The 70,678-nt window shown below is 47.6% G+C and overlaps 3 protein-coding genes and 1 long non-coding RNA gene across 6 annotated transcripts in view; 3 read left to right on the top strand and 1 right to left on the bottom strand.

Moving 5' to 3' along the window:
- The window catches only part of LOC103188342 (heterogeneous nuclear ribonucleoprotein M), a 26,670-nt gene extending 14,671 nt beyond the window's left edge, over positions 1-11,999 (top strand). For all 3 annotated transcript variants that reach the window (XM_007908305.2, XM_042342614.1, XM_042342616.1), the window contains 10 exons: positions 630-684; positions 2,153-2,275; positions 3,253-3,303; positions 4,424-4,552; positions 5,093-5,143; positions 7,351-7,497; positions 8,744-8,791; positions 10,337-10,710; positions 11,018-11,069; positions 11,629-11,999. In XM_007908305.2, the coding sequence (XP_007906496.2) occupies positions 630-684; positions 2,153-2,275; positions 3,253-3,303; positions 4,424-4,552; positions 5,093-5,143; positions 7,351-7,497; positions 8,744-8,791; positions 10,337-10,710; positions 11,018-11,069; positions 11,629-11,792 (1,194 nt within the window). In that variant the 3' untranslated portion in view covers positions 11,793-11,999. The remainder of the gene's footprint in view (positions 1-629; positions 685-2,152; positions 2,276-3,252; positions 3,304-4,423; positions 4,553-5,092; positions 5,144-7,350; positions 7,498-8,743; positions 8,792-10,336; positions 10,711-11,017; positions 11,070-11,628) is intronic.
- A 5,862-nt stretch (positions 12,000-17,861) lies between these two features.
- On the top strand, positions 17,862-39,971 carry timm44 (translocase of inner mitochondrial membrane 44 homolog (yeast)). The gene is made up of 13 exons (XM_042342752.1): positions 17,862-17,966; positions 23,681-23,788; positions 24,113-24,283; positions 24,379-24,459; positions 24,982-25,131; positions 25,971-26,107; positions 27,728-27,813; positions 28,705-28,797; positions 29,325-29,449; positions 29,899-29,949; positions 32,296-32,385; positions 38,483-38,593; positions 39,582-39,971. Exons 1-13 carry the CDS (start codon positions 17,937-17,939, stop codon positions 39,699-39,701), a joined length of 1,353 nt encoding a protein of 450 aa, XP_042198686.1. The 5' UTR covers positions 17,862-17,936; the 3' UTR covers positions 39,702-39,971.
- On the bottom strand, positions 27,660-47,410 carry LOC121850541. Its single transcript, XR_006085646.1, has 2 exons — positions 47,208-47,410; positions 27,660-27,915 (listed from the first exon to the last, which is right to left on the bottom strand). It is a non-coding gene; the product is annotated as an uncharacterized LOC121850541 (long non-coding RNA).
- Positions 47,411-66,439: 19,029 nt separating this feature from the next.
- LOC103188344 (cortexin-1) lies at positions 66,440-69,411 on the top strand. Its single transcript, XM_007908307.2, has 2 exons — positions 66,440-66,486; positions 67,645-69,411. Exon 2 carries the CDS (start codon positions 67,685-67,687, stop codon positions 67,904-67,906), a length of 222 nt encoding a protein of 73 aa, XP_007906498.1. The 5' UTR covers positions 66,440-66,486; positions 67,645-67,684; the 3' UTR covers positions 67,907-69,411.
- Positions 69,412-70,678: the final 1,267 nt, after the last annotated feature.

Genomic DNA, 70,678 nt, shown 5'->3' with positions numbered 1-70,678 from the left:
AAATATGCCTGACGCAAACAGCAAAAGTGAACCTATGACTTGGTTTTAAACACATCTTGCAAAAAAGTCTGTAGCTGATGTGTTTTACATTTGCAATATGAATACACTGGGGGGTGTCAGTGACTGGAGCTTAGGAGAATTGTTTCACACAGCTTTGGGACAAGGAATGCCCTGCCAAGTAAGGTGATAGAGGCAAAGTTCAATGAGCTCTTTTCGAAGAGCTGGCACAGGCATGTAAGGACCAATGACCTCTTTCTATGCTGTATAATTCTATGATTCTGTGATTCAATGTGGGTATCAAGAGGGAAATACAATGCAATACAGTTAATATTTACACAGAGCCTTTCATGACTGGAGCCTTTCATTATGTCTCATGTAGACAGCTACATGAAAGGAAAAAGCTTGAAGGGTTAGGTGGATAGGACGGAACAGTGGAATTGAATGAACAAATGTGAGAGAGGATCAACACGTGAGAGTCTTCTGAATTCTGTAATGTTACTATTAAGGGTCCAGCGCCTTTGGATGTCCTCTCAAATTGAAAGGCATTACACAAATGCAATTTTGTTGTTTTTGTTGCTGGGCTATCCTTCCAGTTTTTATTGTTAACCATTTGACTTTTTTCCCTTTAGGATGACAAATCCTTGCCCAAGAACTTTTATCAAGAACGAGCTCCACAGCTTCCCAGTAAGTATTGGAGGCCAGCAAACCACTGTTTGAAAGGATTTCCCTCACTGCAGCGTTACCCTGGATACTCTACTTAGGTGCTAACTTCAAAATTAATGCCTTAATAGCAATCCTGGATGTAAAATAGACCTGGGACAGCCTGGTAAAAGATCAGATGATAGAGTGATGTTTGTGAAAATGTGGATCAAACCACTGTTAGTATGTTTATATTACCAGTTTGTCTCTGTAGGCAGCTTGTATTCTAGATTTGAATGTTTTCTTCCCAAAGAAATAGCAAAACCCCATTTAACTGGTTGCCTGAGTAACATTGAGATCTGATTCACTGTTGTAAAGACCTAGACTGTGGAGTGAGGAGACATACCTGTGTGACTACCACATCAAGATGTCCCTGCATGCACAAAACATCACTTGAAATGTAAGCTCTCTGGGGCACTGGTAGCCACTAAAACCACTAGACCCCCAAGTGCCGCATTATAAAGATGGTATGAAGCTAGTGACGTAGCCAGTCCCTGCCAGTCAGCTGATTTACATTGATAAAAATCAGTGCGATGTCACAGTTGCCTCATTGGGCATGGTTCATCAAATTTTAAGATTTTAATTTTGATTGTTTTAAAATCAATATGAGCAAAGGCAAAAGACAATTAGTGAGAAGAATATATGTAAATGTGCTTAATCTGACTAATTCAATTGTCGCATTTTTTGCTTTCTGCCACTACATGTCACTGTCGTGCTTAGTATATGACAGCATTGAATGATTGTGAATTTAAAAGCAGGACAAATAATTATTCAAATGACAAATATGAGCAATTTAAGATGATAATCTTACAAAATACTGTTAGTTTTTCAAAATTACGTGCAGATAAAATGAGCTTAATGTTTGTCCTAATGTCATTGTGCAATTTATTCAAAAACATGATTTTTAATAAGCAATGTAGACTATATTTACATATGAGTAAATCAAATCGCATAATGAAATGAAGTAATGACACAAAAAATAATAGTGAAAGTCTAATTTTCTATAATGATTTAAGTCCCTTGTCAATTGTAGGTGTTGTGACCTAATAAATGTGATTTTTTGTCTGGTTAATGACCCATTTGTTCAATCCTCTGAGCATTCTGTGCTAAAATCTAGAGATAGTATGAGTTTGAAAGTTGCATACACAGTAAAACCTATAATAGTGTGCAGCTAATGCTTGTATCATATTCTCATAAATTTACCATTAGCCTTTAGTGTGATTTATTATTTAAATTGTCTTATTTATTCCTTAGAAATAGTTTTCAATGATAAGTACCAGGCATCTGAAATCTCACCTTTGTATAAATGCTAACGTTGTCCATTTTTTGAACAGATTTCCACCTTAGTACTTGCACTTTTCATGGCATGGGCCTGCTGCTCTAGACAACTGTTAAAATATGCAGGTTATCTTCAAAATGAAATATACAAATGTTTCTTCTTTGCCAACACTAGAGGGCCTTAGTGGGATTGGTTTGGGCTTGGGACCTGGTGGCCAGCCAATTGATGCCAGAGAAATGAACCCAGGCATGGGAATGGGAAATATTGGTCCCAGAGACATGGGTCCAGGAGTTGGAGGTAAGACCGGTCGGTGCTTGTCCAGCTAAGACCACCATCTCTGTTGGGGGCTTTGGCTTGAAGGGTAAACAGGAACTGAGTAGGAAGAATTGCTGACCTGGTGTCAGGTCTTTCACAGAAGGTCCTACCAATAAACCAGGTTGTCTGGTCTGTCATCAGCAGTGCCTTGAAGTATTATGGACCCACCTGGCTCAGGAACAGGACTACACAGACTGAAGCAGAGGGTTGATTTGATTCTGATGTTCTGTTGCTAAGGACATCAGCTGGAAGTCAGTGCAGTTCCAAGGAACCCCCACTCTTTTTCTACCCCCCCCCATATAATCTACTAATGTAGGTTTGTTTGTGGGCATTGGATGATTGCTTAAACTGGAAGAATTCCAAGGATTATTGTTTGTTCACATCAGCCCCAAACTGTCCAGTGTGATGCGTCACAAACGCTGATCAGTAACTGTTTTGTATCTGACAAGTGAGTTGAGGATATTGCAGATCTGTGCCCTTTACACGTAGAATTACTGCAAATGGGTGAATAACCTATTATGATTACTGGCTAGCAAACTACGACGCTGCCTTCTGGTTTTGAAGAGTGTCATGAGATCTTTATTGTCCATCTGATCAAGCAAACATCTGTTTAATATTTCATCTATTTAATAGGATTATTATTATTTAATATCTCATCTGAAAAATGGCACTTCTGACAATGCAACAACAACAACAAGATTCCATTTATAGAGCGCCTTTCACGTCGGGAGGACGTGAGCTTACCCAGTACTAGACTTGACTGCAGGTCACCAATGTGGAACAGGAAGATATTCTTTGACCCAGTGGCGATAGTCCTACCTTTTGAGCCAAATTGACGCGTAAATTCTACCAAGTAGTTTTCAAAGCTATACAACCATTGTTATGACTAAATGATAGCAAAGAATAGCATTTTGGCTACAAGACGAGGTTTTGCTGAATGGAGTTCTGTGTTTGGACAGGTATGGGAATGGACGGAATGGGATTTGGTGGCATGAACCGAATGGGTGGTGGTAAGTTCGACATGAAATATTTATTACTCTATATTCACTTTTCTTGCTGTGGAAGTTGGAAAACAAACTTTCTGTGTCATTTAACAATAATAGAAATAATAATCCTTACATTTGATATAGCGCCTGCCTGTGGGACACTGCTATGCATAATTGGCTGCTGCGTTTTGTCTACAACATTTGCATTCGATTCTCTTTATAGTATATTCTGTGAAGCGTTTTGAGATGTCTCGAAGACGTAATAAGGCACAATATCAAAAGCAAGGATTATTATTATATGCCAGAGAAATGAACCCAGGCATACCCTCACTGATGTTTGAGGTGCAATGAAAATGCCCACGAGTTACTGTGTCCAATACATTTAGATTTGCTTTGTGGCACTCTGGGTGGGAGCTTCTCTATATTGGCTGAGGAGTTCATTAATTGCAAATATTGCTTAAATAGCAGCCTGTGAATGGTAAAATGATCTGAAACCACATCCAAACATTATAATAGAATGTTTTATGGTCAGTATTTTCATGAACATTCATATAAATGCACCATTTCTGTCATCTGGAATACTTCATATCTGTTGCTTGGATGTTTTGAGTAATATTGAGGGGAAGTTTTTTTTCTCCTATTGTCTATTTTCATGAATGTGCTTAATGATTTATATTTTGGCCAGCCGGGTATCTGAACCACCTGTAAACTCATTACCATGCTTGAGCATATACAACTTGTAAGATGGATATGACTAATAACTGCCTCCTGATAGCTCACAAGCTTTTGAGTTCAGATCAATGTCACTGAATGAAATCCCAATGGGTCTTCAAATATATGACATGGAATAAAGTGAATAAACGACTGCAGTTCACTGTAGTTGGTTCATTCTATTCCTTTGAGGATCAGTTAATACAGCTGGAAATAGTCATGGTGCTAATTGGGGGATTGGACTACTTTAGGTTAAGATCAGTCTGTCTATTACTGTCATTTCCTGGTAATACAATTAGTAAATATAACAATGGGTTCAAGCATGTTCTGTGACTGTTTTAAGCAGTTTGAAATTCCTGCAGTGAATCAACAATTTGTGCTCCACAAATGGGATTTTCAAAACGTGGACCTAATGACTGGTGTTCAATTGCAGGAATGGATGGTCCATATGGTGGCGGAGGAGGTGGAGGAGGAGGTGGTTGTGGTGGAGGAATGGAGCGGATGGAAAACCCGGGTAGATTTGGTTCAGGAATGAACATGGGAAATATGGGCCGAATGGGAGGTAATTTATTTTTGCCAAGTAACGACTTGAATACATATTTTTAATTAAAACCCCACTGCTGTGTCTCAGTCAACTGGGCAGCAATGGAGAATGCACTGAACTGCCGCAGAGCACAAGTTACATTTGAGGTGCTCTTGGGTCAAACTGGTCGCTTGATTCAGGTTGGCATTCGCCAGTGCTCTGGTCTGCCCCCTTGTTTTCTCCTAGTAATTGAAAATATTTACATTGAATGCTTGTTACTTATGGGTATTGATCAGCTTGGGAGAGGGAGGTGGTTAACTCTTGCAGTACATTTTTATACGCAAGCCTGGGCTGTGGCAAGGTTAATTCATACCTCAACGCATATTCCAATTGCTTTCTCTTGCAAAATTTGCTCATGATTTACTTGTCACCCGAGAGGCTGGGTGGAGCCCTTAGTAGCAGAAAATCCCATCATGGGGGAAGTTTAGTTGGCAGGATCAGGACTAGCCTGTCTCTAAAAGTAATAAGGTACCTGAAATGTGTTCTCTTATTTAATAAACTATATAAAATGTTTTGAAGGATCTGGAGGCATGGATGATTACAGAGGAGGAATGGGTGGTGGCATGGGAGGTAAGACACTCTTCTGCTTGCTAATGATACTTTGAGTTTGTATTTTTAGATTAGTTTTATTCTTCAGATCAGATTTTCTTTCATCCTGGTAAATCCAGAATTGTCCTGTGCCAAATGGACATTTCCACAAGATTTCATAGTTATCATTGATTCCTAATTTAAGGAATGTTTTCTCCCTCCCACATAGAATTATAAAATCATGGAATCATAAATTATACAGCACAGAAGGAGGCCTTTCAGCCCATTGTGTCTGTGCTGGCTCTTTGAAAAGAGCTTCCAAATCAATCCCACTCCCCCGCTCTCTCCCCATAGCCCTGCAAACTTGTCCTCCCCAAATAATTATCTACTTCTCTTTTAAAAGTTGTTATCGAAATGGCTTCCACCAGCCTTTCAGGCAATGCATTCCAGATCCCGACACTCGCTGTGTGAAAACATTTCTCCTCACCTCCCCTATGTTTCTTTTAATAACTATTGTAAATCAGTGTCCTCGAGTTACTGACTTACCCGCCAGTGGAAATAGTTTCTCCTTGTTCATCTTATCAAATCCCCTCATAATTTTGAAAACTTCTATTAATTTTCTTATTAAGTTTTTTTTACTATCCACATGCTGCTTGTGAGTTATCAGGAGGCAGTTATCAGTCATATCCATCTTACAACTTGGATATACTCAAGCATGGTGATGAGTTTCTGGATGGTTCAGATAACCGGCTGGCCAAAAATATAAATCATTAAGCACATTCATGAAAATAGACAAGAATAGCAGCACAAAAACTTCCCCTCAATATTATTACCATTTAACCTTCTCTGCTCCGAAGTGAATAACCCTCGCTTCTCTCGCCTCTCCTGATAACTGAAGTCCCTCATTCCTGGTTCCAACCTGGTAAATCTCCTTTGCACCCTCTCCAATGCCTTGACATCCTTCCTAAAGTGTGGTGCCCAGAACTGAAAACAGTACTTTAGCTGAGGTCTGATCATCATCGCACTTTGATGCCTCTATTCAGTTGGAAGAATGAAATGTGGCTTTGCTGCAGCCCAAGTTATACATTTATTGCTTTAACCTTTTTCAGTCTTTGTGACTCTTGAGAAATCTAACTAGCATCCATTTATGCTGCATTTCCCATCCTCACTGGGCAATCATAAGGCCTGCTGACTTTATAACTGTGGTATCTGTTTATGAGCATTTTATGTTCTGTGCCACAAAGATAACTCCGACCTTTGGGCAGGAGGGGGAACAGAGGCAATCCTGGCATCTAAGCACAGTCTTACACTTCACTGTAAACCTAGGTCTTCAGCTTTCCTTCCCTGTATGCTTTCAGCAAACGCAAATGTCCCAACATTGCAAACTTGTCATAATTCTTCCTCCATCTTTCTTTTCATCTCTCATAAAGACTGACCAGATACGTGTCTTGCTGATGTAGAGATCATTGGGAAAATGCCTTGTTGTTAATGCTCATCCTTCGGAAGCTTTTTACGGGACTGTCCAGTAAGGTCCCAGGCTCTTTGTGTGTAATTGCTTTTAGGCCATAGCTTTTGTAGGTTCAGTCTCTTAATGGGATGGGCACACTAGTCAACCAGCACCACAATTCTTTAGAACCCTGGAGGCTACTGCAAAGGATATTCAGAGCACCTCCGTGTGGAAATATTTGGCCCATGCCATCTAAGTATTCTGTGTTTCCTATTCTCTGGAGAGTTTTGTAAAAATGATTCCTCATTTTGGTGACTTGAACACCAGGATTGCCATTTGTATGTGGGAGGTTCTCTGCATTCCCCCCCCCCCCCCTCTAGAAAACCCTAGCATATGTGTGGAGAACACAAGTTATTACAATGAACAACCTTGGTTATACTGCAAGCTTTGCTCTGGGGAGTTTGACATGTACTAATCTTGCATTTGATATAACGTTAATGTCTCAGCACCTCACAGTGATTTACTGTTGGGTGCAAATACAGCTTCAGACCTAGAGGCGAGTGCTTCCAACTAATAAGCACAGATTTAAACCTTTTGTGTTAACCTTTCTAAAATGTTTTAATGTAAAGGGGGAGATTGTGAGGAAGATGGATTAATATGTGGCAATGAATGTTAACTATCTCAGTAATGATCTCTGGATATTAAATGCGGGACACGTTTAACCCACCAGCACATCCACCAATTATACTGACATTCTCTGCTGAGTGTATAATTAACATGACTCTTCTTGTGTGGGTGTTAGATATGTACCAGGGCGGAATGGGTGGCGGTGCACCAGGAATGGGCAGTGGCGCGCCAGGAATGGGTGGTGGTGGCTTTGACCGAGATTTTGGGAGAAACGACTTGGGAATGTCTCGTGGGTATGGAGATTCCTTTGGTCCTGCAATGGGTAAGTGTAACATGTAATTCAACATGGAGTATTATTTATTGATCCAGTTCCCGCTTCCTTCAAAACCACTGTCATCACCCCTCCCGCCCATTTTTTTGTAAAACCTTCTCTTAACCCTTCCATACTCTCAAATTACTGATCCATCTCTAACCTGCCTTTCCTTTCCAAGGTGCCGAAACAGTTGCTTACCAGCTTCGCTCTTTCCTTTTCCAGCATAAATCCTCCCCAACCTGGCTTTCTGACATTCTCTCCATCTGCCTCTCCACTATGCTCTGCTTGATCTACCTAAATCTAAGAACAAAATATATTTTTTTAAAAACTTGCATTCTTATAGTGCTTTATCATTGCATCATCTGTTTGCAAATGCTGCCAATTCAATAACATTGCCTATAAGAACATAAGAATTCGGCCCCTCGAGCCCTGCCCCGCCATTCGATAAGATCATGGCTGATCTTCAGACCTAACTCTAATTACCTGCCCTCTCCCCATATACCCTAATCCCTCTTAAAAAATCTATCAGTCTCAGCCTTGAAGATGTTCAAGGACTGACATTTACAGCCTTCTGGGGGCGTGAATTCCATAAATTCACTTTATCAGCCCTTTAAGAATCTTATGTATTTCAATAAGATCCCCCCCCCTAATTCTTCTGTACTCAAGAGAATACAGCCCTAGTTTATTCAGCCTATCCTCATAGGTCAGTCCCCTCATCCCAGGAACTAACCGAGTGAATCTACGCTGCACCCCCTCGAGGGCAAGTATGTCCTTTTTTAAATAAGGAGACCAAAACTGTAGCCTAAAAGAAAACAGTTCTGTAGAGTCTTTGTTAGTGCACTCGCCTCGCAAGCGAGAGGACTAAACCTGAGGCAAGTTTCCTTATTACACACGCCTGTTTATCTAGTAGTAAATAGGAACCCGTTTGTTAGTCAATTTTCCAAAGTAATCGTCCCTTAAAAAAATTGGTCACTCAATCCATGACTGTTTGTGGGATACTGCTGTGCACAATTGGCTGGTGCATTTCTCCCTCAGAATAAACAGTCAATTACAGCGCTTTGAGACTTCCCAAGGGCATAAGATACTATATCAAATGCAAGGATTATATTATACATCTGTCAGCAAAGTTTTTCAAGTCGCCATAAAATTGTCTTCTATGAATGAAAATATCTTAAATGAACAAACCAGATTTAAAAGTTCTTCATTCAGGTTATCTACAGGTTCATTCTTTACTAATTTAACTTTCTGTTTTCAGGAATTGGGATGGCTGGTGGCAATGTAGCTCCTGGCACACCAGGCATGGGTAAGACTAGATTCAAGAACTTGTTCACTTATAAGGTGTCCCTATTCATTGTCACTTATCCAAATTGTTTGTTGGACCTCAGTTAGAATATTGTGTCCAGTATTGTTCACCCCAATTTTGAAAGATGTCAAGGTGATAGAGGGGGCACAGAGGAGCTTTACTCGGATGACTCCTGGGATGAGTGGTTTGGCTTACAAGCAGAGACTGGAGGAAAGGGGACTTTTTCCATTGGAGCCAAGAAGTTTGAGGGTCACCTGATTGAGGTCTTTAAAATTATGAGAGATTATGGTAATCATTCGGGACAAATTATATACTATTGTTCGGTGAGTCAGTGACTAGATGGTTTCAATTTAAGATGGTTAGTAAATGAGTGAAAGGGGAGTTTAGGAGAAATATTTTTCATGCACAGAATAGTTAGGATATGGAATGCCCTGCGGGAGAGGTGGGTGTGGCAGAATCCATATTGGAGTCAACCACAGGAGTATGGGGAAAGGGCAGGTGAATGGATTGCTCTTAAAGGAAAGGATGGCTTTTAAATGAGCCGGTGCAGACACGATGGGCCGAATGGTCTATCATCATTGGCCATAATAACCCGTTTCACTATTAAAAACTCAGGAGCTGTAAAAATATACTGTTGCAAATAGACAAAGTAGTTCTTATGGGTCCACATTGAGCCAGGAAAGTCAAGGTATAATTTAGTTGTGGAACAGACTTCAGGATATCAGGCTTCATAAAGATAGTGGATATGATGCTTATAGTGTGCACCTGAGTGTCCAAAAACTGCCATGGACTGTGAGATCATTTATAGACTCAAGTTTCTTTAACAAATCATGTGTCCTGTAAATGTCTTACAGACTAAGACATTTGTTAGGTACATATCCAATCCTTATCCACTCAGGTGCCGAGGTTCAATCTGAGATATGTAAATACTACAAATACAATGCAATTTTCTTATTTTTTTCATATATTCATAGAATGTTACGGCACAGGAGGCCATTCGGCTCATCGAGTCTGTGCGGCTCTTTGACAGAGCAAATCACTTTCACTAACCCAATCACCAGCTTTCTCCCCATAACCCTGCAAACCCATCTTCCCCCGATACCTATCCAGTTCCCTCTTAAAAGCTGTTATCGAATCGGACTTCACTGCCCTTTCGGGCAGATCATTCCAAATTCCAACAACTCACTGAGTGAAAACATTTCTTCTAACCTCCCCTCTGCTTCTTTTGGTAGATATCTTAAGACTGTGGCCACGGGTCACAGACACACCTACCAGCGGAAACAGCTTGTCCTTATTTAGCCTGTCGAAACCTTATGTGTTAAAGTGCAGTAGTCATAAGAACCATTACCCTCTCAGTAAACACTGCTGCCTGAATCTGAGCAAATATACAAAAATATACTTTTTTCCCATGCAAGTTCATTTTGATCTGATTGTGTTGTTTGTGTAGAGTACAATGAGTAAACTCAAATATTGTATGATGGCAGGGGTAGAATGTGATCATGTAGCACACACAAATTGTAATTTGTTGACATGTTCTTTTCACAGGTCTTGGAATGGGAGCAATGAACAAGATGGGTGGTGGCATGGGCATGGATAATATGGACAGGATGGTACCTGGGATGGATCGCATGAGCGGAGCGATGGATCGCATGGGAACCAGCATGGATCGCATGGGATCTGGCATGCCCTCCACTGCTGACCGGATGGGGAGTAGCATGGGCACTGGAATGGATTGGATGGGTGGGAGTATGGATCGCATGGGGCCTGGCATGGGCTCGGGGGTTGCAGGGATGGGAGGAGGTTTTGACAAGACCACAGAAATGGATCGTAGTCGTTTCAGTGGTAACTATGGAGGATCGATGGGAGTTGGATCTGCAAATCTTCCAGCCAGAAGAATCACCCAAATATTTGTTCGAAATGTAAGTAAACCTGATCACCTCTTCTTTCATCTTAACCTGGGCAATAAGCGAGCAATGGGTAGCAACATCGTCCTCTGATTTAAAAATGGCCAATTGCTGAATATACTTTCATTTGTTTAGGAAGTGTTAATTATTTAATAGCCATATGGTTAATGTGTGTTCTGTTTGTGTGAAAAAAAGCCTCTTATAACGGCAAAGCTTGATGTGAGGTGGCTGCTGGCACTTTCCTCTGGGTCGTTGGTGTAAATTGTACGGGCGAGGGTGTGGGATTGTTTGCCTGTATTTCATGGCATCTTGTTCTCCTCAGCTCCCCTATGACATCAGCTGGAAAATGCTGAAAGACAAATTCAGTGAATATGGTAAGTTGATTTTACAGCTGCTATAACACTATCTTGTTTGAGCTGGTGATTTAACAGTGATCATCTGTAAAAGGTTCTGAGCTGGGTAAAGTCACAAGAATGATATCGGAATGAGAGGGGGGGTTCCTAAAATTGGATCTGTTTTCAGTGAAGCAAAGTTTAAGGCAATCTAAATTCTGAGGCTTCAGGTTGATAGAGAAAGATTATTTGTGCGAGATGATAAATTCAGAATTGTTACTTGAGTTAAGTGGGGGGGGGGGTTAAAAAAAATCACACCCGAGGGCTGTCAGAATTATGGATGGTCTTAACCAGTGAGAGACCCACATGCTTAACTCCACTTCTTGGTTCAGTCTATTGTTTCCCTGACACATAATAGGACCAACCTCTTACTCTCCCTTCTCCCCTCCCACACCCCTTTAACTCAAATAACAATGCTGACCTCTTCCCCCCTCCTTTGTTAATTCCCTCCCCACCCCCCCAGCATGGCCTTTATTAAATATACTACTCTGAATCACGATTAAGAATCTATTGAATTTTGGTATGACTGATTGCCTTGCAGGATATGTACATTATGCAGATATAAAAATGGAAAATGGCAAGTCCAAGGGCTGTGGTGTGGTTCGATTCGAAACCCCAGAGGCTGCAGAGCGTGCCTGCAGGATGATGAATGGAATTCGACTTTATGGCAGAGAAATTGATGTACGACTTGACAGAAATGTTTAAGAACAATTTTTATTAGAATTTTTAAAACGACCAAACCATAAAGCTGTCCTTTTTAAGACAATGTTTTCGTTCCATTTGTTTTAAAGTATTGGAATGGACAATTTGACAGTGTGTACATTGCTTCTTTTTTTTAAAAAAAATTTGGTCCAAAAATACACAGTTGCTTCTGTATTAATGTGATTTGATAATAAATGTGATTTGGGGGAACTTATTTGTTTTTGTATTATTTTCGTAATTACAAACCAAGTTAAGGAAGGAGGATTCCTTTAGCTCAGTGGTTAGAGCGCTCACCTCACAAGCGTGAGGACCTGGGTTCAGTTCCCAGGCAGGGTGGCGAAATGTTAGGCAACAGTACAGAAACAGTGATCATCAAAGTAACAAATGTTGTCCTCTGTGACCAAGGCCCCCTCTGCCTCCTCGTTCCCCTGGACCTGCATTCGACATAGTGGATCATTTCATTCTCCTCTACTCCCTCGTCCATCCTAGTGGGAAAGCACTTGCATGGTTCAAATCCTGCTTAACTAATGGCCAATAATACATCTCGGCAAATGTTTCACCACCCGCCCCCGCCCGATTATCTGCAGGGTATCTCAAGGCTCCATCCTTGGCCCCCTTCTTTTCCTTATCGACACTCTCAGCAATGTCATCCGCAGACGTGGGCTCAACTTCTACATGTATGCAGATGACACCCAAATCTACTTCTCCAGCTGCAACTCCCAGTCCTCTGATGTCCTATCACATTGTTTAATGGACATCAAGGCCTGGATGAGTGCAAATTTCCTGCAGCTGAATGTCGGTAAGACAACAACAACAAAATTAAATTTGTAAGGCAGCTTTCACGTTGGGAGGACATCCCAAGGTGCTGAACAGTCGGGGATCAGGACCTAAGCATGCGATGAGGGAGGGCAGAGAGGGTAGGAGGGCGGCTGAAGGCACAGTCGAAAAGAAGGGTCTTGAGTCATGCCTTGAAGGAGGCAAAAGAGGGAGCAAGATGAAGGGATTGTGGGATGGAGTTGCAGAGGGTGGGGGCAGAGAGACTGAAAGCTCGGCCGCCGATAGTTGGGTGGGTTGGGCAGGAGACCTAGACTAGACCGGAGCCTGCTGAGCGGAGGGAGCAGACCGTTTGATACGGAGTCAGCAGGTCAAAAAGATAGGAGGGGTCAAGGCCATGGAGGGCCTTGAAAGTGAGGACGAGGAGTTTGAATTCTATCCTCTTGAGAGATGGGGAGCCAGTGGAGCCGGGCAAAGGTGGTAGTGATGAGATCACTGAGCCTGGAGCGGGAGAGGACATGAGCTGCAGCATTGTGGATGATCTGCAGCTTTTGGAGGGAAGAGTTGGGTAGGCCAACAGGAGCCTTAAGGTGATGAATGCGTAAAAGGGTTTTGGTGGCCTGGAGGGTTGAGGCAATGGTGGAGTTGGGCAATATTGTAGAGGTGGGAGAAGGCAGAGAAGGTCATGGCATTGATATGGGGGAGAAAAGATAGTTGAGGGCTGAACGCCTAGGTTCCTGATTGACTTGGTGAGTTGGAGTGTGCATCCATGGATGCTGATGCTGCCTGAGGTGCGGAGGCACTGACGTATTCATTGGCTCCCATCAACGACTTCTCTCCTGTGGGTTTGAACTCCTCAACTACCCCAGGTTCTCCCTCAGACTCACCAACTTGTGCACAACTTAGGCATCAGGTTCAATCCCCAGCTTTCCTTTCCACCCCACATCCTTTCCCTGACCAGCGCCGCTTTTGTTCCATCTCCATCACATTGCGTATCTCTGTCCGTACCTCACACAAAGTAGCAGAAACCCTCGTCCATGCCTTTGGCCATACCCGGATGGATTATTCCAATACCCTCCTTGCTGGTCTCCCGAGATCCACCATACACAAAATTCAACTATTTAAAAACTTCACTGTCCGGATATTCACCCGCATGAAACTCCGTCCCCCAATCACACCAGTCCCTGCCAGACTCCAGTGGCTCCGAATCACCAAACGGATTGACTTCAAGATCCTCTCACTCGTTTTCAAATCCTTTCATGCTCTCGCACCTCCCTACCTCTCTGACACCACTTCCCCACCCACTTCCTCCGCTCAGCTGGCTTCAACCTCCTGTTCATCCCTTCACTACTGTCAAGCGCTTCGGGACCCCACCCCATGTGAAGGGCACTATATAAATGCAAGTTGTTGTTAGATACTCAAAGGCACTATATGAATGTCATTTTGTTGTTGTTAAAAGCATGTTGATGGGTTTCCAAAAGTGTCAGATATCTAGTTGACCAAAGTTTGCAATATCAAGCAAACAAGGGAGATAATTGAATAACAGCAACTTACATTTATATTGCCCTTCATGCCTGTTAGCGTTCTGGAGCATTTAATAATGACGGAGTCTGACCCCGAGCCAGGGGGAGAGGGAGGTGGGAGCACAATCAAAAAGGAAGGTCTTTAGATGGGATGTGAAAGTGGGGAGGAAGGGAGGGAGGGAGGGAGGGGATAAGGCGGAGGGATTGGGGAAGAGAGTTGCAGAGCTTTGGGGCATAGTGACTGAAAGCACGGCTGCCGATGGTAGAACGGAGAGAGCAAGGGACGAACAGAAGACCGGAGCCAACTGAGCGGAAGCAGCGGGTGGTGGAGAATCCAGCTGGGAAGTGATGAAGGTGTAGACGAGGGTTTCAGCTGCTGTGGGTGTGAGGTACAGACAGAGGCGGGCAATGTGGCGGAGGTGAAAAAAAGGCTCCTTGGCATTGGACTGGCTCCTGTTTGACATTCTTAGCTGAGTGGGTCTACAGTTATCCAGGGCACTGGACATACCAGCCTGGCTCATTGACAGGACTTAAGAGGGGTGCAGATTCTTGTCTCTCAAATCTGTTATCTCTGTAAGATTACGTAACGGGTAGGGTGGTCCACAGTGGACAGCAGCAAGAAGCTTACCAGACAATGCTCTCGATGGCAAGCTATGTGGTTTTAGCTGGTTCAGCATCACCTCCGTGCATATTCTGGGATCCCGAAGTCTTGCTCTAGGACAATCAAGTTTCATTTTGATATTCTGCTGCCTTATGATTTTAACATTGTATTGAAACCTCTGACCTCTCTTTAGATTCCAGGATTTTTTACAGGCAAGAATACTGTATAATAATAATAATCCTGGCATATGCATTTTCATGTCTTCGAGACAACAACAACAAAATTACCTTTGTTAATTGCTTTTCACATTGGGAGAACGTTCCAAGGCACTGGACAATCAGTGTTTCGGGCTCGAGCTGGGGGTCGGAAATGGAGAGTGTGGAAGGCGGGGAGGGGGAAGGAGGGTGATCAAAAGCACAATCGAAGAGGAGGGTTTTAAGATGGGTCTTGAAGGAGGCAAGGGAGGGGATGAGGCAGGATGGGGTTCCAGAGGGTGGGAGCAGAGTGGCTGAAGGTGGGGCATGCGAGGTTGGGGACATGAAGCAGGCCAGAGCCCGCTGAGCAGAGGGAGCGTTGGTAGGAGGTTAGGAGATTGCATAGGTAGAGGGAGCAAAGCCATGATGGGCTTTGAAGGTGAGGACCAGGATCTTGAACTGTATCCTCTGTGTGATGGGAGTTGGGTGAGAATGGGGGTGATGGCGGAACCTGGTGCGGGAGAGAACATGGGCTGTAGAGTTCTGCATAATCTGCAACCTATGGAGGGCGGAGTTGAAGAGGCCGACTAACAGTGAGTTTGCATAGTCAAGCCTCAGTGGTATGAATGGGTGTATGAGGATTTCGGCGGCCTGCAGTATGAGACAGTGGTGGAGCCGGGCGATGGCACGGGTGTGGAGTAGAAAGTATAGTTGAGGGTCAAACAAGACGCTAGGGTTGTGGTACTGCTTAGCAAGTTGGAGTGTGTATCCTTGGATGGTGGTGCTGTCAGCACCTGAGGTGTGGAGATGGAAGCCAATCAGGAGGGCCTTGGTCTTGTTGATGTTTGACTGAAGAAAGTACAGACATTCCGTCAGAACAGCAATGGATCCTGGAGTCAAGGGTGGAGGCAGAGAGATACAATTGCGTGTCATCTGCATACATGTGGAAGTTGACCTCATGTCTGCGGATGATGTCACCAAGAGGGAACAAATAGATATTGAAGAGGAGGGGACCAAAGATAGAGCCCTGAGGAATGCCACATGTGACGAGGAGCTAGAGGAGAAACTATTTGTGGAGGCGATGTGAGAGGTACGATCTGAACCATTCAAGGCTAGAACACTGAAGGTTGAGGTGAGAGGAGAGGCAGTGGAGAAGGATAGAATGGTCAACGGTATTGATGGCAGCAGAGAGGTCAAGGAGGACGAAGAGGCAGAGCGAGCCCTTGTCACAGATGGACAGAATGTCATTTGTTACTTTGACCAGGGCTTTTTCTGTGCTATGGGTGGCACGGAAACCCGATTGGAGGGGTTCATGAAGGGAATGGTGGAAGAGGAAGGAGTGAAGCTGGGTAGGAACAACTCATTCCAGAACCCTGGAGAGGAAAGGGAGGTTGGAGATGGGGCAGTAGTTTGAGAGCAGGAATGGGTCCAGGGAAGTTTTTTAAGGATAGGAGTGATTGAGGCCATTTCTAAAGGGGTGGGAACAGTACCAGTGGACAGAGAGAGGTTTATAATGTCTGTGAGTGGAGGGGCAAACAGATGGAGCTGGGAGGTAAGGAGAGGGGTAGGGATGGATCGAGGGAGCAGTTGGTCGGTTTCATGTGGATTCTAGTGGTGGTGAGAGAGGAGGGGGACACAGGTTCAAAGATGTGGAGGGAGGGATGGGTAGGGGCTGGGGTGAGAGGAGGAGATGGAGAGTGGGTAGTAGACAGAAGGGCAGAGGCAGCTGAGTGGATCCTCTCGACTTTGGATTTGAGGAAGTCCAGCGTCGCCTCGCAGGTGGCATTGGAGGTGAGGATGGGCGAGGCGTGAGAGGGTGGGCAGAGGGGCTGGTTGGTGATGGAGAAGAGGAGCCTGGTGTTGTCCTTGGCCTCTAAGATTGTCTTGGAGTAGAACGACGATTCAGCAGAGACGAGGGCAGAGCGGTAAGATTTGATAAGATCCAGCCAGATTTACTGATGGACCGTTAAGTTTGATTTAAGCCAGGTGTATTCAGCAGCACACAACTGTGCTTTAAGGGAGCGGAGATGGCTGGTGTACCATGGTGACTCTCATGAGTAGGAGATGGTTCCCGTTGTGAGGGGAGCAAGGGCATCGAGAGTGGTGGAGAGGGATTTGTGGAGGAGAGTGACTGAGGAGGTCATTGCAGGAGGAAGCCTAGAGGAGTTCACATGACTCCAGGGCAGCGGAGAGGCAGGGGATAGATATTTTTCCAGGGGCAGTATGTAGATGGAGGTGGGTTGAGTGGTGATGGGGAGACGGATTGAAGAATTAAGGGTGATGAATTGATGGACCGAGATAGCTTTGTTGATGATGGTGAGGTCTAAGATGGTGAGGCCCCGAGTGATCACCAGGTTGAGGGAATGAAAAGAGTCGGCCAATTAACTAACAACCGGGTTCCTACTCACTGCTCGGTAAACAGAGGCGTGTGTAGTAAGTAAGGAAACTTGCCCAAGGTTCACCCTGCTGAGAATCGAACCCAGATCTCTCGCTTGCAAGGCGACACTCGCTTAGCAAGCGAGAGACCTGGGTTTGATTCCCGGCAGTGAACCTTGGGCAAGTCTCCTTACTCCACACACACGCCTGATAATAATCGCTTAAGAAAAAAACAATAATAAATTTGGTCGCTCAATCCCCGGCTGTGTGTGGGACAGACATTGCTGTGCGCAATTGGCTGCTGCGTTTCACCCACAAATATACAGTCAATTCACTTTACTGTCTGTTCAATATTATTATTACAAATTATTATTACAAATACAAATTACAAATACAAATACAAAATTATTATTACAAATACTGAAGAAATAAAGAGAATTACTGTTTTCTCATTTACTGTGTATCTGTGGGCGGGGCCCTGTGCCTGTGGGCGGGGCCGTACGCCTGCGGGCGGGGCTGTAGGCCTATGGGCGGAGCCGTGGGCCTGTGGGCGGGGCTGTGGGGGGGGTCTGTGGGGCTGTGGGCGGGGCCGTGGGCTTGTGGGCGGGTCTGTGGGCCTGTGGGCGGGGCTGTGTGCCTGTGGGGGCAGTGCGCAGGCGCGGCTGAAGGTCAGGGCAAGATGGCGGCGGCCTGGGGGCGCTGCGCGCAGGTGAGCGGCGCCGGGAACTGGGAGCGCGCGGGGCCCGGGCCCAAGGTCACTGCTGGCGGCTCGGCTCGGCTCCGAGTCTGTGTGGCCGAGCGGGGACAGGCCCTGTGGGTGCGGCTGAAGCCAGAGTCCGGCCGGAGAGGCACAGAGCGTGAGCCCGGCCTGGGGAGGGTCGGGCTGGCGCTGCCCCGCACGGGGTGGGGGAGGGGTCGGGGTCCGGGACTGAGGGCTAAACAGAAGTCACAGCGTTATTGGGGGCGGAGGGGCCGATACCCAGATTTCTCAAATTGCTTCACAGGACTTGACTGTGAAGTGTAGTGACTGTTTTTGTTGGCAAACGCTTTGTGTCCCACCATGAAGTGAATGACCCAATTATGTGGGAGATGGTCAGTCAGGTCAGGACTTTGCTCGTGACGTTTTTTTGAATAGCCGTTGTTGGCTGTTTAACACACTGTAAAGTCGTGCTCCTCGGGGCGATGTCATCCGCAGACACGTGGTCAACTTCCACACGTCTGCGGAAATCACACAAATCTACTTCTCCTTCAGCTGTGACTCCAGGTCCACTCTGGCCTTGTCTGGTGGACATCAGGGCCTGGATGAGCGCAAACTTCCTGCTACTAAATGTCGACAAGTCAGAAGCCACTCCTTGGCTCCCGCGGCTCTGACATCCTCGACCTCCCCGGCCTATTCCTCAAACTTGTCGAACTGGTGCAAAACGTTGGCGTCAGATTTGACTCACAGCTGTCTGTCCGTCTTCCCTTCCCCATACCCGGTCCCTGACCAGAAGCACTTTCCTCCATCACCGACCGTACCAGACGCAGCCAAAACACGTCTCCATGCATTCGTCACCTCCCGCCTTTACTTTTCAAATGCCCGCTGGTCACCAGCTCCACAATCCACAAAATCTAGCTGATCCAAAACTCTGTACAGTAAACTCTGTACCCCCATTACACCAGCTCTAGCCTGTCTCCCTATCACTGAATGGATTGATTTCAAGCTCCTCACACTCATTTTCAAATCCCTTCAAGCCCTGGCACCTCCCTACCTCTCCGACCTGCTTACTCCTCAACTCACTACCCGCTGCTTCCGCTCGACTGGCTCTGGCTTCCTGCATGCCCCTGATGCCGTCCATTCCACCATTAGTGACCATGCTTTCAGCCACTACTCCCTGAAACTCTGGAACAGTCTTCCTCTATCCCTCCACCTTGCCCATCTTCATGTTGGGGCTGAAGACCTTCCTCTTTTTCACCTCTTCGAGACGTCTCAAAGCGGTTCACAGAATATACTGTAAAGTGAATTGACTGTATATTTTGTGGGCGAAATGCAGCAGCATTTGTGCACAGCAGCGTCCCACAAACAGTCGTGGATTGAAGTGACCAATTTATTATTTTTTATGGCTTCCGTCTTGTCCACAATCAGCTGCAGGAAGTTTGCATTCATTCAGGCCCTGATGTGACCAGACAAGCTGATAGAACACCAGCAGACCTGGAGTTGATGCTGGAGGAGACAAAGTAGATTTGCGTGTCATCCACAAACATGTGGAAGTTTAGCCGTGTCTGCGGATGACATCGCCCAGAGGGAACCCCTCCAGTCCGGTTTCCGCCCTGACTGCTCACAGTACAGAGACAGTACTCGTGAAGGTCCCAACGATATCCTTTCTATCTGTGACCAGGGCTCCCTCTGCCTCCTCGTCCTCTTGGACCTCTCCTCCACATTCAATACAGTTGATCACACCATCCTCCTCCACCGCGCCTATGGGTCATCATCATTCACCTCAGTGGGACCTGCACTCACTTGGGTCCAGTCCTACCTCACAAACCGCCAGCACTACATTTCTGCAAATGGCTTTTCTTCTCGCTTCCACCCAGTCACCTGCGGGGCAGATACCCCAAGGATCCATCCTTGGCCCCTTCTCTTCCTCATCTATATGCTCCCTCTCGGTGATGTCATCTGCAGGCACGGGGTTAACTTCCACATGTATGCGGATGACACTCAACTCTACTTTTCCACCTTCAGCTGCGACCCCCAGTCCCTGATGTTCTGTCAGCTTGTAATTTCCTGCAGTTAAACTTCAACAAGATGGAACCCATACTCTTTGGCTCCCATCGACGTCTTTTGACCCATGATTCCGACCTCCTCAACCTACCCGACCTGTCCTTAAAACTCTCTGAACCTGTACACAACTTAGGCATCAGGTTCGATCCCCAGTTATCCTTCCTCCCTCACATCTGGTTCCTAACCAGCACCGCTTTCTTCCACCTCCGCCACATTGCCCATCTCCAATGGGCAAAAGCTCATCCCAAAAGCTCATCCCAAAAGCTGCCGAAACCCTTGTCCGTGCTTTTGTCACCTCTCGGCTGGATGACTTTAACACCCTCCTCGCTGGTCTCTCCTCCTCCACTATTCACAAAATTGAGCCCATTCAAAACTCCGCTGCCCGCATTCTCACCCGCACCAAACTCCTTACCCCGATTACTCTAGTCCTTCTCAAACTCCACTGGCTCCCTATCATAGAGCGGATCAACCAAGACCCTCACTCTAGTGTTCATATCCCTGCATTCCTTGCCCCCCCCCCCCATCTCTCTAACCTCTCCCCACAGCAGTACCTGCTGCCTCCAATCTACTGGATCCGGCCTCCTCCGTGTCCCCCGAATCCTCTGCTCCACCATCGGCAGCCGTGCCTTCAGCCACTGCACCCCGAAACTCTGGACTCCTTGGTCTGGCCCCCTCCTCCCCCCGTCTTCAGGTCGCGCCTGAAGACCTTCCTTTTCGAGTGCGCCTACTGTCATCTTCCCCCTCCCCCTGGCTCGGCCTCGGGCTCCACCATTGTTAAACGCTCTGAGATGCCACCTGGCATGCAGAGCGCTGTATAAGTGCAAGTTGTTGCTGTTGTCATCGAGCATATAGAAAGGAAAAGAAGAGGCCAAGGATGTATCACGCAGGTGACCAGGCGGATGCAGGAGGAGAAATTATTTGCCGAGATGAAATGGTTGGCTGAGTGGGACTCAAACCATGCGAGTGAGGTGCCCCTAAAGTGGATGAGGGAGAAGAGATGATGGAGGAGGATGGCGTGGTCGACTGTGTCGAACGTAGCAGAGAGATCCAGGAGGACGAAGAGGCAGAGGGAGCCCTGGTCACAGATAGAGAGGACGTTGTTTGTGACTTTGACAAGCGCCGTCTCTGCTGTGGGCAGTCGGGGCGAAAACCAGACCAGGGGCTCGAGGATGCAAGTTGTTATTGTCCACCTGAGCAGGCAGATCTAGATAGATAAACATGAATGTTTAGGCATAAAAAACTGACTTGGATTGCAAGCCAAATAGTTGATCCCTATTCTGCGTACTTTTAAGAGATTGCATCCATAATTATGAGACAACTTTTTTCTTTTCCTTCAACCCTACTCTCCACTCCATTCGCTCAGCTACCTTGGGTCTGCTGTACAACCCTCCCCTCTTTAGCTCCCTCCTAAAATCTCCTTTCCTTTTTTTTTGGTCAGACGGATGTTTAGAATGGAATGCGTACTCCCTCCCTGGAGAGAAGCATTTTGCTTACCTAATTCCCGAGAGTATTAGGCTCAGGTTAGCAAGAGCCAAAGCTTGGGGACCCCAGGGTATGCATTGGGGTAACTGCTGGAGTTTAAACAGCTAAACCGCATAGCTTGATATTGCTGTCTGGCAAGCTTTCCATTGCTTGTCTAGCCGGGATGGTCCTACCCAATAGAGCTTTGCCCTGCAGGGTTAATGACCTGATCGGAAAGAATCCCCGCCCCCATTCTGCCCTTTCTAATCCTACCAGCCAGGCTGTTTGGTCTGTCATCAGTACTGCCCTCGATTACTTCAGACCCAGCTGGCTAAACCAAAAGAGTCCAGAGGGGCTCCGGGATGGAGTTCCAGAGGTTGGGGGAGACAGAAAGGCTGAAGGCCTGACTGCCGATAGTGGAGTGGGGGTCTTGGAGTGGGCCAGTACCTGCCAAGCGGAGAGAGTGGACAGGTTGGTAATGTTTTAGTAAATCGCAGAAGTAGGGAGGAGCAAGACTGTGGAGGGCTTTAAAAGTGAGGACTAGGACCTTGAATTGAATCCTCTGGGAGATGAGGAGCCAGTAAAGCCAGGCGAGATGGGGTTGATTGGCTCACGGAGCCTGGTGCGGGAGAGGACACGAGCTGCAGGGTTCTGAATACTCTAGTTTATGGAAGGAAAAATGGGAAAGGTCGACAAGTGGTGCCTTGCTGTAACTCAGGTTCCTGATAACAGTTAATTCACTTTACAGTATATTCCGTGAAGAGCTTTGAGACGTTTCGAAGACGTGATAATTCGCTATATCAAATGCAAGGATTATTATTATTGTAATGGGATTGGGTTGTGGGTTGGGCTGGATTTTGGACCCTGACATTTTCTTACCTAAAAGTTGAAACCTTGCCATCCATATCTTCATGACTTGCAAAAAGACCAACTTCCAGATTGTCAAGTCAACGCTAACATTACTTCCTGCAAAGTTTCGCACTGATGTGAGAAACTTTGCAGATATCATTTCCTCTGTCCTACCCGTGCCAGCTGTGTACAGGAATCACTAAGGTCACTGCAATGGGATATCTTCCCCCTTCCCCACTCGCTCCCGTCTCACTCACCGTCTCACTTCACCCATGTAGAGCTTTTTTTGAGATTTTTACCCTTGTGAAAAACACCATATATGTGATTGTAGCTCCTTAAAGGATGGAGACCTAAACAATGAAAAGTAATTAAATATTTTCGATATGGGGTACAGGAATCTAGTCAAGAGTTTTATTGTCCTCTCTAACTTGTTAGAGGTAAAGGACTTTGCAGTGGCTGTAGGTCAATTAAATTGATAAACATGTCTGTGTTGTGATGTTTGAAATGAGATAGATTAATGTTGGGTGGATTGCCAGCATTGTCTCGTCTGCCTAATACATTAGTGTTGAATCGTGTATTCTGTATGGATACTGTCCCTCCAAAGTGACATTGAAGCATAGAAATGTTCAGGAAAGCAGCCAATGACATTCCCAAACTTCATTTTAGTGCAATGACAACTCACGTTATTGTGTTTAACAAAATCACGAGCGACACAGTGGTTTTTCAGTGAGAGGAATGGTGGAAGCTGGGCTTTTCTTTTAATTCAATCAAGCAAGTGGGATCCCAAGGGACATTCGTCATGTGCAACATTCTCCACTCGCTGTCCAGCCCATGTTAAAGTGGATAAAGAGATGTATTTGTGGGTGAGAGCAGGTGCTCTAGATTGACAATAGTGTTTGAACATAAGGATGGAATGAGAAAAGGTCATGAGACTCACTCTGTCAAAAGACCACCACAATCTGTTTACATCTCCATTTATGTATCTCTACCGGTGTTTGAAATACCCAGGTCAGATCATGTCTCGTCCCAAGCTTCTCCCAGTGAAAACCTTCAGCTCTGTGAGCATGACCTTGGCATTTAGAGCCTTTGAATCAGCTTGCCGTTCCCTCCAACACCTCAATGCCCTTTTGTACCCAAGGTTCCGGGAGCCATTACTTGAAGTGGATGCACCAGGCTCGCGATCTCCAAGGTTAGAGTTGAGAAGCTGTACATTATCCGGAGCTCAGTCTGGGTATCAGTGCATCAAAGCACTCCAGTGGCAGGAGAGAGTTTCCTTCTAAACTGCAGATTGGTACTTTCAAAAATTTCTGTATTTTGTAACTGACAATTTTGTGCTCTCTCCTTAAATTTAGGTGTGCCTAATGAGGGGTATGAACCTGTCCACAAGGCTGGGAGTGCCAGCACTGAACAGGGCCCATGTCTACAGGATACGCAGCTGGTCTGCGCTACAGCAATATCAGGTAACTTACCAAGAGCAAGCGTGCCTGGGGGGGGAGCCTGGGCGATGTGGTGGGAGGAGTGTGTTTGAAGCCAGACTTACCTGATGGCTCATCTTGTGGTGTGACCGATGATGAGGCTGGAATTCAGGCACCTTATGAAACAGAAAATTACTTTAACAAAGGCTAGAAATCCCTTCAGAGATCTTTTATAACTTTCATAAAAACAGTTCTACACAACAAACCTCAGAGCTGCATCTCCTCAAAGCTCTGTGTGTATTGGGTGAAAGTCTGGGGGCTGAACCTTCAGCTCTATTACAACTCATTGTGGCTGTGTTTGACCTGTAGTTACGAAGCTACTCGTCAGACCGTAAGAAAGGCTTCCTCTCAGGGCTTTTGGAAAACATCAAACAGGAACTAACGAAAAACAAAGAAATGAAGGACAGCATCAAGAGATTCCGAGAGGAAGCCAAGCGCTTGGAAGAATCTGACGCTCTTCAGCAAGCCAGGCAAAAATATGTAAGTTCCTTCCGTGGGTTTCAGTGTGTACACGTGTGCGTGTGTGCTGTGACTCTGACCTTCCCTGGTACTAAACAGTCCCGTTTATTTTTCAGAAAAATATTGAGTCTGAAACGCTACGGACATCAGGAGTATTTAAGAAGAAACTTGAGGAGTTTTCAGAGACTGTAAAAGAGGTACGTGGGGGAGGAAGACAGGGTTGGGGAGGAGGACGGTGGGGAAGGGTGGGGGGGGGGGGCGAGGCAGGCAGGCTGGGGGTGGGGGGGGCAGGCTGAGAGCTGTCCTCTCTCTCCGGTGGAGGAGGTAACAAGACGAATGGAATTGAACGGGAGCTTAGTGCAGCCCATCCGGACTTTCCACCCGAATCCCTGAAGATTTTCTGGGAATAGTTCCAAGACTTAGTGTGCGAGGAAATAGTACAGCACGAGGGACAGTCCCCAAGGCTGGGGGAGCTGTTGGGGTGACACAGGGCATCTGCCCGGCTGTGATTCTCCGTGCTCTAGGCTTGACTTACATGATTGCTGGGTGGGGTGGTAGCGCTGGGCGTTGCCGTGGCACTGGGTGTGGCTATGGCGCTGGGTGTGGCTGTGTTGCTTTGTGGGGTCATGGGGTGGTGGGTGTGGGCTAGCGCTGGGCGAGTGCCAGGTCGCACTGGTGTTATGCAGTGGGTTGTTTACTGGCCCCTCTCCTCCCCGCAGAGCCTGGATGAAGTGAGTAAATCTGATCTCGGGAAGAAGATAAAGGAGGGCGTGGAGGAAGCTGCCAAATCAGCCAAGCAGTCAGCGGAGTCCGTCAGCAAGAGCAGCGAGAAGATCGGCAAAACCATGGCCTTCAAAGCCATTTCACAGGTCAGTTCCTTCTGCTGCGGAGCCACTGTGTTCGATTTCTCTGGAGTTACAGAAAGTTTTGGGCTGAGTTGAGTATTTTTGGAGGGAAGGTGAAGAACATGAACTCACTGAAGGGTTCCGGGATCAGAAGGAAGAGATTCTGTGCACGAGTGTCATTACAAGGGGGGGGCAGAGCCTTAGACTCAGAGCCATGACAGCAAGTGAGCTCAGAGATACGTTTCTCACACTGCAGATGTGAAGATGTGGAACCTCTGCCCTAGAGAGCTGTAGAGGTGGGATCAATGTTTAAAATGGAGAGAGGCAGAGACTTGCACAATAGAGCAGAGATATAAAGAGATATGGCAAAAGGGCAGTCATTGGGATTAAAAGAACTGTCAAAATCTAACATCTAATAACTGGTGGAACAGGCTTCTTGGGCTGAATATTTCTATTTTCCTATAAAGATTATCTGAATCTGCAGCAGGAATGTGGCTGTATCTGCTGTTATTGTGTGTCAGGGGCTGCTGTTTGTATTTTTTAAGATAATAAATAGATGTTTTCCTGACTTCTCTGGAGCCTCTCTGTGTCCAGTGAAAGCTGGTGTGGAGGGGAGTTTGTGTACACTTAGGTGAGGGAGCAGTTAGTTTGTATGTACACAACAACTACAAGTTACATTTGTATAACACTTTTTATGTCGGCAGGACGTCCCGAGGCCTTGGTAGCCATATTTCACTGGTGGGTGTGACCTGCTGTGTGTTTGTGTGATGTAATGAGGGTGATATTTAAACCGTCTCAAAAATGTCAATTCTTGTTTTTGATTATGTAAAAATTGCTGAATGTTAATGTCCTTCTCTCTGCAGAGCGTGGAATCTGTGAAGAAGGAAATTGATGAGAGTGCGCTGGGGCAGAGCGGCACCTACCGCTCCCCCACTCTGCTCCGCAAACGCAGCGACTTCTCCAAAGACAAAATGGAGGAAAAAGTGTTTGAACCGAACGAGTACGTAATGTAAAGTAAGCAGCACTGGCAGCAGAGAGGGTAACCCTGGCTCCGGGGCAAATATCTTCAACGTGTTTAATAGTAATATATAATAATAATCCTTGCATTTGATACAGCGCCTTAACATGTCTTCGAGACGTCACAGAATATACTGTAAAGTGAATTGACTGTGTATTTTGTGGGAGAAATGCAGCAGCCATCTGACACGGCAGACACGGCTCGGCCGGCCTGGGCCAGTCCCTGAGCCCTGTTGTCAGTGCTAATGGCTTTGGGGCATATCTGGTGGGAAAGGCTGCAGTAGCGTGGGGAGGCCACAGGGAGGCAGGGTTGAGCCCCCTGAGCCAGAAATGGTCACTGAAGCACAGTCTGGAACGGAATCGAACACAGAAGAGGACGCAAAATCAGTGAGGAGTGTGTCATTGTGAGGAGAGAAGTTTCACTCCAATGTTAAACAGAGGATTAGTAACCCGCCCCTGACACCTGTGTCTCTCTCTCTCACACACGTACACATGGAGGCACACACACTGACACACACACAGATACACATACACACTGACAAACACACAACAACAACAACAAATTACATTTGTATAACACCTTTCACGTCAAGAGGACGTCCCAAGGAGTTGGGACGTCCTCCTGACACACGCACACACACACAGATATACACACACACACACACACTGATACACACGCACACTGATACACACACACTGATACGTACACACAAACACTGATACACACACACTGATACATAGATACATACACACACACACTGATACACACACAGATATATACACACAGACACACTGATACACACACTGATACACACACAGATACACACACTGAAACATACACACTAATACACACACAGATACACATACTAATGCACACACGCTGATATACACACACACACACACACACATGCTGACCCACTTGTTGATGTCGTATGTCTGATATCATATATTTACTTTGCTGATTTCTGAGATTAACATTGGACCAAATGCAGCTCTCCGCAGCCTAACCATACCCTCCCTCTGTGACCTCCCGTAACCCCCTGACCCCGGCCCCTCCTGCCACTCAGCAAACACTGGCTGCTTCATGTCCCCACCAAAGGTTATCAATCTGAAATGTTAATTCACTTTCTCCTGCCTGACCTGCTGAGTGTTGGCAGCCACTTCTGTTTTTATTTCAGATTTCCAGCATTTTGCCTTTTAGCTAATAACATACAGAAATGTACATGAGAATCTACCAGTGTATCAAACCCAGGCAGCAGGTACACATACGTACATACTGTGTGTACATGTGGGTGTGTACAGCACAAGTTGACAATGATTGCCTGTGAAGCAATTTGAGACATTTTGATGTTACATGCTATATAATTGGAAGCTTTTTGTAGGAAATGTGTGAAACGAAGAACAAAGGCCCCAGAGTCGGGGGCCCTCTCCCATATCGTACGGGATTTCTTAATAAGAAAGCTTGATAACATTATGTTAGGCCTTTATCAAGACAGTCTGTCAAGAAATAACTGGGAAATGAGATCTTATTATTATGTTGTTAGAGTTGTTTTAAATCCAGTAACTTTACATCCAGTGATGAACTGCACTTGTTGTCTTACAGGGAGGCCATGGGGATGGTGCTGCACAAAGACTCCAAGTGGTACCAGCAATGGAAGGAATTCAAGGAGAACAATGTGGTTTTTAACCGTAAGAATCCTTTCCTCGACCTCTTCCTCTAGTTGCAAGCCCAGGCCCATTGATGTTCTGTCCGCTTGGTCGTCCACATCAGCCTGGATGAGCATCAACTTCCTGGAATTAAATAGAACCATAGAATGTTACAGCACAGAAGGCCCATCGTGTCTTGTGTCGGCTCTTTGGAAGAGCTTCCCAGTCAGTTCTCTCCCCCGCTCTTTCTTTATATTCTTGAAAATTTTTCCTCTTCAAATCCTGATCCAATTCCCTTTTGAAAGTTGCTATTGAATCTGTTTCCATCACCCTTTCCAGTTATATATATATATATAAATATGGACAAGACGGAAGCCTTGGCTCCAGTCAGCGTCTTCTCACCTCCAGCTGCGACCATCTCAACCTCCCCAGCCGTGCCCTCAAACTCACCAAACCTGTGTGCAACCTCACCGTTCCCAACTCTGCATGTCCCACACCAGCCCTCGCTAGGCTTCACTGCCTCCCTGTCTCTGATCCTCACCTACAAATCCCTTCACACTTTCCTCCCTCTCTGACCTGCCCATACCCCATTCCTCTGCCAACCATCTTTGCTCAGCTAACACAGATCTGCATCATATCCCTGACCCATCTGTGCCACCATTGGTGATCATACCTCCAGCCACAATCTTGCCTCAATCCCTCCGCCTCGCTTGCTTGCCTCTCCACCTGTCTTTAAATTCCACCTTATAACCTATGTCTCCAACCACTCCACCCCATATCCCTTACTCAGTGCCCAACACCACCACTGCAACTTTCTGAAGCACTATCTTGTGTGAAGGTGCTCACGTATAACTGCAGATTTATGGTATTTGAAATTGAGCCGGTTGCTGGCAGTGACCACACGCGGTGTGTCTAACCCTCTCTCTCTCTCAGGGTTCTTTGAGATGAAGATGAGATACGACGAGAGTGACAACACCTTTATCAGAGCGTCCAGAGTCCTGACCGACAAAGTCACTGATATATTAGGTAAACACATTCCTGCTATAAGACACCAATCAATACAGTAAAGTAAAAGTTTGGGGCTGGGGTTTGAGCCTGGGACTGAGGGTTGGGGCTGGGCTCACAGCAGTGGGAGCTGGACAAGCCAAGGCTAGATTACTGACTGGTTTGAGGCGGGGACGAGAGCACATTTTGGAGACGGTGCAGTTTGATGGGTTCCTCTCTCTGGGGGAGGTTGTGACAGATATTTCTTATAAAAGTGATTCCTGAACACATCCCCCTCCCCCCCCCCCCCCCCGTAAGATGCTGACTTGTTCTGAGGCTGAATACCCACAAGAGTTCACACACAGGATGTTGTTCTCCATCGAGGTGCGGAGTGTGGAGGTCAGTTTGTGCTGTATCAGTGTGTGTGCCGGGGGCATCAGGGCCAGAGGATCAGCTGTGTGTGGGGGGTGGGGGGGTGGAATATCAGCTAATATCGAGTCCTGGTCAGGCAGTGTATGCTGACTCTATTTGGAATTAGATGAAATGATGTGTGTTTGTGCTGAGTGCAGGGGGGCTGTTTTCCAAGACGGAAATGTCGGAGGTGCTGACGGAAATCCTGAAGGTCGATCCCACCTTTGATAAAGACACGTTCCTGAAGCAGTGCGAGAGGGTCATCATCCCTAACGTCCTAGAGGTACATGTGGGGTGGTGGGGGGGGGTGAGGTGAGGGGGTACGTGGGGAGAGACAAACCCCAAATGGGCCGTGTGGATGAACTCCCGACTCCACAAATATAGTTTGTTGTTTGTAATTTACGCTGCTCGCAGCCAAGAGTCAACTTGGAAGTTTGTTGCAATGGGCTGTGATATTTAGAGCAGGTGACCACATGGATGAGATTCCGGAAGCCTCTCTGCGCGGGCGGTGGGGGGTGGGGGGGAGAGCAGGTCACTCCCTGAATTACACTTTGTGTCAATTGCAAAATGGTAAAGCTTAGAGCCGGCGGGAACCAGAGTTACAGTAACACGAAGGGGATCAGTCGCGTGGAACAGTCAGCGGCTGGGAGGTGATCAGGCTGCACCTTGTGCAGCTGTGTGTCTGACATGGCTCCTGACAAACTCTGACAGAAACCATCCGTTCATTTGCAGGCGATGATGAGAGGCGACCTGGACATCCTGAAGGACTGGTGCTACGAGGCAGTGAGTATCAACCGTCACCCGCTCCCTCCCCACCTGCTTTAACACTGACGGGCTGCGAAGTGTGATACTGAGCCCAGCAGATCTGGAAGATCCCAGAATCAATATCCACTCTGTGTGTTACTAATCTCAGTCCCGCTCTGTGTGCAACTGCACAAGCTGCAGATCATCCAGAACTCTGCAGACCATGTCATCTCCCGCACTAGGCTCAGAACCTCTGTGACTTCCTAACCCCCCACCAACCTGCTCGCTCCCTCCACTCAGCGAGCTCTGACCTGCTTCACGTCCCCCGCCTTACTCGCCCCACTATTGGGGGGCGGGCCTTCTGTCACTCTGCCCCCACCCTCTGGAACTCCACCCCTTGTCCCTCCGTCTCGCCCCCTCCCTCGCCCCCTCCGGACCCCACCTCAAGACCCTCCTCTGCGCCCGTGCTTTCGATGTCCCCGCTTCCCCCCCCCCCACCCTGACCCCCAGCTCGGGTCCATAACTCTGTCTGTCCAGCGACTTGGGACGTCCTCCCGACGTGAAAGGCGCTTTACACGTGTCATTGTGTTGTTGTTGTTACTGATCACAGCCTCGCTCTGTGCTGACTGCTGATCCTCGGTCAGTATGAGTAGCCCTCAGTATCTCCAGGCTGCCCCTCCTGTTTGCTCTCCTTGCTGGGAGGGGTTGTGAGGTGTGAGAGAGGGTGTCAGAGGGAGTGAGAGGGAGTCTGAGGGGGTGTCAGGGAGTCTGAGAGGGGGTGTGAGAGGGGGAGTGGGTGAGGCGTGAGTGGTGGTGAGGAGGGTGTGAGGTGTGTGAGTGTATGGGGGAGTGAGAGTGTATGGTGTGGTGTATGATTGTGAGGTGTGTGGGGGGTGTGGGAGTGTATGGGGGTGGGTGAGGGTAGGCTCGGGCTCAGTTGTCAGGACTGGGAAGTTGAGCAGACAGTGCAGATCTGTCAGGAGAAGCTGGATTGAAGCAGAGGCAGTGAAAGTGGAGAAGATATTTGAGACTTAAACAACATTTAAATGTTCAGCCACTAGCAAAACAAATTTGATGCTAGAAGAACGAGCAGTGTTCATAATACAATAATAATCCTTGCATTTGCTACAGCGCCTTATCACGTCTTCTGGTCATCTCAAAGAGCTTCACACAGTATACTGTAAAGTGAATTGACTGTGTATTTTGTAGGCAAAATATGGTAGTCAATTGCATACAGCAGCGTCCCACAATCAGTCGTGGATTGAGTGACCACATTATTATTAATCTATACTTAATAAAGACAAAATGTCTGTCTGTGTGTCAGTAACATAGATTGATGTAGAGACATGATTTATACCTCATTGAAAAGGTCTTGCAATGGGGAGTGTCATGGGCATATAGTTTTTCGGCGATCTCCTATCGTTGATGAGCTATATTAAAAAAATGCTTTAATTAACACCCAAAATATGAGGTATGCACGGTATTCTGCAACAAATTAGCTACAGAGGAAATCACACACCCTACTAGAGAGGTACATCGGGAGAGGGATAGAGAGGGAAGGAGAGAAGAGAGGTGAAAAAAAATTCAATGCTACATTTTTAAAGTTAAATCTCTCCTCCCCACACACACCCCCTCCCCACCACAAAAAATACCCTGAGTCCCATAATCTCTCGAGGGTAAGAGTGAGGCGATGAGACAGAGGTTTTTTTGGGTAGTGAGGGGTGAGAGCGGAAAGGTTATATCAACGTGTGTCAGGAGGGAGGGAGGGAGGGGAGAGGGTTAAAGTGAAGCCTGAGATCTGCTCAGAGTGACTAAGCACCAGGAGCCAAGAGAGAGAGTGAGAGAGAGATTTCAGCACAGCTCAGACATCGCACATGTCTGTCCACCAATAACGCAATAACCGATTGACGTTATGTACTTCATTTATACCTCACCGGAAAAGTCTTGCAAGGGGGAGTGTCATGGGCATATTTTTGGGGAGATCTCCTATAGTTGATGAGCTAACCAAGCTCTTCACACATGTCTGTGTATACCTTAACCAAAACTGCCAGTGTTTATGGAATGTTAAATGGTTTGTGAGTGGGTCACTGCATATTGGATACATTCCATATTGGATCCTTTGGTTGAAAGCCTGAAATAAAGTTGCTGGGAACACTCAGCAGGTCAGGCAGCATCTGTGGAGAGAGGAAAGTGAGTCAACGTTTCAGGTCAGTGACCAAAAGGTCATTTTCCTCTCTCCATAGATGCTGACTGACCTGTTGAGCGTTCCCAGCAACTTCTGCTTTTATTTCAAATTGCCACCGTCTGCAGTATTTTGCCTTTTTTTTATTGTTATTGTTTTTTTGTTGGTGACACTGACCGCGCATGTGTGTTTCTCTGTGACAGACGTACAGCCAGTTAGCTCAGCCCATCCAGCATGCCAGAGCCCTGAACCTGCAGCTCCGCTCCAAGATTCTCGACATTGACAACATTGACGTAAGTCACTGGCTCGGTTCCCGCACCAGCAGCTTCCAGCACAGACCCACCAAGGCAGTCTGCTTTACCTTCCCCTGTTTAACTGGGAGAGTCGTGGCTGTGATCTTTGCTTCCACACATCAGTCACTGTAGTGTCAAGGCTCCCGGGGGTGGTGGGGGTTGAGTTATTGCTGCTCTGATGCCCTTGATGATTTTCTTTGTGAGATTTCGGACTTGGAGTTGGGCACATTGCGACCTCCAGATGACAACCTTCAGCAAGTTCTGGAACAGAACGCTCTCTCTCTCCCTCTGTCTCTCTCCCTCTGTCGCTCTCTCTCCCTCCTCCAGAAGGACGCTTCCTGCTTACCTAGTTTTGAAGAGTATCAGGCACAGGTTGGCAAGAGCCAAAGCTTGGGAACCCCAGAGTGTGTGTTGGGGTAACTGCTGGAGTCTAACCAGCTAAACCCACACAGCTTGCTGTTGAGAGCACTGCATGGCAAGCTTTCCCACTGCTCGTCCAGCTAGGACCATCCTACCCATTAGGGCTTTGGCTACAGGGTTAACAGGAGCTGAGGGGGTGATTCCCTGCCCCCAGTGACCAGTCTGCAACTCCAAGCCCTAGGCTGGCTGGTCTGTCATCAACATTGCCACTATCTTCCTGTCCGCAGCTTGGATTCACATCCCTTCCAATGGTTCCACCAGTTGAGATGTGAAGTTTGAGCTGTTGCCGACCTCTCTGCCAACATATCAATTTTAGGGAGTATTCAAATCTGTGTATCTGCCCCTCCTCCCGGGAACTGGAGTAAATAATTACTAAACTGGCCGCCTCCTGCTGCTAAATTCTGGTGTAAAAGTCCTTAGTTGGGATCCAGTGTCTCCATATTGGCTGATTTTGTGTTTGGCCATCAGGATCCATCCACCCATCCCCCCCCCCTTCCCCCCTTTCCTAGTCCTCTGCTCCCTGCCACCCTCCCCGTTAGCGGCTTGTTGTTGCAGTGTGTTGCATACTGCTGGGGCTGAACGTGTGGACACTGATCCTGGGACGTCTCAAGGGCTTTCTCTCCGAGTGAGTCATGTTCTTTTCCTTGTGAGGGAAGGACAGTGGTTTACCCCTCATCAGCTCCTGGAACTTTATGTGATTAGATAATCCAATTAGAAGGGCAGAGGTTGCTACTAAATTACACTTGTTAAAGTTTCCTCTCTCTGAGCAGCAAGGCCGGCACAGCTCAGATCAGGCAGATCAGGAGGCTTCACTAGCTCCACTACAGGAGATTGGCATTGCTTCCCATTTTACATTGTCATTAACATTAGGGGTCATGAAGGAGGTCAGGTAACTTCCCGCGTGTGGGTGTGTGTGCATAAAAGGGGCTTGTGTCTTTGTAACGTGCAAGTGTGTAAGGGGTGTGTGTGTGTGTAAGGGCTGTGTGTATATGTGAGGTGTGTGTGTGTAAGGAGTGTATGTGTATATATAAATCTCTACTTAGAGGAACACGAGGTAATTAGAGACAGCCAACATGGATTTGTTAAAGGCAAATCTTGCCTAACAAATCTAATAGAATTTTTGAAGAGGTGACTACGAGGGTTGATGAGGGAAATGCGGTGGACATTATTTACATGGATTTCAAAAAGGCTTTTGACACAGTACCGCATAAGAGATTATTAAAAAAATTAGAGGCCCACGGTATTAAGGGGCCAGTGGCAGTTTGGATTAAGAACTGACTGAGTGACAGAATGCAGAGGGTGGTGGTTAATGGGTGTTCCTCGCAATGGAAGGAGGTGTGCAGCGGTGTCCCCCAGGGATCGGTATTGGGACCACTGCTCTTTCTAATATATATTAATGATCTGGACTTGGGCAGAGAGAGCACTATTTCCAAGTTTGCAGATGATACAAAGTTAGGTCGGGTAGTAAACAGTGAAGAAGATTGTGACGGAGTGCAAGCAAACATACACAGAATGGTGGAATGGGCTGACATGTGGCAGATGGATTTCAATGTGGATAAGTGTGAGGTGATACACTTAGGGAGGAAAAATGATAGGAGACAACATAGGCTTGGAGCTCAATCTTAAGTGGGGGTGAACGTACAGAAAGATCTGGGTGTTCAAGTAAGCAAATCATTAAAGGTAGTGGGGCAGGTAGATAGGGCAGTAAAAAGGGCATTTGGTGTACTGAGCTTTATTAGTAGGGGCATAGAGTATAAGAACAGGGAAGTTATAGTTAATCTATACAAAACACTGGTTAGGCCTCAGCTGGAGTACTGCGTCCAGTTCTGGGCACCTTACTTCAGGAACGACATTAAGGCTCTGGAAAGGGTACAGAGGAGATTCACGAGAATGATACCAGGAATGGGGAACCTTAGCTATGAGGACAACAACAACAACAACAACAAGATTTCATTTATAGAGCGCCTTTCACGTCGGGAGGACGTCCCAAGGTGCTGGACAGTTGGGTCAGGACCCGAGCAGGGGGGAAATGATCAGGGTGAGGGAAGGGAGGGAGGGAGCGAGGAGGGGGTAGAGAGTCGAGAGTGGAGCTGAAGGCACAGTCAAAGAGACAGGTCTTGAGACCGGCCTTGAAGGAGGAAAGGGAGGAAGCGGCGAAGGCACTGGGGGATAGAGTTCCAGAGCCTCGGGGCTGAGAGGCTGAAGGCCCGGCCACCGATGGTAGGGCGGTTGGGGCGGGGGATGTGGAGCAGACCGGAGCCAGAGGAACGGAGGGTACGGGAGGGTAAGTACGTGGACAGTAGGTCGGAGAGGTAGGAGGGAGCGAGGCCGTGAATGGCCTTGTAGGTGAGGATGAGGATCTTGAATTCGATCCTCTGGGGGATGGGGAGCCAGTGGAGGCGAGCGAGGGCGAGGGCGAGGGTGAGGGTGAGGGTGGGAGTGATGTGGGCGCGGTGTCTGGTGCGGGACAGTACACGAGCTGCAGAGTTCTGAATGACCTGCAGTGTGGAGGGAGGTGGCGGGAAGGCCGGCGAGGAGAGAGTTCCCATAGTCCAGCCTTGAGGTGATAAAGGAGTGGACCAGAGTTTCAGCCGCGTGAGGGGTGAGGTAGTGCCGTAGTCTGGCGATGTTCCGGAGGTGATGGAAGGCGGTGCCGGTTGTGGTGCGGATATGAGGGAGAAAGGACAGCTCAGGGTCGAACAGAACCCCGAGGCTCCTGATGGCTTTGAGAGGTGGAGAGTGCAGCCTTGGATGCTAATGGTGTCAGTGCCTGAGGTGCGGAGGCACTGACGTGAGCCAATCAGGAGGGCCTCAGTTTTGCATACATTGAGCTGAAGAAAGTTGTCTCTCGTCCAGGACTCGATGTCGGACAGACAGCTGTCAGGACATCGGTGGTCGTGGAGTTGGAGAAGTTAGGACTTTTCCCATTAGAGCAGAGAAGGTTACACGGGGACCTGATAGAGGTCTTCAAGATCATGAAAGGTTTCGACAGGTGAGATAGGGAAAAGCTGTTTCTGCTGGTAGGTGTGTCTGTGACTCGTGGTCACAGTCTTAAGATATCTACCAAAAGAAGCAGAGAGGAGGTTAGAAGAAATGTTTTCACTCAGCGAGTTGTTGGAATTTGGAATGATCCGCCCGAAAGGGCAGTGAAGTCCGATTCGATAACAGCTTTTAAGAGGGAACTGGATAGGTATCTGGGGAAGATGGGTTTGTGGGGTTATGGGGAGAAAGCTGGTGATTGGGTTAGTGGAAGTGACGCTCTGTCAAAGAGCTGCACAGACTCGATGGGCCGAATGGCCTCCTTCTGTGCCGTAACATTCTATGAATCTATGAAAAAATATATGGTGTGTGTGTGTGTGTGTGTGAAATGCCAGGCAACCGGGGATGTGGGAGGGTGGGAGGCAATTGCTGGGAGCAGATGTCAGTCAGTCAAATACACAGAAACCCAAGATCCTGATCACTGGTTGTGAATGTTGATTATTCCCAACACCAGCAGTAACCTCCCCCCACAGTGACCTGCCCCCCCAATAACCTCCCCCTCCCCCATTGACCTCCCCTTCCCCCAGTGACCTGCCCCCCCAATAACCTCCCCCTCCCCCATTGACCTCCCCTTCCCCCAGTGACCTGCCCCCCCAATAACCTCCCCCTCCCCCATTGACCTCCCCTTCCCCCAGTGACCTGCCCCCCCAATAACCTCCCCCTCCCCCAGTGACCTCCCCTTCCCCCAGTGATCTGCCCTTCCCCCAGTGATCTGCCCTTCCCCCAGTGACCTGCCCTTCCCCAGTGACCTGCCCCCCCAATAACCTCCCCTCCCCCATTGACCTCCCCTTCCCCCAGTGACCTGCCCTTCCCCCAGTGACCTCCCCTTCCCCCAGTGACCTGCCCTTCCCCCAGTGACCTGCCCCCCAATAACCTCCCCCTCCCCCATTGACCTCCCCTTCCCCCAGTGACCTGCCCTTCCCCCAGTGACCTCCCCTTCCCCAGTGACCTGCCCTTCCCCCAGTGACCTGCCCTTCCGCCAGTGACCTGCCCCTTCCCCCAGTGTCCTGCCCCTTCCCCCAGTGACCTGCCCCTTCCTCCAGTGACCTGCCCCTTCCCCCAGTGACCTGCCCCTTCCCCCAGTGACCTGCCCCTTCCCCCAGTGACCTGCCCCTTCCCCCAGTGACCTGCCCCTTCCCCCAGTGACCTGCCCCTTCCCCCAGTGACCTGCCCCTTCCCCTGCAACCTACCCCTCCCACCCCTGTTCCTGGGCCTTTTGAGATTTGGCATCTTTGGTAATAACTCTGTCAGTGATGGAGGAAGAAAGAAAGCACTTGTACAGGGTGACCAAACAGTCCTGAAAACTACCCCATTACCAAAAAAAATCAACATTTCTTTAAGATTATTCGACATTGTAATGATGTTGTATTAGACATTTTTAGTCACCCTGCATTTATGGCGTCAAAATGTCTCACAGCCTTTTATAAGGGGATGAACTAGAAGTACAGTGACTGCTTAATAGAGCATTGTGGCAGGCAGTGGTGGCCTCCGTGTCCCACCAATAGCCACGAGGAGAGAATGAGCAGTTAAACTGGAAGATTGTTGGCCAGGCAGGACTGCAGGAGAAACTCGCTTCTCTTTTCCAATCGTGTTTAACGCCCCCCAGAACAGGCACTGGGCAGGAACTTGGTTTAATGTCTCCTCTGAAAGCTACGGTCAACAGGGTTCCAGGTTACATTTGTGTGCCCACAACCCGGGCCTGGCACCAGGCGTGCTTATGCTTCTGACTGTGCTGAAGCTGGGTGTCAGAGGGTGAGAGGCCCACGTGCTCCCTGGCCTTGGGGTCCACTATATCAAGGCTTCCCTCACACAGGAGAGCGAGTAGTAACGGCCAACAGTTTGTCGGTGTTGTTCCTGCAGCCTGGCTCCAGCGCTCAGGGAATCTTTCCCCTCGTTGGGAAGTGTGACACCTGAGCCTACGGGAAGCCTTTCTTGGGGGACAATGTGTCCATGAGCCCCTCTCACCACCTTGTAACAAACACACTGTCACTGACACACTGTCACTAAAGCCACGGTTTGATTCACACTGAAATATACAGTCCAACCCCTGAGCTTGACAGAACACTGCTCTCTAGACGCCAAAGCTGGCAATATCCTCCTGTTTGATACAGCACCTTGTCACTTCATTGAAACATCTCAAAACGCTTCACAGGATTTCACTGTAAAGCGTAGTGACTGTGTATGTGTGGGTGAATGCAGCAGCCAATTTGCACACAGGACAGCAATGTCCCACAAACCAGAATGCCTCATAAGCCATGGAGTGTGTGATCAATTTTCTCTGGTGATTGTTGGCCAGGACACCAGGAGGGAGAAACTCACTTCTCTTTCTAAATAGGGCCACGGGATCTTTAATGTCCATCCGAACAGGCAGACAGGACCTCAGTTTAATGTCTCATCCGAGTGACGGCACCTCCAATAATGCAGTGATTCCCCCAGCTGTATTGGTGCATTAGCCTGAACTTTGGGGCTGTACACAGTATTGAGCCGACAGTATTGAACAGCCTGAACCGACAACCTTCTGCACTCGGAGGCGCAAGTGCTGTCAGACCTGCCTCGTATCACTCGGTTCATAGGCAAGAAGACTCTGATTTTCAGTCAGGATAAAGTCTGATGATGACTCTCTGTTCTCCCTGTGCAGCTGGCGATGGGGAAGATGATGGAGCAGGGACCGGTGCTAATCATCACCTTCCAGGCTCACCTCGTGCTGGTGATCAACAACCACAAGGGCGAAGTGGTGGAGGGAGACCCGGTACGCAATCCCCCTTCCAGGGCACACACACACACACACCACACACACATACACACACCCATGCAACATACATACACACAGAGCAAGGACAGACCAGGTCTATCTGGATCTATCTGTGCCCATGAGCAGTGTATCTCGCGGACGTTATAGAACCAGTGTGTAGGAGAAGGTTCCAGTCCAGGTCCGTCTCCCTGAGTTCTGGGGCTGTTGAGATGCATTAGTTAATGCGAGTCCAGTGGATGTGATCTCTTGCTCATTCTCTGGCCTGAAAAGCTTGAACCGGCTGGCACATTGTGTAAAGCGCACAAAGTGATCACAAGAGAAAAATAAATTCTTGTTGAATTTTTAAATGTAATTAAAAATGTTAAATCTAATGCAGAATCCTTAAAGCAGCAGTGTTACAGCCTGGTAATTAATGTGAGTCTGGGGAGCCGAGAGCTTCCTTAACCGACTCATTCAAATTTATAGGTGCTTTTCATAATGACAGTTAGTTTTGAAGCATCTTCCGAAGCAGAGTATGTAATTGGAAGATGGTCTTTAGCTGCTGTGATTGATGTTGCTGGCACTCACTGTCTGCTGCAGGTCTCTGTGCTGCGCTGTTTCTATTGAATTAGCCTGAACAGTGAACGCTCTGTATTGATGTGATGATTAATATAATCAGATGTGAGGGGCCATTCCCATTTCTCTGAGACATCAGCGCAGCCTGGAGGAGCTTTCAATTCACAGAATATTACAGCATAGAAGGAGGCCATTTGACCCATCGTGCCTGTGCCAGCTCTTTGGAAGAGCTGCCCAATCAGTCGTACTCCCCCGCTTTTTCCCAACATCCTTGCAAATTATTCCTCTTCAAGTACTTATCTAATTCTCTTTTGAAAGTTGTTATTGACCACTGCCTGAGGCAGTGAATTCTCTTTAATGGGAATCGCCAGAACATTTCTCTTCCCTGTGCTTTGAGTCTCAGCCTCGCCTCTCTGTGTCTCTCCTGCAGGACAAAGTGCTGAAGATGTTGTATGTGTGGGCACTTTGCCGGGACCAGGACGAGCTGAACCCACACGTGGCCTGGCGGCTACTGGATATTTCTGCCTCCAGCACCGAGCAGATCCTATAGACCCCAGCCTGCCTCAGGGACTCCTGCATCCTGTCCACACAGTCCTGCCCAGTCCAGGGCTCGTCAGCACCTCGTGTCACCCGGCCCGGCCCAGACACAGGAGCCTTGACCCGAGGATGGCAACTCGTGACGAGGGACTGAGGAGCTGTTTATCCTCGCGCTGAGCCTCGGGGTCTTGACACCCCAGTGGCCCCCGGGCAGCAGCGACGCATGGCTGGCTCCTGTTGTAAATAATTTATATTAAATAAACCTGGAACTGGTATTTTATTAGAGGCTGCGTGTGTGGGCCTCAGCCCGCTATAAACACCTTCTTTGCCTTTGTTATTGTCCTCCCCCGCCCTCTCTGGTTGCAGACACAGTTTTAATGTCCTGGACATTTCCCCAATTGTATCGGAGGAGACCAATGATGGAAGAATTGATTTCAAGCTGATTGTCATGCCAACAACCGGTCCTCTCCTGGCGCAAATCTGTCGGGCACCTAATAATAATAATAACCTCAAGCCTTTCCCCAATGCTAGTGACCTGTTTGACGCTCACTTGGTCCTTGCACTATGAGGGTAAAGATCTGTGTGTTTGGCAGCGATGGCTCTGGCCTGGCCTGGCCTGGCTCCTCACTGCAATACTACAGTATGAGGTCGCAGAGAGGCTTCGGGGCTGGGATAATAATAATAATAAGCCTTGCATTTGATATAGCGCCTTATCATGTCTTCAAGACGCCTCAAAGCACTTCACACAATATATGATAACTGATTGTTCCCTGTGCTGCTCTGGCTGGGAGTGGGGTGGGGGGGAGCTCGCGGGATAATGGTCTTGGGTGCAGGAAGAACAAAACCATTTGTCTCCTGCGCTGAGGCCCGGGACACAGCGCCATGGGATGTCTCAGCGGCGTGATCCGTGGGACCCTCTGACTTCTGATCCAGGTGCCCCAGGCCAGTGTGAGGTGCTGTTGGTGTGTGGTGTGGAGACCAGTGACTCAGGCCAGGGTCTGCCTCACCTTCTCTACACTCAACCTAACATTCACAGATTAATCCTTCACCTAGAATCACAGAATATTACAGCACAAAAGGAGGCTATTCAGCCCGTCTTGCCTATGCCGTCTCTTTGGAAGAGCTGCCCAATTAGTCCCACTCCCCCCACTCTTTCCCCTATTTCAAAGGAGCTTGTTTTTAGCCATTGTTTGGTTCCCTTGGGCCACCCACAACACAGTGCTATCACAGCAGAGTTCTTATTTGATTAACTGCAATTCTTTTCATATAAGGTTAAATAGAGTCTTGAGTCTGACTAGAGGTTACTTTTGGAGAAACATTTCAGCGATTTAGTGAAGTCTGTGGCAGTGAGGCTGAGACGTTACCGTACCACAAGCTGTTGCTGAGTGACCATTGGTACAATCTTCACACAGATAAAGAATGAATCTTCTCCAAACTGGAGGCAAAATACTGCAGATGCTGAAGATCTGGAATAACAACAGATGTCACTGGGAACACTCAGCAGGTCAAGAGGAAAATAAGTCAATGTTTTAATCAAAGGTCATCGACCTGAAACGTTAACTCTCTACATAGATGCTGCCTGACCTGCTGAGTGTTTCCAGTGACGTCTGTTTATAATTCTCCAAAGTGGGTTTTAAATTGAAAATAACTGCAATTTTTATACAAACTATTAATATTGAAATGATTCCCAGCAAAGCGCCTCCTCTTAACATGCGGGATCTAGGATGCCTTCAAGAGGAAGCTTGACTTTCACCTTGGGCTGGGGAACAGAAGTGTGTGAGAGAGAGTGAATAACAGGGGTGGGCTTGTGTGGATTATAAACACCGACACAGACAGATTGGGTCAATTGGCCGTTTCTACGCTGTACACTCTTTTTAACTTTTATAATAAAAGGCAGTTACTACTTCCCTGGACTGGAGTGTTTATCTTCTCTAAACTCGACCTCACCGATTGCCAACTCAGAGATTAATCCATCACCTATTTGAATGGAGCTTGTTTTTTATCCATTGTTTGGTTCAAAATAAATCCACAATCATTGCACACACCCACCCACCCCAGGCCTTTACACACCCACCCCAGCCTTTACACACTCACCCCAGCCTTTACACACCCACCCCAGCCTTTACACACCCACCCCAGCCTTTACACACCCACCCCAGCCTTTACACACCCACCCCAGCCTTTACACACCCACCCCAGCCTTTACACACCCACCCACCCCGGCCTCTACACACCCACCCACCCCAGTCTCTACACACCCACCCCGGCCTCTACACACCCAACCCACCCACCCCGGCCTCTGCTGAGTCGCGTTATACTGAGGTTCCTGTGCTTTGTGCAGGAGTCAGTCTGCTGTGTAATAACTTCAAAACACCGAGAGAAACAGCTCTGACGTTCTAATTGAAACATTCAGTGATACAAATAATTTCAACAGCACCGACTCGGAATGAGATACAACGTGAGGAAAGACAGACAGACAGACAAAAAGGAACATTTCTTTGCCCAGATGCTAATCAGCAGCAGTTACCAGGAAGGGTGTTCGTGGTCAGGACACTGGGACGTGTTTAAGAAACGTGGACCCACTGGGAAGATGGTGGGCTGGGGTTCTGGAATGATCAAATCAGCCTTTGTCACCCCAACCTGACGGCAATCCCACTTTTGTTCCTGTGTCGTGACAATAATAATAATAATAATCCTGGCATTTGATACAGCGTCTCATCACATCTTTGAGACGTCTCAAATCGCTTCACAGGATATACTGTAAAGTGAAGTGACTGTATATTTTGTGGGCGAATCATAATAAGAAATATAAGAGGATAATGTGATTAGGTTTGCAATATCTGACTGACCTGCACTGCCTCCAGGTTGAGTGTTATAGCTCCCGCCGAGCAGCCCAGGCTGTAAGTGAAACCGAGCTTGTGTTGCTGGCACTGAGCCGGGCTCAGCAACGTTAGCATTTTGGTCTCTCATCAAATGTATTCACATCTCAGTCTTTGGGCACTTCATCTTAGCAACAAATGAAATACGAGGCAGTTTATTTAACAGCGATGTGACTCACAGACAGACCAACACTGATTCTATGTTGGAAATTGGCATTTGAAACTGATGTCTCCCATTACCAATTAAATACAATACACACAGTTTGTATTCTGGGTGTCAGCCTGGCTCAGTCTCTGGGTGTCAGCCTGGCTCAGTCGCTGCGTGTCAGCCTGGCTCAGTCTCTGGGTGTCAGCCTGGCTCAGTCACTATGTGTCAGCCTGGCTCAGTCCCTGCGTGTCAGCCTGGCTCAGTCTCTGGGTGTCAGCCTGGCTCAGTCCCTGGGTGTCAGCCTGGCTCCGTTGCTGGGTGTCAGCCTGGCTCAGTCGCTGGGTGTCAGCCTGGCTCAGTCGCTGCGTGTCAGCCTGGCTCAGTCGCTGTGTGTCAGCCTGGCTCAGTCGCTGCATGTCAGCCTGGCTCAGTCTCTGGGTGTCAGCCTGGCTCAGTCGCTACGTGTCAGCCTGGCTCAGTCCCTGGGTGTCAGCCTGGCTCCGTTGCTGGGTGTCAGCCTGGCTCAGTCACTATGTGTCAGCCTGGCTCAGTCCCTGGGTGTCAGCCTGGCTCCGTTGCTGGGTGTCAGCCTGGCTCAGTCGCTGGGTGTCAGCCTGGCTCAGTCGCTGCATGTCAGCCTGGCTCAGTCTCTGGGTGTCAGCCTGGCTCAGTCGCTACGTGTCAGCCTGGCTCAGTCCCTGGGTGTCAGCCTGGCTCCGTTGCTGGGTGTCAGCCTGGCTCAGTCACTATGTGTCAGCCTGGCTTAGTTGCTGGGTGTCAGTCTGGCTCAGTCGCTGTTTGTCAGCCTGGCTCAGTCCCTGGGTGTCAGCCTGGCTCAGTCCCTGGGTGTCAGCCTGGCTCAGTCCCTGCGTGTCAGCCTGGCTCAGTCCCTGGGTGTCAGCCTGGCTCAGTCCCTGGGTGTCAGCCTGGCTCAGTCCCTGGGTGTCAGCCTGGCTCAGTTGCTGGGTGTCAGTCTGTGACTTTCTCATCTCTGAGTCAGTAGGTGTGGGTTCAAGCCTCATGTCGGTACTTTGAACTCAGGCAGTCTGGCCTGGGGACTGTTGCTGGGGATCGTCTAGGCTGGGGGCAGTCTAAGCTGGGGGCAGTCTAAGCTGGGGGCAGTCTAAGCTGGGGGCAGTCTAAGCTGGGGGCAGTTTGGGCTGGGGGCAGTATTGGGGGGACTGGGCTGGGGTTTGGAGCTTGGCTGAGGGTTGAGGCTGGAGGCAGGGTTGGGTGAGATGCTATGATTCTAATGAGATGTTACACCATCTCTATTCAAGATGTCTGCTTGTTCAAGTGCATGTTAGAAGATACCATGGCACTGTTCAAAAAAAGGAGGCATTTGCTTTCCTTACTCCACACCCCTGATGATAATCTCTCAAGAAAAAAAACAATAATGATTTGGTCACTTTAATCCACAACTGTTTGTGGGACACTGCTGTATGGAATTGGCATTACGCCCACAAATACACAGTCAATCCACTTTACAGCATATTCTGTGAAGAGTTTGAGATGTCTAGAAGACATCAAAAGTGCTATATCAAATGCAAGGATTATTATTAATATTATTATTTTCTCCTGGTGTCCTGGCTGACAAAGCCCTGAATAAAAAATGGGTCACTGACTTCAAAGTGTTTGTGGGTCTTTGCTGTGTGCAAATTGCGTTTGCCCACAAAATACACATTGTCCTGTGAAGCGTTTTGAGACGTCTCGACAGTGTGATAAGTTACCATGTCCAAGGGGGTGGGAGGTGTGACCTGTGGCCTCGGCTCTGGCAGCGAGTGACCCCGACACACTGACCCCAAACCTTTGGCTGAAGGACGAACAATGAGCTGGAATGTTCCAGCACAGACCCCTCGTCCTCAGCCGCAGATTCACACAAAACCCAAGCTTTTATTAGTTGGTCTTAAATTATACAAGAACATACGAATTTGCTGGCGAAAGAAGTACCCAAGGTCCATCCAGTTCACCTTCCACCAGATCCTGGCAGTCACTTGACATGTCGTGTCTCAAACTATATATTGTATCAACAGATCTTTTTTAGCAGAAATCTATCTCATTTGGTCTTGAAACAAACAACATTTTCTGCTTCCACTGTCTGTCTCCCGAGGCAGTTTGTCCATAAGTTTACTGCTCGCTACTGAAGTAGTGTCTCCGCAGATTTGTTCTGCATTTATCCCCCTTCAATCACAAGCCGTGTCCTCTGGTTCTACTTCTAAATTGTGCCATAAAAACATGGCAGCCCATTATGACTGTTCCCCTTGTTCTTGTCACTCTGCGTTAGTGCAGTGAGGAGATAGAGAGTGGCAGCTGTGACCAGCATTAGCTTGGCTCAAAGCCGCACTCAGTGCCCTGTGCTGTGCGGTTAATCAAACCTGCCTCATTGTTGGCACAAAAGGCAAAATGCTGCAGACGCTGGAAAACTGATATAGACACAGAAATCACTGGGAACAGTCAGCAGGTCAGGCCGCATCGATGGACAGAGAAAAGTGAATTACCATTTCCGGTCAATGACCAAAGATGTCTATAGATGCTGCCTGACCTGCTGAGTGTCCCCAGCGACTCCTGTTTTTATTTCAGATTTCCAGCATCTGCAGTATTTTGCCTTTTGTAATTTGTTGTTGTTGTTGTTGTCTTGGTTCTGACTTGGAGGCTCTGCCCCCTTGTTAGCCATTTTCCTGAGGATTCAACAATCTGTTTACTGGTGGAGAACAACTAGCATTTTATTTGACAAGCAGTAAATCTGTGTTTTATGTGTACATCTTCCAGTTACTTTATTCTCTCACAGCGTCTATACAACTTATTTCTCTTACACCAGCCATCCTCTTAGACCAATGTCCTTCTCCCCAATGTCATTTAATACTTTCTCTCTGTTGCTGTGCTCTCCCAACCTCACACTCACAGGCTCAGGGCCATTTGCAGTCTAGGCTGATAATCGTGGAGTCCTGTAGCTCAGTGGTTAGAGCACTCGCTTTGCAAGTGAGAGACCTGAGTTCAATTCCAGGCAGAGGGCGAAACCTTGGGCAAGTTTCCTTACTCCACACAGAGCCTAATAATAATCCCTCCAAAACCAAAAACAATAATAAATTGGTCATTTTCAATCTACGACTGTTTGTGGGACATTGCTGTGCACAATTGGCTGCCGCGTTCGCCCACAAATATACAGTCAATTCACTTTACAGTATATCCTGTGAAGCGCTTTGAGGACGTGATAAGGCGCTGTATCAAATGCAAGGATTATCTTCATTATTATTATCACATCTTCGAGACGTCTCAAAACGCTTCACAGAATATACTGTAAAGTTTAGTGACCGTATATTTTGCTCCAGGGCAGTGTTAGGGGAGCACTAGATTGTGAGAGGTGCCGTCCTCTGGATGAGATGTTAAACCCAGATCCTGTTGTGGATGTGAACGGTCTCAACAACAACAACAGATTACACTTGTATAGCGCTTTCATGTCAGGAGAACGTTATTGGAAACAGAGAAAAGAGTTTCTCTCTCCCGATTCCTGGGTGACAATCCCTTGGATAAAGTCACTCACTTTATGGCAGTTTGCAGGAACTTTCTGTGTGCAATTTAGCTGCTGGGATTATCTACAAATACAGTTACTATACTAGCAAAAGAACTAGGGAGGAGAAGAGGAGAATTTTTTTTACACAGAGTTGTTTTGGTCTGAAATGCACGGCCTGAAAGGATGGGGGAAACAGATTAATAACAACTTTCAAAAGGGAATTGGAGAGGTACTTGAAAAGCAAAAACTTGCAGGGATATGGGGAAAGGGCAGGGAACTGATTGGCAGCTCTTCCAAAGAGCCGGCACAGGCACCATGGGCCGAATGGCCTCCTTCTGTGCTGTAATATTCTATGATTCTACATGAGTGACTATGTGGATAGTGCTTTATGAGGGGGGGTTGGGACACTTGTGATGTTGCGCTCAGGGTTGTGCTGCCTAACACTGAGCGTGATGAGGGAGAAGCTGCTGTGAGGTAGGCTGGAGCGAGCACGAGCTTCAGACATCTGTCTCCTGCCGCCACCCACCCCCAGTGACCTGTACGTTCTCTCCGGCTCCGGCTTTGACGGATGTACTCATTTCAGACGCTGCCCATTTGTTAATGTTTCAATAATGTGTGTTTATCTCTGCACACAACCTTCGGACTCTGGACAGCTAACAGGGCGCCAGTCAAAGCAGACCCATAAAGAACCGTGTGACTCCCAGCCTGTGTCAGGGGTTGTCTGAAGAACAGACACATTCTAATTTATAAACTCCAACAAGATCAAGACAGAGACACTCCTAAATCTTACAACACAAATACATCAGAGTGACAGATTGCTGCCGATTAACAAGGCTATACTTTATCCTGATGTCTGGCCGTGTGCAAACACTCGCAGCGAAGCTCCAGCATCAGATTCACAAACTCTCCCCAAGCTTTTTAACTCCCCCAACACCCGCCCACCCCACCGCAACAATCACACCAGGTAAAGTGCACACTTACCGCTAACTAACAGTGGGTGCTGATGTTACTATGTCAGTTTCAGACGCTGATGTGATTTTAAACAAACTTCCTTTTTGACCATGCCTTCAGTCATCTTCGCACCTCCCTTTCACCCTTCATTGGCCTTGCTTTTCACCCCTCTGTGATCCAAACACGCAGCTTGGGTGCGTTCCCCTCATTGTCCAGCTCCTTTTGAACATCCTCCTGACGTGAAAGGCACTGTGTTGTGTAAATACAATTTATTGTCTGTTGATGTTATTCTCAGCTATAAACTTAATCATAAACAGCATTCTGTCACTCAGGCCCCACTGCTAACAATAAGTTACTTTTATATAGCAACTCACGCACAAACTACTACTAATAATCCTTGCATCAGGTCATTGAGACGTCTCCAAGCATTTTGCAGGATATACTGCAAAGTATAGTGACTGTGTACTTTGTGGGCTAACGTGGAAGTCAATTTGCGCACAGCAGTGTCCCACAAACAACCATGGATTGAAGGACCAAATTTTATTTGGGGGGATTGTTGGCCAAGACACTGGGAGAGAGAAATTCCCTTCTGTTTTTGAATAGGGCCAGGGGATCTTCAACATTCACCTGAACAGGCAGCCTGGAGCTCAGTTTAATGTCTCATCTAAAGGACAGCAGCTCTGTGCACGTCTCCAGTGTTGCCCAGGACCAGCCGGGACACGAGCTTAAAGCCTGGATATATAAACCCACAAGCCTCTGACTCACGCGATCACAAGATGTGACCATCTGATCTCATCCGCCCAGAACACTGTCCTCCCATCACTGCGCCAAGCTGCTTGGAGTACTGTGATCCTATGCTTACGCCCAGCAGCGCAGAACAGATGTCACTGGTCCACTTCCTTCTGTCAGGAGTTCTGTCACTTATTACAGAGGTCACTTTTCTCCAACACTTAACAACAACAAGTTGTACTTATACATAGTGCCCTCCACACAGGGTAGCATCGCAGAGCACTTAAAAGCACTTGGCAGAGGAGAGGAGGCAGTGGAGTGCATATGGGAAGGACATGTGACAACATATTAACTTCTCTGTTGAGTCACAGGGTTGAGGTCATTGTCAGTCACTAACAAGTCAATGATCTGTATTTCAGGCCATTAAATGGTTAAAGAAACGCTATCTTGTTGGTTGGACAGTGAGAACCTAGTTATTCGGAATTTTGTGTAAGGTGGGGTCAGAGACTCTCTCGCCCAACAATGTTTAATTGTTGCTTTTTTTGAACCATTTGATGGATTCCCGCATATGGCCTGGAATGGGGCTGGGGTGGGGGTGCGGGTGGAGGTGGGGGGGGAAGGGGAGTCTGGTCGCTGCCCCCTGCTCAGTCGGGCACTTACTCGGGCAGAAGGCTGGGCCAGGCGGGCGGGCAGCCTCTCCCACTCTGGCTGTTTGAATCAAGGATGTTTCACTGTCCATTTTACAGGAAGATGGTTTGTGTCAACAATGAAATAAAAACAGAAGTGGCTCAGCAGGTCAGGCAGCATCTATGGAGAGAGGAAAGTGGATCAACATTTCAGGTCGATGCGGCCTGACCTGCTGACTGTTCCCAGTGATTTCTGTGTCTATATCAGTTTTCCAGCGTCTGCAGCATTTTGCCTTTTGTGCAAACAACTCTCTATCTCCTCACTGCACTAACGCAGAGTGACAAGAACAAGGGGAACAGTCATAATGGGCTGCCATGCTTTTACGGCACAATTTAGAAGTAAAACCAGAGGACACGGCCTGTGATTGAAGGGGGATAAATGCAGAACAAATCTGCGGAAATACTAATTCAGTAGTGAGCAGTAAACGTATGGACAAGCTGCCTCGGGAGACAGACAGTGGAAGCAGAAAATGTTGTTTGTTTCAAGACAAAATTAGATAAATTTCTGCTAAAAAATAATATCTGTTGATAATATAGTTTGAGACTGCCAGGATCTGGTGGAAGGTGAACTGGATGGATCTTGGGCTTCTTTCTTCAGCTCAACGTGCGTAAAACTGAGGCCCTCCTGATTGGCTCACGTCAGCGCCTCCGCACCTCAGGCGCTGACCCCATCAGCATCCAAGGCTGCACTCTCCACCTCTCAAAGCCATCAGGAACCTCGGGGCTCTGTTCGACCCTGAGCTGTCCTTTCTCCCTCATATCTGCACCACAACCGGCACCGCCTTCCATCACCTCCGGAATATCGCCAGACTACGGCACTACCTCACCCCTCACGCGGCTGAAACTCTGGTCCACACCTTTATCACCTCAAGGCTGGACTATGGGAACTCTCTCCCCGCCGGCCTTCCCGGCCCTCCCTCCACACTGCAGGTCATTCAGAACTCTGCAGCTCGTGTACTGTCCCGCACCAGACACCGCGACCACATCACTCCCACCCTCGCCCTCACCCTCGCTCGCCTCCACTGCTCCCCATCCCCCAGAGGATCGATTTCAAGATCCTCACCCTCACCTACAAGGCCATTCACGGCCTCGCTCCCTCCTACCTCTCCAACCTACTGCCCCCTATCTACCTGCCCATACCCTCTGTTCCTCTGGCTCCAGTCTGCTCCACATCCCCCGCCCCAACCGCCCTACCATCGGTGGCCGGGCCTTCAGCCTCTCAGCCCCGAGGCTCTGGAACTCTATCCCCCACTGCCTTCGCAGCTTCCTCCCTTTCCTCCTTCAAGGCCGGTCTCAAGACCTTTCTCTTTGACCGTGCCTTCAGCTCCCCTCTCGACTCTCTACCCACTCCTCGCTCCCTCCCTCCCTTTCCTCCCCTCACCCTGACCATTTCCCCACTCCTCGCTCCCTCCGTTCCCTCCCTTTACCCTGACCATTTTCCCCCCAAGGCTCGGGTCCTGACCCAACTGTACAGCACCTTGGGATGTCCTCCCGACGTGAAAGGCGCTCTATAAATGGAATCTTGTTGTTGTTGTTGTTGTTTCGCCAGCAAATTCTTATGTTCTTATGTAATTTCAGACCAAGTAATAAAAGCTTGGGTTTTGTGTGAATCTGCGGCTGACGACGAGGGGTCTGTGCTGGAACATTCCAGCTCATTGTTCGTCCTTCAGCCAAAGGTTTGGGGTCAGTGTGTCCGGGTCACTCGCTGCCAGAACCGAAGCCAGAGGTCACACCTCCTCCTCCGTCCCTCCCTCCCCTTCCCCCACTCTGCCCCTCTTCCCCCCTCCCTCCCTCCCTCACTCTCTCACAAGTCAAAGTTTCACTTTTCCTATTTGCATCAGGCATACTAATAATAATAATAATAATAATCCTTGCATTTGATATAGCGCTTTTCACGTCAGGAGGACGTCCCAAAGCGCTTCACAGAACACACTGTAAAGTGAATTGACTGTATATTTGTGGGCGAACGCGGCAGCCAATTGCGCACAGCAATGCCCCACAAACAGTCATAGATTGAAAATGACCAATTTAATTATTGTTTTTGGTTTTGGAGGATTATTATTAGGCTCTGTGTGGAGTAAGGAAACTTGCCCAAGGTTTCGCCCTCTGCCTGGAATTGAACTCAGGTCTCTCGCTTGCAAAGCGAGTGCTCTAACCACTGAGCTACAGGACTCCACGAGTGAAGACTTACCATGTAGGCCGGACAGAGAACAGCTTAGTCATAATTCATCTCAATCTTTCCACCCGACTGTCCTCCCATCACAGCATTAAACTGTTTTTCAAATGAGTCCAATAATAATAATAATAATAATAATCCTTGCATTTGATATAGCGCTTTTCACGTCGGGAGGACGTCCCAAAGCGCTTCACAGAATATACTGTAAAGTGAATTGACTGTATATTTGTGGGCGAACGCGGCAGCCAATTGCGCACAGCAATGTCCCACAAACAGTCGTAGATTGAAAATGACCAATTTATTATTGTTTTGGGTTTTTTGGAGGGATTATTATTAGGCGTGTGGAGTAAGGAAACTTGCCCAAGGTTTCGCCCTGCCTGGAAATGAACCCAGGTGTCTTGCTTGCAAAGCAAGTGCTCTAACCACTGAGCTACAGGACTCCACAATGTCCTGGCCTCAGCCATCCTCTCTGGTAACCTGTTCCAGTCACTAATTATCCTCTGAGTAAAGAAATACTTCCTGATATCTGTCCTGAAATTGCCCTTTACACCAAACACTAAACCTGTATCTTACTGTCCTGGTGCATCTGAAAGCGTTGATCTGGGTTTATGTTTTCAATCCCGTTTTAAACGTTACAAATCTCTATGAGGTTCTCTCTGAGTCAGCTTCTCTCAAGACTGAAGAGCTTGATCTTCTCTAAACATTGCTCACAGCTCATTCCTCTAACACTGGGGACCAGCCTTGTTTCTCTCCTCTGCACTGTCTCTATGGCCTGGACAGCCCCTGATGTCACGGTAACCAGAGCTGTCTACAGTAATCTGTGTGTGGCCTAACCAGACACTGTACAGCCTGAGGGTGATGTCTGGGGATCTGAACTCACTGATTTAACAATATGAACAGTGTCCTGTTTGCCGTGTTTATTGCTGCCTGACATACTGAGCAGTGAGTCAGCTAACACCTCTAGATCTCTCTCAGTTTGCCCCCTCAGCAAGTTCACTCCCATCCATTGTGTTTCCTAGTCTTGGATCCTATATGTAGGGCCTTGTATGTATCTGTATTAATGTTCATTTGCCAGTTATCAGCCCATGTGGAGCCCATGCCTATCAGGCTCTCTCTGTAGGACCTTTGCTACCTCCTTTGATTCCACAGATCCCCCCAAACACCCTAATGCTTCCTTCCCTTCAGCCAATTTTGAATCCATGTCAGTGCCTTGCCCTTGACACCCAGGGACCACAGTTTGTGGAGGAATTTTTCATGTGGTACTTTGTCAAATGCCTGTTAAAGTCTAGATACGCTACAGCATATCCCTGTGTCAGCCTGGCTCTCTCACCACTGAGTCAGAACATTGTGGGATCAAGACCCACGTGGGGACTTGGACCTCATAGAATCTAAGCTGATGCTTCAATGCAGAGCTGGGGGGCATGGATGGGTGTTGCATTGTTGGAGGTGCCATCCTTCAAAGACGTTAAACTGAGGTCCCATCAGCCTGTTCAGGGGGACATTAAAGATTGCGCGGCGCTATTCAAAAACAGAAGGGAGTTTCTCTCTCTCTCCTGGGGTCCCGGCCAACAATCCCCCAAATAAAATTGGTCACTCACTCCATGGCTGTTTGTGGGACATTGTTGTGTGCATATTGGCTGTGAATCGCTTTGAGGCATCTTGATGATGTGATAAAGTGTCTTTCAATTGCAAGGATGATGATGATTATTATCATTAATATCATTATTAATATTATTATTATCATCGTTATTATTATTACTATTATTATTCCCACAGTCACTCTGGTCTGTCACCTCCTCAAACCAGTGTGTGAGGTTGGCCAGGTGAACTCTGGTCCTGAGGTCAGGCTTTGCTTCACAAACTGGGCTGGGAAGATGTGGAAAGCTCAGCTTGGAGGTGGCATCAATAGAGATGTTCAGAGAGGGACAGGCAGAGACTCGGGCAGGAGAGGGGTGAGGGGAGAGGGGTGAGGGGAGAGGGGTGAGGGTAAGGGGAAGTGGGGGGATGGGGAAGCATTGGACAATGGCATGAGCAGATCTCCCACCATCTAACAAGGTGATGGAACAGACTTGGCCTCCCCACTCCTGCTCCTGGGAGCCTGTCTGCCCATCGTTATCGCTCTCAAAATGTTTAAAAACAATGTCCCCCCATCACCCCAGCCCTTGCCAGGCTCCCACTGGCTCCCAATCACTGAACACATCAATTTCAAGAACCTCTCAATCGTTTTCAAATACCTTTGTGCCCTCGCACCTCCCTACCTCCACGACTTCCTTACCCCCCACTCCACCACCACTGCCTCCACTTGGCTGGCTCCGGCCTCCTCTTCGTCCCTCACCCCCTCCCTCCGCTCCACTGTCAGTGGCCGTGCCTTCAGCCATTACACCCAAAACTCTGGAACTCTCTCCCTCAATTCCCTCCGCCTCGCCCCCACCTTCAAATCCCACCTAAAGACCTTCTTTTTGATTGTGCTTACGGTCACCTCCCCGCTCCCTCTCTGCCTGGCTTGGGGTCAGACTCTACCAGTGTCAAGCGCTTTGTGATGCTACCCCATGCGAAGGGCACTATATAAATACAAGTTGTTGTTGTTGTTGTGTTAAAGTGTCCGAGCTGAGAGCAGGGGCCTTACACTGCACTGGCTGGATGGCACAAGGACCCCAACTTGTGACAGACCCTGTGTTTAATCTCTCTCTGTAACAACATACTTTCTGTCTGTCTGTCTGTTTGCTCGGCTCGGCTCGGCTGCCTCTCAGACAGAGAATCGTTATTTAATTTCTCTGGCACCACAGCATGTTCCCAGCTTTAAGTCAAGCTGTTCAGTGCCAACAGACCCATCTCCCTAATTACTGGCCACCAGCCAGAGAAGCTGCTGGCACTCGCTCCATCCCTCACTTTACCCCCCCCACCTCTCCCCTTTCCTCCCTCCCTCACACTTCTCTCACTCTCTTTCTCCCTCTCACCTTCTCTCTCTCGCTCCCTCCCTTCCTCTCATTCTCTCTCCCTCTTTCATCCTCGTTCCCTCATTCCTGAGACTTTAAACAAAGTTCAATAAATTCCGAGCTCTCTTTGCGAGGTGTGACCGATCTCCAATCGTGTTTCCCTGGAAACACTTTTGGGATTAAAAGATTGTGAGGCGATTAGAGACATCGTGACTGTGTTGGCTCAGTATCTAAAGTGAGGAACATTGTTATTACTTGTTAATAAAGTATGATTGATGTTGACCTGGTGGGCACTGATGGCTGGTCACAGCTGAAGCAGCAGATTGGGTTCAGTGTCCAGTGATAAACAATACACCTCAGCCTGAGGACAGGAAGATGGTGGCAATGACGGGGTGGATTTCATGCTGAGCTGTGTTGCCCACCAGGAAGCTCGCAGGAAGTATCAACCTGCCATCCACCCAGTGAGGTGGAGTCCTGTAGCTCAGTGGTTAGAGCACTTGCCTTGCAAGTGAGAGACCTGGGTTTGACTCCTGGCAGGACAAAACGTTGTGCAAGTTTCATTACTCCACACGCCTGATATTAATCCCTCAAAAAAAAATAATGATTTGGTCACTTCAATCCACAGCTGTTTGTGGGACGCTGCTGTGCTCTTTGCTCACAAATATACAGTCAATTCACTTTACAGCATATTCTGTGAAGTGTTTTGAGACGTCTCGAAGACGTGATAAGGTGCTATATCAAATGCAAGGATTATTATTATTATTAAACCCATCTTTGTTGGATGAGAAACTAGTGCCTATCCTCCTTGGGATGGTGAGTGGCACCTCTTTGGAACTGAACCTAAATGGGTACTTAGCATCTGTCTTCACCCGAGAAGACACAACCAGTCTGCCAACTATAGAGATGCACCAAAGGGATAAGGACAGGGAGCAACTTAGGGAAATTTTCATTAGTAGAGAATTGGTGCTCGGGAAACTGTTAGCACTAAAAAGTGACAAATCCCCTGGTCCGGATGGTTTGCATCCCGGGGTTTTAAAAGAGGAGCTTATGAGATAGTGGAGGCCTTGTGTCTGATCTTCCCAAATTCCTTGGATTCTGGAACAGTCCCCATGGATTGGAAGATCGCAAATGTCACACCACTATTTAAAAGAGGTGGAAAGGAAAAGATGGGGAACTATAGGCCAATTAGTCTCACATCAGTGATAGGAAAAATTTTAGAATCATTGATTAAGGATGTGGTAGTGCAGTATTTAGGGCACAATATAATTAGGCCGAGTCAACATGGCTTTACAAAAGGGAAGTCATGTTTGACAAATCTCATAAGTTTTTTGAAGACATTTCCAGTAAACTAGATAAGGGTGAATAAGTGGATGTGGTCTATTTGGACTTCCAGAAGGCATTTGATAAGGTGCCGCATAAAAGGTTAGTCCAAAAGATAGGGGCCCATGGATTTGGGGGGAGCATAGTAACGTGGATTGGGGAATGGTTAACGGGTAGGAAACAAAGAGTAGGGATAAACGGGTCCTTGTCAGATTGGCGGGATGTGACTAGTGGAGTGCCACAAGGATCAGTCCTTGGGCCTCAGCTATTTACCATCTACTTCAACAATCTAAATGAGGACATCGAAGTTAATATATCTAAATTTGTGGATGACACAAAATGAGGAGGAAGTGTCAACACTGAGGAGACATTAAAAAAATGCAGCGAGACATAGATAGGTGATTGGGCAGGTAGGTGGCAGATGAAGTATAATGTAGGGAAGTGCGAAGTCATCCACCTGGGTAGCAAAACAGTAGAGCGGGTTATTTTTTAGAAGGGGAGAGATTGGAATGTGTTGGCGTCCAGAGGGTGTCCTTGTACACCAATCACAGAAAGTTAGTCTGCAGGTGCAGCAGCGATTAGGAAGGCGAACGGTATGTTAGCATTCATTATGAAAGGATTAGAGTATAAGAGTAGGGAAGTCTTGCTGCATCTGTATAGGACCCACCTGGAATACTGTGTGCAGTTTTGGTCTCCTTATTTAAGGAAGGATGTACTTGCCTTGGAAGGGGTGCAGCGTAGATTTACTAGGTTAGTACCAGGGATGAAGGGCTGAGTTACGAGGAGAGGCTGACCAATTTGGGCCTATATTCTTGAGAATATAGAAGAATTAAAGGGGATCTTATAGAAACCTATAAGATCATGAAAGGACATGATAGAGTAGATAGTGGGATATTGTCTCCCCTGGTTGGAGAAACTAAAACCAAGGGACACAACCTTAAAATTAGAGGCCATCCCTTTCGCACTGAGTTGAGGAAGAACTTCTTCACTCAAAGGGCATTGAATGTATGGAACTCAATACACAAAGGGCTGTTGACGCTCAGTCCTTGAACATATTCAAGACTGAGACAGATAGATTTCTTATTGCAAAAGGGATTAAGGGATATGGGGATAAGGCAGGGTTAACTGCCTCACACACACGTTCCTGTCAGACACTCAGAGCCTGGAATCTGCTCTCAATCAACCCAGCACTCAGTGCTAATCACTAACCAAACTCACAGCCCAGCACAGAGTCTGATCATTTGTTCTCTAATCCTTGTTTGTCTGATCAGCCGGGTGTCTGACACTCACGGAAACCGTCACAATGCTTAAGAGTGTCCTAACCCACCAGCACCCCACCTACACATGGAAAGTCCAGAGAGAGATTGTTGGAATGGAATGCGCTCTCTCTCTGTGGAGGGACACATCCTGCTTACCGAATTCCGGTAAGTATTAGGCACAGGTTGGCAAGCGCCAAGGCTTGGGGACCCCAGAGTGTGGGTTGGGGTAACTACTGGAGTCTAACCAGCTAAAACAGCATAGTTTAATATTGCTATCTGGTAAGTTTTCCTGCTGCTTGTCTAGCGAGGACCATCCTACCCGTTAGGGCTTTGACTGCAGGGTTAACAGGAGCTGAATAGGATGACTCCAGTACCGGTCTGTACTTCCAGGTCCCACCAATGAGCCAGGTTGGGCTGTGGTGTCATCAGCAATGAGTGCCTCCTGGCTCAGGAACTAGACTCTAGTCACAGAGGGGAGGGGCTCGATTCCCACATTCCATTACCAGGCATGTCACCTCGGAGCCAGTTTAGCTCTAAGGAGACCCCACTAACTATTATAACAGCTCATAACTCAACATAGCCAGCTCCATCTGTCTGTGCTGTGACACCCCCCAACACAGCATTAGTGTTAGCTGTGTTAGCGTTAGCTGTGTTAGTGTTAGCTGTGTTAGTGTTAGCTGTATTAGCTGTGTTAGTGTTAGCTGTGTTAGTGTTAGCTCTGTTCGTGTTAGCTCTGTTCGTGTTAGCTGTGTTAGCTGTGTTAGTGTTAGCTGTGTTAATGTTAGCTGTGTTAGTGTTAGCTGTGTTAGTGTTAGCTGTGTTAATGTTAGCTGTGTTAGCTGTGTTAGTGTTAGCTGTGTTAGTGTTAGCTGTGTTAGCTGTGTTAGTGTTAGCTGTGTTAATGTTAGCTGTGTTAGCTGTGTTAGCTGTGTTTGCGTTAGCTATGTTAGCTGTGTTAGCGTTAGCTGTGTTAGTGTTAGCTGTGTTAGGTGCGTTAGCGTTAACTGCTTTAGCTGTGTTAGCGGTAGCTGTGTTAGCGGTAGCTGTGTTAGCTGTGTTAGCTGTGGTAGCTGTGTTAGCGGTAGCTGTGGTAGCTGTGTTAGCGGTAGCTGTGTTAGCTGTGTTAGCTGTGGTAGCTGTGTTAGCGGTAGCTGTGGTAGCTGTGTTAGCGGTAGCTGTGTTAGCTGTGGTAGCTGTGGTAGCTGTGTTAGCGGTAGCTGTGGTAGCTGTGTTAGTGGTAGCTGTGGTAGCTGTGTTAGCGGTAGCTGTGGTAGCTGTGGAAGCTGTGGAAGCTGTGGTATCTGTGTTAGTGGTAGCTGTGTTAGCTGTATCTGTGGAAGCTGTGGTAGCTGTGTTAGCTGTGGTAGCTGTGTTAGTGGTAGCTGTGTTAGCTGTAGCTGTGGTATCTGTGGAAGCTGTGGTAGCTGTGGTAGCGGTAGCTGTGTTAGCGGTAGCTGTGGTAGCTGTGTTAGCGGTAGCTGTGTTGGAGCAATGGGAAAAGCAATTTACGTCTCACACCTCTGCGCAGTGTATTAAATTTGCTTTGAGATGGACTGAATGGGTCCCACATGGGGTCGGAGTTGAAGCTCTCAATGTAATTAATTATCTACAGTCGGTGTCATTGATTTATTGATTGTCCTGCTGGTTCCTGTGATCCAGTCCCTGCCAATCTGACTCCGCAGCTGCTCAGGACTCATCGTCATGGTGTCTGATTCCACCAACCTGCTCTGCACGCTCTGGCCTGCTCCACACCCATCCCTACCCCACCAACTCCACCATCAACGGTCGGTCCTTCAGTCTTTCTGCCCTCTACCTTCTAGAATTCCACCCCAGAGCCCCTCCACCCCAGTCCCTTGCCTGCTTCAAAGCCCATCTCAAGACTTCTTTTCGACCGTGCCTTCAGTCATCTTCTCTCCTCCACCACCCTTGCCCTCCACCTTTCTCTGATCCCAACCTCCAGCTCCCATGCAAATCTCTCATTGGTCAGTTCCTTGGGAAGTCCTCCGAATGTGAAAGGCGCTGTATAATCGACAAAATATACAACTCAATTTACAGTATATTCTGGAAAGCGCTTTAAGATGTCTCAATGAAGTTATAAGGTGCTATATTGAATGCAAAAATTATTATAATAATTTGCTGTTCATAGAATCATAGAATCTTACAGCACAGAAGGAAACCATTTGGCTCAGTGTTCCTGTGCCGAACAGCAAAGTTGTTGTTGTTGTTATTGTTGTGAGCTCGGAGGAGAATGAACCTGTCCATCCCTGGGCGTCATGGAGGCTTGGAGGCGGTGGGGAGGGTGGTGGCTGTTTCACACCAGGCTAACATCATGTTAAAAGGGAAACAAATAAAACAGATGCAGTGAGTTTTGGGGCCCCTACAATTCAACAATTCACCAATATAACAGATCCATGAAAAATAATAAAAATAAAAATAAATAATAATAACATTTGATATTGAGTCTTTCATGTCAGGAGGATGTCTCAAAGATTAGACTGTAAACTGTAGTAACTATGTTTGTCGTAGAATGCAGCAACCCATTGGTGCATAGCAATGTACTGCAGGCCACTGTGAAATGAACGACTAATTATATCTGGGAAAATTGAATAAAGGGATAATTTTATTAGTAATGGCCGGGAAATATTAATGCTGGATCTCAAACATCCTGGGCTCCTGCTCCTCACTGACATGTATTCACCGCCCGGAATTTATTCCTCTGTTAAAGACTGATATCAAGTGATAAAGAAAGACTCAGATCCAAGTTTTGGACAATATATTAGTCGGACTCCAGGTAAAGTTAAAAGCTTCTTCACCATTTAATATGACTACATACTTGGCAGCAGGTGAACTGAGGCCAGGAGGTCCAGACATGGAGACTGGATGACGGATCCATTCACATTTTCAAGACTGAGGTGGATAGATATTTGAGGTCACAACAAAATTACAGATGTAAAGCGCCTTTCACATTGGGAGGACATACCAAGCCGCTAGATAGTCAGTGTTTCGGACTCGAGCTGGGTGTCGAGATTAGGGAGTGTGGAGGGCAGGGGGGGGAAGTAGGTGATCGAAAGCACGATCAAAGAGGAGAGTCTTGAGATGTGTCTCGAAGAAGGCAAAGGAAGGCGAGGCAGAGGGATTGCGGGAAAGAGTTCCAAACGGTGGGGGCAGAGGCGGAAGGCCCGCCTGACAATTGTTGTGCAGGCGAGGTGGGGGATGTGAAGCAGGCGGAGCCCATTAAAGGTAAGGAGTTAGGAGGTCGCAAAGTCGGGGGGAGCAAGACCATGAAGGGCTTTGAAGGTGAGGAACAGGATCTTGAACTGTAACCTTTGTGTGATGGGGAGACAGTGGAGTCGGGTGAGAATGGGGGTGATATGTCACAGAGCCTGGTGTGGGAGAGGACACGGGCTGCAGAGTTCTGGATGATCTGCAGCCTGTGGAGGGAGGAGTTGGGGAGGCCGACAAGCAATGAGTTTGCATAGTCGAGCCTCGATGTTATGAATGAGTGTATGAGGGTTTTGGGGGCCTGCGGTGTGGGGAAGGCAGAGCGGGTCATAGCACAAATGTGGGGTAGAAAGGATAGTTGAGGGTCAAACAAGACCCCAAGGTTCTGGACTGAAAACTTGAGTATCAAGGGATATGGGGCAAAGACGGGTAATCGGAGTTGAGGTACAAATCAGCCATAATCTAATAGAATGGCGGCACAGGCTCAAGGGGCTGAGTGGCCTCTTCCTGTTCCTTGGGCCCAGGTGACTTTCTGCATTTTCCACCTGATGTGAAGCTGGGATATTCCCACACCACCTCCTGCCGCGGGTCATCCAATCAGCAATACTCAAACGTATTATCATTTCCCAGATTGTTTCCAATAGATCTTCCCCAGATACACCGCTCCCCCATTGTGAAGTGTAGTGACTGTATTTTGTATGCGAACACAGCAGCTAATTCATGCACAACAATGTCCCCCAAACAGCCATGAAGTGAGTGACTGATTATATCTGGAGGATTGTCGTCCAAGAGACTGGAGAAACTCACCAAACACTGAGAGTTCCGCGTGTGATGGCAATGTCCATGGGGTGGGGGGAGTTGGCACAGGGCTGTGGGACGTGACTGCCTCTCAGTGAGGGTCAGCACAAGGAGAACACTGGCAAAGGTTTCCAATGATCACAGGCTAACACAGAGACGGTTAACACAGGCACAACTAACACAGACATAGCTAATCATAATAATAATAATCCTTGATAATAATAATACTGACACTTCTGTTTAAGACTGTCTGGCCAGGATCACATTATCGTAATAAAGGGAGTTTCTCTGCCCCGGTGTCCTGGCCGACACTCCCCCGGGCAAAATCAGTCACATGGAGTGGCTACATGGCTGTTTGTGGGACATTGCTGGTTGGCTGCTGCGTTCACCTATGTAACATACATTCTGTGTACTTCATAGTACATCCTGTGAAGTGCCCTCCCAATGTGAGAGGAGAGGTACCAGATGTAAGGATTATCATTATTAATAATAAACTCCAGATTGTATATTTACACCTGCGGCAAAATCAGCATTTTGAGCAGTAACGGACGGTTTGTTTCATTTTAATTGGAAAATGTTCTTGTCTGACAGGCTCCGCGCTGGCTCCCCAGGCAGACAGCCAGCAGCTAACAGGTTAATGGCAGACGGCACGAATCAGCCTGAATTATAACCAGACGCAAATGTCATTTAAACATTAAAACACAAACTGCCACAATGCGCGTGTGTGTTAGGACAGCAAAGGTCGTGTTAGCTTCCAGAATGTTCAGCCCTAATTAGCAGCTGATTAACAATGAGATAAATAATGTGCCATCTGCTGCCCCCACCACTGGCTCGACACACAGCGACACACAGCAATCACACAATAACAATAATCCTGGCAGGTGATGAAACGCCTTATCATGTCGAGATATCTCAAAGCAGTCTTTACTGTAAAGTGTAGTGACTGTTTACACACAGTGATTTCCCACAAACATGCCGTGCATCGATTGTATGTGGGTGATTTTTGGTAGGATTGAGGGAGACCGGCTGGGGATGGGGTTGAGGTTGAGGATGGGGTTTGGGATGGGGTTTGGGTTGGGGTTTGGGTTGGGGTTGGGGATTGGGTTGGGGCTAGGGTTGGGGTTTGGGGTTGGGGATTGGGTTGAGGTTTGGGTTGGGGATGGGGTTGGTTTGGGTTTGGGTTGGGGCTGGGGTTGAGGATGGGGTTGGGATTGGTTGGGTTTGGGGTTGGTGTGGGGTTGCATTGTTAGATGTGTCCTCTTCATTCTTCTCAATCTCTGCCGCCTTTGACACTGTTGACCATTCTATCCTCCTCCCCTGCCTCTCCTCTCAGCTCCACCTTTGCCATTCTGTCCTTTCCTGGTTTCACTCTATGTATCCCAATGCCTCAAAGTTGTATCTGACAACAGCTTCTCCTCCGACACCTGCACCATCATGTGTGGTGACCCCAGTCAGGGCTCTGTCCTTGTATCTCTCCTCTATAACATCTATATGTCCCCATTGCCGATATCATCCGCAGGCATGGAGTTAACTTCCACATGTATATAGATAATCCCCAACTCTATCTCTCTGCCTCCACCCTTGATTCCAAGACCACTACACTTCTGACTGATTGCCATCAAGTCCTGGGTGAGAGTTAACTTTCTCTAGTTGAATGATGATAAGACAGAGTCTCTCCTGATTGGCTCTTGTCCGTGCCTCCTCACCTCAGGCGCTGACAGCATCACCATCCATGGTTGCACACTCCACCTCACTGAGCCAGTGCAGAACCTCAGTGTCTGGTTTGACTCTCAACTGTCCTTTAAATCCCACATCCATATCCTGACCCATTCAGCCTTTCCTCAACTCCCTCTCATCGCCCACTTCTGCCGCTATCTCTCTCCTCGAGACTCTTATCCATGCTTTCATCACATCCAGGCTGGACTTTGCCAACTCTCTGCCCCCCGGAATTTCCATCTCTTCATCCAACAAGCTGCAGATCATCCAGAACTCTGCAACCCATGTCCTCTCCTGCACCAGATTCCATGACCCTATCATTCCCATCCTCACTCGGCTCCGGTGGCTCCCCATCCCCTAGAAGATGGAGCTAAAGAGCCTCGCCTTCAATTTTAAATTCTCCATGGTCTCACCTCTGTGACCTTCTAAAACCCTAGCCCGCTCCCTCTGCTACTTCATGTCCCTTGCCTTCTGGCACCTCCCAACCGCTCCAACCTGCTCACTGCCCAATCCACCACCCAGCGCATCTGCTCAACTGGCACCGGCTTCTGCTCGTCCCTCACACCCTCCGTCCCACCATCAGACACTACTCCCCGAAACTCTGGAACGCTCTGCCTTGCCCCCTCGCTCCCTTTTTTCAAGTCCCGCCTGAAAACCTTCTTCTTCGACCGTGCTTAGGGCCATCTCCCCCCACCCAGCCCCACCCCAACCAGGCTTGGAGTCAGGATCTGCCACTGTTAAGTGCTCTGAGACGCTACACTGCATGGAGGGCGATATATCAGTGCAAGTTGTTGTTGTTGCCCTGGCCACTCCACCATTGGCAGTCGGACCTTCAGTCTCTCTGTTCCCACCGTCTGGAACTTCATCCTGGAGCCCCTTCATCTCAGCCCCTCCCTCGCCTCCTTTAAGACCTGTCTCCAGACATTCTTCTTTGACCGCGCCTTTGGTCGTCTTCCCCTTGTAATCAGACCAGGAGGATGTCACTAGCTGGCGCTGGGAGGGTGAGTCACTGATGTTAAACATTCGGTGAATTACCAGAACATAGAGTGCTTTTCAATTGCTCAGTAAATGCTTTTAATAATTAGATATTTCTGCAAATTTCTCAATATTTCACTGTAATATTCTGCATTTAGTTTAGAAATATTGATTTTTTCATCCTATATTGTCTATTATTTTTGAAAGCAGCAATGAATTTAATTTCATTCCTGATTTTGACAGATTCCGAGATAAATAAATGACAGCCACAAGATGCATGTTACAATTATCAAATATGCTTTTACAAATTGTAAAACAAATTCAGATCAATATCTCTTAATCTACTTCATGTCGCAGAATCTTTAATCTACGAGGGGTGGGAGGGGTTGAAAAGGAGAAACCTAGAGTGGGGAACAAGAGAGCATCAATTACAGATAATAATAGTAATAATACTATTAATCCTTGCCTTTGACATAGCGCCTTATCACATCTTCAAGACGTCTCAAAGCGCTTCACAGCATATACTGTAAAATGGATAGACTCGGGGGGATTTTTTTTACACAGTTAGGATGTGGAACCTGACCTAAAATGGTTCTTTATGTCCCCAACGTTCTCCGCTCCCTCCTTCCTTCCCTCCCCACCTTTCCCCTCCGCCCCCCCCTCTCACCCACCTTGCTCCCCTCACGCCCACCCCCCCACCCCTCCCTCATCCCCTTGCCTGTGGAGAGAAGAGGAAGAAGGAAAAAGATAACCGTACTTTTCATCATCTTTTTCCCCCTTCTTTTCACGTGCCCCCCACCTCCCCCTGCCCCAACCCAGGTTCCCAGGCACTGCAGTGAAGCACTTTGTGTGAAGTGTTTCTGAGTTGCCCTTTCAGGGAACATTGGAACAGGAGTAGGTTATTCAGCCCCCCCAAGCCTGTTCCGCCAATCTATTAGATCATGGCTGATCCTAGTTTGCTGAGGGAAGTTCGGGTGGAAATAACGGAGGCTCTGGAGACCATTCTCCTTGAATATGGAAGTAGTGCCTGAGTAGCGGAGAGTTGCAAATATTAGACCCCTGTTCAAAAAAGAGAGGGATAAACCTGATAAATATATCCAGTCAGCCTAACGTCGGTGGTGGGGAAATTTCTAGAGACCGTAATACGGGGAAAATTATTTTTAATTTAGAAAAACATAAAATAATCAATAATAGTCAACATGGGTTTGTTAAAGGCAAATTGTATCTGACAAACTTCATTGAGTTATTTGATGATATAACGGAGAGGACTGATGAAGGTAGTGCAGTTGATGTAGTGTGTATGGACTTTCAGAAGGTGTTTGGTAAATTGCCACATAATAGACTAGTCAGCAAAATTGAAGTCCATGGGATAAAATGGACAGTGGCTGTACAGCATTTCAGTCCCGAGCTGAGGTCAGGGGAGGAGAAGGGAGGGGAAGGGGGGTGGCCAATGGCATGGTCGAAGAGGAGGGTTTTGAGGTGGGACTTGAAGGAGGCTAAGGAGGGGGTGAGGCGGAGTGATTGGGGGATGGAATTCCAGAGGTTGGGGGCAGAGTGGCTGAAGGCTCTCCCGCAATGGTGGGGCCGGTGGGTCGGGGAACGTGGAGCAGCCAGAGTCGGCTGAGCGGAGGAAGCGGGCGAGTTGGTAGGGGATTAGGAGGTCGCAGAGGTAGGGTGGGGTGAGGCCATAGAGGTCTTTGCAGGTGAGGACCAGGATCTTGAACGAGATCCTCTGAAGGATAGGGAGCCGGTGGAGTTGCGCGAGAGTGGGGGAGATGGGGTCACGGAGTTTGGTGCGAAAACATTATGTCATTCATTAGGCCTCAGCTGGCGTATTGTGGCCAATTCTGGGCACCACACTTTAGGAAGGTTGTCAAGGTCTTGGAGAGGGTGCAGAGGAGATTTACCAGAACGATACCAGGAATGAGGGGCTTTAGTTATGTGGGGAGACTAGAGAAGCTGGGATTGTTCTCCTAAGAGCAGAGAAGGTTAAGGGGAGATTTAAAAGAGGTGTTCAAAATGATGAAGGGTTTTGACAGTGTAGACAGGGAGAAACTGCTTCCACTGGTGGGTGGGTCGGTAACCAGGGGACATAGATTTAAGATAATTGGCAAGAACCAGAGGGGAGATAAGGAGACATTGTTTTACACAGAGAGTTGTTGCGGTCTGGAATGCACGGCCTGAACGGGTGGGGAAACAGATTCAATAACAACTTTCAAAAGGGAATTGGAGAGGTACCTAAAAAGGAAAAATTTGCAAAGATATGGGGAAAGAGCGGGGGAGGGGACTGATTGGGCAGCTCTTCCAAAGAGCGTGCACAGGCTTGATGGGCTGAATGGCCTCCTTCTGTGCTGTGATATCCTATGATGCTACATGTGTGCAAATGTAAATTATTGATTTTGGGTGGGTGTGGGGTGGAGCTGGTTGTGTGGAACAGGTTTCACAGTCCCCCAGGGAGTGAGCGATTTGTGCAAAGAATCATTTAGCAAATGAACAGCAGTGTGTAAAGCTTCCAAACCAAACCTTTATTATACGTTTCATTTATCCAACATCTTTCACATCAGAGGAAACCTCTGAGCTGCCCTCAAACAATCACACCCTGGGAGGGAGCTCTGTACTGTATATGAATCTTCGGGGTTTAACCAAGCCTGTTATCTCCGTCCCACCTTCCCTTTAACACACTATTTTGAGTCCTGTAGCTCAGTGCATTTGCCTCACAAGCGAGAGAACCTGGGTTCTCAGGCAGGGCAAAGCGTTGGACAAGCTTCCTGACTCCACACGCCTGTTTACCTCGCCGTAACTAGGAACCAGTGGTTAGTCGATTGGCAGATCGCTTTTCCGGGGATAATAATCCCTTCACAAGAGAAGAAAATAAATTATTCACTCAATCCTGTGCTGTGCACAATTGGCTGCCACGTTTCACCCACAAAATGTAGTCAATTCACTTTACAATATATTTTATATTCAAATTCAAGGATTATTATTATTATTATTAATATTGCTGCAGTGTTAGTGCAAAACTCCCAACTCTGCTACTTGTGTAGTGTTGCCTTTTGTATAACATTAACCCCAATGTTCCAGGCCAGTGTGTGTGTGTGTGTGGGGGGGGGGGGGGGAGTGAAATTGAATGAGATTCATTTACAAACCTGTGCCCTTGTGGAGCTAACCTGCCCCCCTCCTCCGCTCGCCCCGGCTGAACACTCCTTTTCATTAAGTTTCCGCTGAGTTCTGCCAGAGGCTGATCACAGCTCTGACTCTCTCTCTCTCTCTCTCTCCTGCAGTCTCGCTGAAGCAATATATAAATGTCACATTTAACAAACTGTTCCCCGTTAGGGTGGCCAGGCTGAGCTGAGGCTGGAGCTGTCCCTGTCCACAGCCGGGAGCAGCGCTGCTCTGCTTATTCACGGGGCAGAGGTTTAAACGGACGCCCTCCCTCCCTCCGTCTCTGAAGCCAGGCTCACAGACTCCAACAGCCTGGGATCCAGTCCGCAGGTAAGACCCCAAGGCGCAGCTTTCTGATGTTCCTGGGTCTCCTGCAGGTTGTTGTAGTCACCTCTTTGCTCAGTTCTTACCTTGTTTGTGTCTCTCTCTATTTGTGAGAAGCTTGGATTTGTTTCTGTGAACTTCTATCTACATTAGAGCAGGTTCTCTCCCCCCCCACCCCCCCAACACACACCTTCTGGGGGCTTTGTATGTGTGTGTGTGTGGGGGGGGGGGTTATGGGCAGAGACGAGTTTTACTTTTTAAGTGAATCGTTTAACAGCGGAAGCAATAATAATATTCCTTGCATTTGATATAGCGTCTTATCACGTCTTTGAGACATTCCAAAGTGCTTCACAGGATATAGTGGATTATATGTTTTAATATAGTGAATTGACTATATATTCGTGGCCAAAACCCGACAGCCAATTGTGCACAGCAGCGTCCCACACACAGCTGTGGATTGAGTGACCAAATTATTTGTTTTCTTGTGAAGGGACTATTGCCCCTGGAAGAATTATCCGACAATCGACTATCAACCGTGTTCCTACTTACTGTTGGGTAAGACATGTGGAGTAAGGAAACTTGCCTAAGGTTTAGTTACTGGTTGGGAATCAAACCCAGGTCCTCTCGCTTGTGAGTCAAGCGTGCTACAGGACAAGCTGGACAGAGAGACAAAGAAGGCTTATTAATACTTTTTATGAATTATTATAAATATTTTTAAAATATTGAAGGATATAAGTAGTATTTGAAGCCGGGGGTTGGGGGGAGATTAAGATTAAATAAACATGGTATAACTGATCCAGGAACAGCTTTGCTCTAACAGGTTTAATTCAATATCTTAAGTCTTGACTGAAACAGTGAAATCTTTGTGTTTCTTTCGGAATATACTTTCCCGACTACTCTACGGTTCCTGTAGTCTAAACATAAAATGTTTGTGAGTCACTGAGTCGTCTAAGGTGTGTACGAGAGAGAGAGGTTCCAGCGACTGACTGTCCTGTCTGATCCAGGTCTGATTCCTGGACCGATCTCGATCTGAGTGTGAATCGCTGTCTGGGGACAATTCCCCGGAGATGATTCCCATGCAATTTCCAAGTGACGGGTTTAGGACGCCTTCTTGACGTGAATTGTGCTGTGCACATGTAATTTGTTGTTGTGGCTGTGTTACAGGGCATGTGCTGGTGTGTGGGGGCGGCTGTGAGGAGTGAGGATGAGTGAGGAGGAGCTGGAGACCCCTGGCCTGGGTGGGGGGCTCGGAGCCGAGCAGAAAACCGCCTTCGCCTTCGTCATCTTCCTGCTGGTCTTCCTGCTAGTGCTCGTGGTGCGGTGTTTCCGTATATTACTGGATCCCTACAGCAGGATGCCCTCCTCCTCCTGGGCCGAGGGCAAGGAGGGACTGGAGCGAGGACAGTTCGATTATGCCCTGGTGTGAGGGTGGGGGGAGGGTCCCACTGTTCACTGTCACCGATATTTATTTCCTGTTAAAACCAGCTTGTGCTTTTGGTATTTCCCCCCCACCAAACTTGCCTTAATGTCTTGTAGCTGCAATCTGAAATATAACCTTTTCCTCTGTATTATACAGCTCAAGCTCAGCACTTGGACACCAACCAACCCCAGTGAGAGACTTCGAGAGAGAGAGTGAGGGAGAATGAGAGAGAAAGACCTGACAGAGAGAGAGAGTTAGACAGACAGAGATGAGATCATTTCAGTACCAAGCTCCAGATGCACTTACCATCCTGAGTCATTGATCACTGACCGAATATTGAGATTTTTTTCTACTCTCCCCCTCACCGTCCACACTAACCAGAGGACACTGTGAGCGAGGACACACTCACTGTTACCCACTTACTCAGGCTGGGCTCTGACACGTGTGTATGGGTGTGTGTGAATGTGTGTAACCAATGGCCACAGATCTCAAGCTAATGCTTCAAATGAACAGGTTTATATTGTTCCTGTTAGCCCGAGTTCTGCCGGGGGCGGCCAAACCAACCCTTCACCCATCCATCACCTGTGACATAGTGGTCTCTTGAGCGCTCAAAAATTCTGCCAAGTTTTAGCCGTGAGATAATTTTGCCCTAAAATTTAAGACCATGCAAAATGATGTAAAATTCAGATTTAATTGGAAAGCCGGTTCCTTCCAGTGAAGAGAAAAACGACTCCAAACAACTCCATGTAAGAACTTTCCACAGTTCCATATCAAATTACATTTGAACGCATGGTGGTGACAGGCTAAAACTAGGAGGAATTTCAGAGGAATCTTATTGTTGTGTGTGTGTGTGTGTTTTGCCATTGTTCTGCTGTAGACAGTAAATCCCGGTATTACAGACCCCCAGCAAAGGGCAGCTGTGTGTAACCTGCCCACTGAGAGACTCACATCACAGGCTATTCATCTCCGCATTCAATCCATATCGCATGGAAACGTTTCAAAGCATTTCACTGTTGCTGTCAAGTGTTGTGGCTGAATGTAAAGGACAGGTTATTCCAGAGGAACAAAACATGCAGGTCAGTCAGAGATATGACTGTGAGATTCTGGATGTATTTTTTTAAAGAAGCAATAAGCACATCTGTGGATGATCAGTGTCCTGCTGGCCTGGGGATGGGGTGAACTGAAACTTCACCAAAAACCAGAGACTGGGAGCATTGCTGCAATACTTCTGTCAGACTCATAGTCACGACCCTCTGACAGGATTTTTTGGAAAGGCTACAGTCTCTGTGGTGGGTGACTTATAGATGCGTGTGTATATGGGTCTGAGCTGATCAGGAAGGAATATATACAGTCCAATATTTGGTGACAGGGACAGAAAGAGATCAATACTTTACCACTGTGATTGTCTGAACGTCCTTCGGTAATGGCTGATCAGCCCCGGCTGATTGATACGTTTCTCGCTAATTCTGTGTTGATATTTCTTAAGTGTCTTAAATAAAATGACAAACAGATTCCTTCCTCTCGCGTCACAAGTTGGTTATCTGTGTAATCAGCAAAAGCTTCAGCTTAAGTATAATCCTTACATTTGATATAGTGCCTTATCACGTCTCAAAATGCTTCACAGGTTAGACTGTAAAGTGGATTGACTTGTGTATTTGCGAAACACGGCAGCCACTTGCACACAGCAGTGTCCCACAAACAGCCATGGACCAATTTTATTTGGGAGATTGTTGGCCAGGACACCAGGGGAGAGAAACTCCCTTCTCTTTTCAAATAGTGACACGAGATCTTTAACATCCACCTGAACAGGCAGAAGTGATCTTGGTTTAATGTCTCCTCCAAAGTCGGGTCAGTGTATGTCCACGATGGTCAGAGGTAGCAAAGTGCTTCAGCAATTACTACCAAGTTTGCGTCTGCCACCCACTGTGTTTCTTGGCTCGAATGGAATCAGAGAGGAGGCGGAACCGAATTTAACCCAAAATAATCCATTTTATTCCTGGGGCTGATACAGAGCGAGACCTTGCCGGTTGGTATGTTGCAGGATGGCAGGTGCCCAAAACCCAGAACAACGATTCTGTCAAAAATACTAATTTTATATAAAAAAAAGACACTGGCCGTCTTGTCTGTGCCTCCGGTATCCACAGCACACAACAGATTCCCAGATTCATTACAGTAAATGAACAGTTTGTAAAGTCAATTCATGAAGCAAAGCACCAATTGAGGTCCAGTGTCTCAGTAGAATTATTATATTGCCCCCCACCCCCCATCCCACCCAGTAGAAATTTGGATACAGTATAACAAGTTTATAAAAAAAATGTTTTCAAGTCTGTCACGGGCTGAAATACAGTATAAACAAAACACATTTCCTATTTTACATTTAGTGACAGTTGCCAAAAAATAGCTACAAGCCTAGGCACTCCCTCCCAAAGGGTTAACAACGAGGTGTGGGAAATATAGCATGTGGAGTGCGGATCTATCTCCCTGAAAATCAAACACTGCACCATTGTGAGACACTGACACCAGGGGCTCAGTGGGCGAGGGGTGGGGGGAGCAGAGGGTCTGACAGAGCTGGAGCTCGACACAAAGCCTGGGCACTCGGGGCGCAGTCACCGCAGCCCACGAGGAATCATGTTCCGCCCGTATCACATCCTGAAACAGGAACAGAGACAATCAAACCCCAAAACCCTCGGGTCCCACATGCCTGAGGGACAGCTGTGTCACCGTGGAATTACTCCCTTTCCTGAAGAGATTATGTTCAGCATAGGATTTATTCACAGA

The sequence above is a fragment of the Callorhinchus milii genome, unplaced genomic scaffold (assembly GCF_018977255.1).
Source record: "Callorhinchus milii isolate IMCB2004 unplaced genomic scaffold, IMCB_Cmil_1.0 Scaffold21, whole genome shotgun sequence".
NCBI classification, from domain to species: Eukaryota; Metazoa; Chordata; class Chondrichthyes; order Chimaeriformes; family Callorhinchidae; genus Callorhinchus; species Callorhinchus milii.
This window is presented reverse-complemented; position numbering and strand designations above follow the sequence as displayed.

Bases quoted from the DNA above. Each gene is read 5' to 3' on its own strand.
- LOC103188344 (XM_007908307.2), top strand. From the start codon at position 67,685: ATGAGTGAGGAGGAGCTGGAGACCCCTGGCCTGGGTGGGGGGCTCGGA.
- timm44 (XM_042342752.1), top strand. From the start codon at position 17,937: ATGGCGGCGGCCTGGGGGCGCTGCGCGCAG. The intron at 26,108-27,727 runs GTACGTAATGTA...GTTGTCTTACAG, and splicing joins AAAGTGTTTGAACCGAACGA to GGAGGCCATGGGGATGGTGC. The intron at 38,594-39,581 runs GTACGCAATCCC...TCTCTCCTGCAG, and splicing joins AAGTGGTGGAGGGAGACCCG to GACAAAGTGCTGAAGATGTT.